The 60,948-nt window shown below is 61.7% G+C and overlaps 2 protein-coding genes across 44 annotated transcripts; both read right to left on the bottom strand.

Annotated features, from left to right (window-relative positions):
- Positions 1-2,592: 2,592 nt before the first annotated feature.
- On the bottom strand, positions 2,593-11,912 carry LIMK1 (LIM domain kinase 1). 2 transcript variants are annotated; one of them, XM_050325663.1, is made up of 16 exons: positions 11,759-11,912; positions 9,727-9,823; positions 7,115-7,253; positions 6,678-6,787; positions 6,404-6,595; positions 5,488-5,593; positions 5,222-5,397; positions 4,963-5,146; positions 4,780-4,866; positions 4,436-4,567; positions 4,267-4,326; positions 4,099-4,164; positions 3,844-4,000; positions 3,683-3,738; positions 2,943-3,100; positions 2,593-2,842 (listed from the first exon to the last, which is right to left on the bottom strand). In XM_050325663.1, exons 1-16 carry the CDS (start codon positions 11,814-11,816, stop codon positions 2,689-2,691), a joined length of 1,932 nt encoding a protein of 643 aa, XP_050181620.1. In that variant the 5' UTR covers positions 11,817-11,912; the 3' UTR covers positions 2,593-2,688. The 2 variants fall into 2 exon arrangements, with proteins under 2 accessions (XP_050181620.1, XP_050181621.1); XM_050325664.1 differs by lacking the exons at positions 9,727-9,823; positions 11,759-11,912 and adding an exon at positions 8,897-9,064.
- Positions 11,913-13,721: 1,809 nt separating this feature from the next.
- On the bottom strand, positions 13,722-39,816 carry ELN (elastin). Of its 42 annotated transcripts, XM_050325615.1 has the most exons (45): positions 39,656-39,816; positions 33,400-33,450; positions 32,981-33,007; positions 32,788-32,820; positions 31,332-31,376; positions 30,745-30,837; positions 30,285-30,344; positions 30,106-30,171; positions 29,973-30,020; positions 28,633-28,704; positions 28,385-28,411; positions 28,104-28,175; positions 25,370-25,396; positions 24,901-24,966; positions 24,602-24,646; positions 24,394-24,468; positions 24,248-24,307; positions 23,458-23,562; positions 23,333-23,374; positions 21,922-22,059; positions 21,797-21,838; positions 20,800-20,937; positions 20,675-20,716; positions 20,142-20,279; positions 20,017-20,058; positions 19,464-19,601; positions 19,339-19,380; positions 18,802-18,939; positions 18,677-18,718; positions 18,147-18,281; positions 18,008-18,067; positions 17,701-17,847; positions 17,542-17,589; positions 16,913-17,014; positions 16,662-16,715; positions 16,335-16,484; positions 16,125-16,160; positions 15,753-15,794; positions 15,450-15,494; positions 15,009-15,035; positions 14,888-14,905; positions 14,591-14,632; positions 14,356-14,385; positions 14,182-14,232; positions 13,722-14,078 (listed from the first exon to the last, which is right to left on the bottom strand). In XM_050325615.1, the coding sequence occupies exons 1-45, from the start codon at positions 39,735-39,737 to the stop codon at positions 14,029-14,031; spliced, it is 3,033 nt and encodes a 1,010-aa protein (XP_050181572.1). In that variant the 5' UTR covers positions 39,738-39,816; the 3' UTR covers positions 13,722-14,028. The 42 variants fall into 42 exon arrangements, with proteins under 42 accessions (XP_050181572.1, XP_050181576.1, XP_050181575.1 ...); XM_050325619.1 differs by lacking the exon at positions 30,285-30,344; XM_050325618.1 differs by lacking the exon at positions 31,332-31,376.
- Between the last annotated feature and the right edge of the window lie 21,132 nt (positions 39,817-60,948).

The following is a 60,948-nucleotide window of genomic DNA, read 5'->3' as shown; positions in this document are numbered from 1 at the left end:
TCCCTGGAGCCCTAAACTCACCCATGAAGAAGGGGATAAACCAGGTGGCCAATGGCTCCTGGCTGGACCCAGAGCTCTCAGTCTGTCCTTGCCAGAGCCACCAGTGCCTTTGGCAACCACCTTGGCAGGGACATCTGATTCCCTACCTGCCACCATCCCAGACTGGGGTCAGGCCTGGGCAGAACTTTACCTGGGCAGGCACAGAGCAGGACCTGGTAGGGGGGGAGCAGTGGGTGCAGTGGCAGCTCTTGGTGGCCTGTACTTAGTCTGGGTGGCCTTGTCCCCCCGGGAGGTGGTGGCTGAGGGGACAGGCAGGTGCTGGGAGTGGGGGGGATGAGCCCCTCACACTGGTGTCAGGCCACAGTGGATGGGGGGCTGCAAGGAGCCCTGCCAGGCTGTGGCCCCTGGGCAGGGGCTGGCAGGGGACCTGGTGCCACACATGCCAGTGGGTGGATTTGGGGCACAGGGTGCTGAAGAACCCCCATGGGGAGGGGTTGGGTAGGTGACAACCATGGCGTGGGGCCACTGTGGCTGTGCCAGGGCCACCTCCCTGCCTGGTGAGGGGTGTCCTGGCCAGTGGCTTTGTCTGGGATGAGTTGCTGGTCATGGGGGTGACTGAGTGGCCACCTGCCATGGCCAGCTGCTGGCTCACCCATCCTGGCACTGAGGGTCCCCTGCAGGGCCACCAGCAAGTGGCACCACCAGGCACATCACACCCCACAGCTCCACCCAGCTGGCTGAGGGGCTGTGGAGGTCTGGAGGTCCCCTGGCTGTGGGGGTTCCCACTGCAGGGCCAGGGGTCCCCCAGGCAGCAGGGGACTGGGGACCATGGGGTTTTCCAGGTGACAGCCACAGCAGGTCCCCGGTGTTCCCTGGGAGTGACAGTGTCCTGCTCTCAGAGCAAAGAACCAGCACAGTGGGATGTCACCAAGGGCAGTGTGGTGTCACCAAGGGTGGCATGACAGCCCCATGACACTGACAGGGACAGTTTGTCCCTGTCCTTCACTGGGTGCTGGGTGACAGGCAGTCAGGAGCCACCCTGGAGGGGTCAAAGCCACTTGTCACCTCCCCAACCCCTCTGGTCCCTCCAGCTGAGCATTCCTGAACAATAAACCCTGAGGTTCAATGATGGAGGTTCCAGCCTGGATCCCTGGATGCCTTCAGGCTCCTCGCCCAGCTGCAGCATCCCTGGGGACATCCTTGGGGACATCCCCTCAGTCCCTTCCCTGTCCCTCCCCCACAAGCTCCTTCAGTTCCAAGTCTTCTCCAGCTTCCAGAGCTCAGCACCCCCCGAGGACAGAGATCCTCCACCTTGGGACCTTAATTTGGTTTAGGAAAGGGGCAAGGACAGAGGACAGCATGGCAGGGCCACGGGCCACCACTGCATGGGCCACCTCAGCCCCAGGGGACAGCAGAGGCACAGCTGCTCCAGTGGTCACTCAGCTCCATCACCTGCCTGTCACCACCCCACGGGGACAGTGGTGACATGTCATGCCATGCCATGGCACGGCCACCAGGCCAGGGAGGGGACACAGGGCTGGGGGAGCCTGGCAGGAACCACGACGGGGTGGGGACAGCACGACGGGTGACCGAGCCAGGGGTGGCACCAAGCCCAGAACCACCACACCCCTGGGCAGGGGGACCGTCCCCTCCTGCCTCAGTGTCCCCACGAGCTCCCAGCCCCCCCGGGGGAGGTGAGCGATTGCCAAGCAGGCCGGGCAGCGAGCGGGGAAGGATTTATTGACTCACGGCTCGGGGTACATCACAGTTTGAGCTCCCTCCCCGCCTCCGGAGGGGGCGTCGCCTTGGACTTCCCGGGCAAAAGTGCGCGGAGAGGCTTCACAGTTTGATCCCTTCGGGAAAGCAGAACCGAGGCAGTGACAAATGGCAAACGCTACGTCGTATGAAAAAATAATACAAACTCTTCTCTTTAAATATCTTACAGAAAAATGAACCTGAATAAAGAGCATGAAAAGCACCGCGTGGCGCAACACCCTCCCCCCCCGCCCCCAACCTGCCCCGAGCCCGCAGGGCGAGGGGACCGAGATGAGCCCTGCATCCCACCCGGGGCAGGGGGGCGTGGGGCGGCGGGGACCGCTACGTGCCTGTCCCCACGCCACGGGGGTGTCCCCCCACACGGACCCCTCGCTCGGCAGCCCCCCCGGGGCCGGGGTGCCAGCGGGAGCAGCGTGAGAGGCCGGCCGAGGGCGTTGCTACGAGGGTGCCCTGGGGGGGAAGGGAGGCCCTGGGGGGGCTCTGAGGGGGTCGTGGGCCCCCTCCCAAGGGAGCCGGGGGTCCCTCCTGTGTCGCAGTGCAAGTTCACGGAAAGCCAAGGCACCGCCGCGAGGCCGCGGCTCTGTCCGGGGGCCCGCGGGGGTCGTGCGGGGCAGCCCCCGGTGTGCAAAGGGGAGGTGAGCCGGGCGGGGGGGACACGGGGACACCCGGACGGTCCCCGGGGGCAGAGCTACGGCGTGGGGGGGTGCCCAGGGCCATGCGGCCCCGGGGAGAGCCGGCTCCCGGGGCGGTGGGGGCAGCGGGGCGGGCAGCCCGTGAGGAAGGGGTGGGGTGGGGAATGCATCCAGGGAGCCCTGGGGTCCAGCCCCGGGGGTGGGGTGGGGGCAGCCCCAGGAGGTGCTGGCGGCGGGTGCAGCTCCTTGTCCCGCGGCTCCAGAGGGGGTGGGTTGGGGCCTATCGGGGGGGTGCAGGGACCCCGCCCTCCCCCCGCCGGTGCGTCTCCCCGAAGGCTCGGTCCAGCTGCTCCAGCTGGGAGCTCAGCGGCAGGTGGATCTCCAGGTGCATGCGGAGGGTCTCCAGCCACTGCTCCAGCTTGGCGAAGGACGGCCTGGGCGACAAACGGGGGACACAATGTGGCAGCTCCACTCGCCCCGTACCCGCCCCGTCCCCCGCCCGCGGGGTCCCCAGGGGGGTCTGCAGCCCCTCACCGCTTCTCGGGGTCCAGGTCACAGCAGGTGACGGCGATGGGGAAGAAGCTGGGGGGGCAGGCGGGGGGGCAGTAGCGCTCCAGGAAGCCCCTGACGTTGAGGCCGAAGTCGGTGGTGCGGGGCAGGTAATCGGGGTCAGCGCTCACCCGGCCGATGATCTGGGGGCAAAGGGAGGGAGGAGAGGGCTGAGCCCCAAGGGGGGACCCCAAGCCCAAAGGGGAGGACCCTCCAAGCCCCAAAGGGGGACCCCAAACACAATGAGGACCCACAGCCAAGGGAGGATGGCAAACACAATGAGGACCCCAACCCCAAGGGAGAGACCCCAGAACAGGGAGACCCCAAACCCAAGTGGGGAGGCTCCAATCCAAAGGGAGAGCTCCATGCCCAAGAGGGGGAACCCAAGCACAGTGAGGATCCAAACTCCCAAGAGGCAAATCCCAGTCCTGGATAGGGGGCACCCTAAACATAATGAAGACTCCAACCCCAAGGGGGACCCCAAGCACAGTGAGGACCTCAATTCCCAAAGGGAGACCCCAATCCCAGGGGGAGGGAACCCAAACCCGATGAGCACCCCAAGTCCAAGGTAGGAGGCTCCAATCCCAAAGGGCAGATTCTAAACACCCCAACCCCAAAGGGGACATCCCAGCCATGGGGGCAGGTTAACCCAAACACAGTGAGGGCCCCAGCCCCAGTGGGAGACCCCAGCCCCAGTGGGAGACCCCAGCCCCAGGGGTCCTTGCCTCACACAGGACGATGCCGAAGGAGAAGATGTCCACCTTCTCATCGTAGCTCCTCCCTGCGGGGACAGACAGGTCAGACCACACCACACATGGCCTGTCCCTGCCCCACCATGAGTCCCCTGCTTGGGGACAGAGCCCTGGCTGGCCACGCTGCCCCTCACCATTGATCATCTCGGGGGCCATCCAGTAGGGGTTCCCCACCACCGTGTATCGCTTCTTGCGGTCCGGTTTCTTCAGGTTCTTGAGATGTTCGGGCTGGTTCTTCTCGTCCACCATCAGCCTCGCCAGCCCAAAGTCAGCCACCACCACACTCTTGTTCTGGGGGGGCGGAGAGGGGTGAGGCACAGGGGAGCCACACAGGGGGGCTGAGACCCCCGCCCGGGCCAGGGCAGGGACACGGCCAGCGTGGGACTCACCTCCCGCACGAGGCAGTTGTGGGAGTTGAGGTCACGGTGGATGATGTTCATGGAGTGGAGGTAGGCCTGGGGGAAGGATGGGCTGAGACTGGGGGTACCCCCACGCCACGGTCCCCCCGCCCACCAGCACCCATCCCACCCACCCACCCACCCCACAGTGACACCCACCATGCCGGCGGCGATGTCTTTGGCGAAGCTCACCCGCTGGCTCCAGGGGTAGTGGCTGTCCTGGGGAGCAGGAGCAGGAGGGGGGATTTGCCACAGAACAGAAGAGGAGAGGGGTCCCCCAGCCCTGCTGTGGGGTGGTGGGGGACCAACCTGTCCCCCCAGTGCTCACCATGCTCTTGATGAGCCCCCTCAAGGTGCCCCCCTTGATGTACTCGGTGATGAAGTTGAGCCTCTTCTCCTTGTACAGCACCCCGATGAACTTGAGCACGTTGGGGTGCTCCAGGCAGCGCATCACCTTCACCTGCAGGAGACCCCCCACGACCCCCGTGTCTGTGACACCCCGAGGCACCCGCACCCTGCTCTGGGCAGGGCTGCACCCACAGTGCCCGGACACCCCACTCCACGTGCTGTGCCCAGACCCATGTCAGGTGGGGGAGAGGACAGGACAGCCTTGTGTCCCCCCCAGAGCAGGTGGGTTAAAGGAAAGGGGGGTTAAGGAAAGGGGACACTCACCTCTTTGAGGAAGGTCCTCTGTGTCTCCTCATCAAAGCGGATCAGCTCCTTCATGACCATCACCTCGCCCGTCTCCCGATGCGTCACCTGGGAGCGCAGGGACTGAGCCACCCCCACCTCTGGGGACACCCCCACCCTCCACCCCGGGGAGCCCAAACCCCACGCTCGTGCCACGAGTCCCACCTTGATGGCCTGGCCGAAGCAGCCCTTGCCCAGCACCTCCCCGTGGATGAGGTCGGAGGGGCGGAAGATGCGGTGGGCGCGGGACACGACGCGCAGGGACTCGGAGCGCCCGATGTCCTTGCGCTGGGACGCGGGGGAGCCCACGGAGCCCGAGCCCGGGGACTTGTCCGTGCTGCAGCTCCTCCTGTGGGACGGACAGGCAGAGGGTGAGCCTCCAGGAGGGACCCCAAGGGGAGAGGGGGCGAGGTGGTGGCCTTACGTGACGGCGCGCTGGCGCATGGCCGCGGGCTCCGGGGGGGCCGGGGAGCGCAGGGGGCTGCACGGGGCGGGCAGGGGGCTCCCGGCCAACCCCGGCTCCCGGCCCAGAGGCTCGTGGGGGTCGTGCTCGATGGTCAGCTGGAGCAGGCGGCTGGTCTCCTGGATCAGCAGGTCGATCTGGGGGTGGAAAAGGATAGCGGGGTGGTTTTGGGGCCACGCTGAGGAGGAGGGCTGGTTGGGGGGCATTCCCATGGGATAGGGTTGTACCTCATCCAGGGGGACGTGGCCGATGGGGGTGCCGTTGATCTCCAGGATGCGGTCGCCCACATGGATGGAGTTCTTCATGTCAGGGCTGATGCAGTCTGGGTCCACCCTGGGGGGCCAGAGGAAGCAGGGTCAGACTCCCAGGAGTGTCACAGGGGGAGTGTGCTGGGACACTGCCCACGGGGTCACCTTCCTGACATCCTCACTGGTAGGGATGTGCTGGGACACTGCCCATGGAATCACTGTCAGCAGTGAGGATGTGCTGGGACACTGCCCATGACCCCCCCACCAGCCAATGGGGAGGGGACAGGCTGGCACGGCCCCTGCGAGTCACCTCTGAGGACACACAGTCACTCCACCCACAAGCCACCCCTGCAAGATGGGGATGTGGAGGCAAGGCACCCACGGGCCACCCACTGCTGGCTGGGGACACGCAGCCATGATGCCCTCGTTGGATGGGGACACGCAGTCATGGCACCCACGGGTCGCCCTTGCTGCGTGGGGACACGCTGTCACGACACCCATGAGTCACCCTTTGGGATGGCGACACACAGTCATGGTCCCCTCGAGTCACCCCTGCTAGATGGGGACAAGCAGGGCACAGGTCCCTCCTCCTGGACAGGGACACGCTGGGAAAGCACCCCTGAGCCACCTCAACCACATGGGCATGTGCCAGCCTGGTACCCAGGGGCACTGCCAGCATGTCACCCCCAAGCCACCCTGATGGCCAGGGACACATCAGCGTGGGTCCCACAACACCTCCCTGCAGCTGGGGACGTGCTACCCCTGGCCGAAGAGGACCCCATCCCTCCTCCTCCCACCCCACAAAGTGTCCCTGGGGTGGATCCCAGCATCAGAGGGGACCCAGGATGGCCCAGCCCCGGGCAGGGCAGGGTGGCAGAGGGGAACAGGGACGCACTCTCGGACACGGACGGTGCGGGGGTGCTCGGTGCCACAGCCCTGGTCGATGGACACGGAGAAGCCGCGTTTTCCGTCAGAGCAGGCGGGGATGGAGACGAGCGTGACGGTGTGTGGGATGCGGGAAGCCGGGGAATCCGGCAGGATCTGCTCGATCACCGGCGTCACCACCATCTGGTAATAGCAGTGCCCGCTGCGGGGACGAGAGGAGAGAAGGGTGGGCGGGGGGTGCCAGGGGATGTGCCCCCCGCCCTCCCACGCAGGCTAGCACGTACCAGTAGAGCTTGGAGCGCTCCACCAGCGCGTAGGTGTCCCCGTCCCCGATGAACGTGCGGCAGTTGAGGCAGCTGAAGCACTCAGGGTGGTACTTCTGCTCCCCGGCCACCTGTGGGCAGATGCCATCAGCCCCAGGGCCCCTGTGTCTGGGGCACTGAAGGGTGCTAGGGGCACCCACGGGTGCACTGGGGACAAGGGAAGGGCAGGCAGGGTGGTGGGGACAGAGGTGCCACCAGGCTGGGAATGCCTGCAGGGACATCTCCCGCCACCCCGAGCCTCCCTCAGTCCCTGAGGCACCTGAAGTGCAAACCCGCAGAGCCCAACCTGTGCTGGGGGTCTGCACTCCCTCCCCACATCACCCTTTTCCAGGAGCTCGGCCGTGGGTCAGGGCTCCGTGCCCCACCCCAGGGACCCCCAGGGACCCCCTGGTGCTCACCATGACCAGCCCCTTGGTGATGTGCTCGGAGCAGCCGTGGCACAGCTCCCCAAAGCGTGCCCAGTAATCCTTCTTGCAGTACAGCCGCCCATCCTTCTCGTAGTACTGGTGGGACAGGGAGGCCCCGCACTCGCAGCACCTGCGCCAGGGACAGGGACACCCTTGTCACCCGTCCCCACTGTCACCCCAGGGCACAGCCAGTGCTCATCCACCCCATGGATCTCTGGACAAGCTGCTTCCCCTGTTTCCTACCCCACTGCATCCGTATGCCACTTTCCCCAGGGTGGCAGCAGGGGATTCCAGGGGCGACAGTGCAGGCAGGTGCTGCAGGGACGTCTGGGGACACCAAGCTGGGACAGACATGGGGCAGGGAGGTGACAGCCCAGCAAGGACATGCCAGCCTGGGCATGGACACACAGAGGGACGTGCCAGACCGGTCACAGACATGCCACCCTGGTGACAGACGTGCCAGCCTGGCACAGACACACAGAGGGATGTGCCAACCTGGTCAGGGACAGAGAGCACATCCCACCCTGGTGACAGATGTGCCAGCCTGCCCATGGTCACACAGAGGGATGTGCCAACCTGGTCACGGACAGAGGGACGTGGTCACAAACCCCCAGACAGAGGGACGTGGCAGCCTTGGGGTGCAGGGGTTGGGGATGTGCTCAGGGGCTACCAAGGGGGTGCAGGGGGATGTCAGTTTTGGGGGTGCACAGACAGGTACAGGAGTGCTGAGCTCCCTATAGGGGATGCAGGGGGGGTACTATAGGGGATGTGCTGTAGGGGTGCAGCGGGGGCTGCAAGTGCAGGGTTCCCATAGGGGATGTGGGGGGTGGGTGCAGGGGAGATGCTATAGGGGATTTCCTGTAGGGGGCTGCTTTAGGGGACCAGCAGGGTTGCAGGTGGGGAGTTCCTATAAGGGGGAAGGGTGATTGTGGGGTTGCAGAGGGGTGCTGTAGGGGATTTGCTATAGGGGATTTCCTGTAGGGGTGATGCAGAGGGGATTCTGTAGGAGATTTGCTATAGGGCCTGTAGGGATTTGCTGTAGGGGGGATGCAGAGGGGATGCTATAGGGCATGGCTATAGGGATTTGCTGTAGGGGGGGATGCAGAGAGGATTCTATAGGAGATTTGCTATAGGGCCTGTAGGGATTTGCTGTAGGGGGGATGCAGAGGGGATTCTATAGGGGATTTGCTCTAGGGGGGATGCAGAGGGGATGCTATGGGGGATTTGCTATAGGGGATTTGCTATAGGGGATGTGCTGTAGGTGGGTGCAGAGGGGATGCTGTAGGGGATGTGCTGTAGGTGTTGGGGTTGCTGCAGGACACGCCGCAGGAGGTGCTGGGGGTGCACGGGGACTGTCGCAGTCCCCCCTCAGCCGTGGGCGGGCGCGCAGGTGAAGCACCAACCAGCGGTGACGTCACGGCGAGGAGTTTCCCCACCCCATGATGTCACCGCGCGAGGACTCCCCCGCCCGATGGCGCAGCACGAACCATCCCTGGGCTGGGGGCGGGGATGGGGAGGAGGGGGAGGAAGAGGAGCAGCGGGAGGAGGGGGAGGATGGGGAGGAGGGGGAGGGCTCCCCGGCGCTGCCGGAAGCCGCTCACCCGTGGCATGGGGGGGGCCGGATCCAGCTGCGGCCCCGCAGTGGCTTCGCTGGGGCCGATGGCCCAGGCAGGGGGGGATGGGGGGCACAGGCTGAGCCCCCCCGGGGGTCCGTGGGGTGGAAATCCCTCCTGACCCGCTCCTACTCCCAATCCCATCCCCACTCCCACTCACTTGGCTCCGGCGCTCAGGACGCGGCTCTTCTTCAGCACCGCCGTCAGCATCCTCCCCCCGGGGACAGGGGGGACACCCCGGGGACACCCCGGGCACCCCCAGCCCCACGCGGAACCCCGGCAGGTCCCGGCCACCCCCTGTGAACCCCCAGCCGGGACCTTCCTCCCTGTCCTCCTCGGGGCTCCCACGGCTGGAGCTGCCGGGAGGGCTCGAGTGAAAGAGGAAACAGGGAGGGAGGGGGGCGGGTGACATCAGCCACGCGCACCCTGTCACCGGCCAGGAGGGGACAGCGCGGGGGACAGGCAGCAGGGCCCTCTGCCAGGCCAGGCATCAGCCGGGGCACCCACCGCGGGTGCCAGGATGCACTGCCACGCTTCGGGTGCATGTGACACCGTGACAGCCTCACACACGGCTGTGCCACCACCAGAGCCGCGGGGGGGTCCTCTGTCACTGTCCCTGTGGGACATCCCAGTGTCCCCGAGGCCATCCCGGTGTCCCTAAGGCCATTCCAGTGTCCCTGAGGCCATCCATTCCAGTGTCCATGACTGATATCATCCATCCTGATATCCCTGATGCCATCCCGGTGTCCCTGATGCCATCCATTCCACACCACCCATCCTGGTGTCCATGCTGCCATCCTGGTGTCCCTAGGGCCATCCATTCTGGTATCCATGACACCACTCATCCTGACATCCCTGAGGCCATCCCAGTGTCCCTGGGGCCATCCATTCCAGCGTCCATCACACCACCCATCCTGCTGCCCCCATCGCAGCGTCCCCCCAGTGCCATCCCGGTGTCCCCGCTGTCCCCCAGGGAGGGGGGGGTCCCACCTGAAGCAGTCCGAGTGCCAGTCTGCCTTCAGCGCCTGCAGGTACTGCCCATCGTAGATGCCCTGCCCACAGCTCGCACACACCGGCAGGTCGGTCCCTGTGGGAGGGGGGCACACGAGGGGACAGGGCTGTCACTCTGCAGCAGCACCCACGATCAGCTCCCTCTGCCCCCGGGGGGATGAATTCCATCCCCCACCCCCATCGATCCCGGGACGGGTCAAGGTCGTGGCACTGATGTGCCCAGGGGTGGGATGGGGGGCACATGATGAGGGGCAGGAGGGGTGGTGGGGAGTGGGAAGGGGTGCAGGGTGGGTGCAGAGGGGGGCACAGGGGGCAGGATGGGTGCAGGGAGTGTAGGGGGGTTGAGGGGCACAGGATAGATGAAGAGAGGGAGACAGGGAGGACAGGGGGTGCAGAATATAGTGGGGGACAAATGGGGGGACACAGGGGTGCAGGGTGGGTGCTGGGGGTGCAGGGTGCACGGGGGGACATGGAGAGGTGCAGGGTGGGAGACTGCAGGATAAGGGGAGCAGGGATGCACAGGGGGTCCCCAGGGGGATGTGGAGGTGCAGGGAGGGACCACAGAGGTGTGTGCAGGGTGACTGCAGAGATCCTGGGGGTGCAAGTTCTTGGTGGGTGTGGGGAGGGATGAGGGGCCCCTGGGCTGCAGAGTGGAAGGAAGGCAGAGCAGGGATGTGGGGGTACATGCAGGGGGCTTGTGGGGGGGAGGCAGGGCTATGCAGGTACAGGGAGGGATGCTGGGGGTTTGTAGGGTGCAGGAGGGATGTGGGATGCAGGGAGGGATGCTGGGGGTTTGTAGGGTGCAGGAGGGATGTGCAGGCACAGAGAGGGATGCAGGAGGTTTGTGGGGTGCAGGAGGGATGTGGGATGCAGGGAGGGATGCAGAGGGTTTGTGGGGTGCAGGAGGGATGTGGGATGCAGGGAGGGATGCAGGTGGTTTGTGGGGTGCAGGAGGGAAGTGGGATGCAGGGAGGGATGCTGGGGGTTTGTAGGGTGCAGGAGGGATGTGGGATGCAGGGAGGGATGCAGGGAGTTTGTGGGGTGCAGGAGGGATGTGGGATGCAGGGAGTTTGTGGGGTGCAGGCAGGGATGCAGGCTGGAGGGGATGTGGGGGTGCAGGGTTTTGGGGGTGCAGCAGGGGCACAGGGGTGTGCAGGGGGAGATGTGGAGGTGCAGGAAGGGGGATGTAGGGGGGTGCAGGAGGGGCTGCAGGCTGGACAGGGGTGCAGAGGGAGACGTGGGGGTTCAGGAGGATGGGATCCAGGCTGGAGGGGGGAAACTGCTGGACAGGGGGTATAGGGGGAAATTTGGGAGAGCATAGGGGATGCAGCCTGAACAGAGGGTGCAGGAGGGATACAGGGGTGCAAGGAGGATCCAGGCTAGAGAAGAGATGCAGGAGGGGATGCAGGGTGCGATGTGGACTGGATGAGGGGTGCAGGGGACGATTCGTGGGTGCAGGGGGGATGCAGGGTGGCTGAGGAGGGGCAGGGGACATGTGGGGTTACAGGGGGATGTCAGGGAGCAGGATGGGGGTCTCAGAGGAGGATGTAGGGATGCTGGGGGATGCAAGCTGGATGGTGGGTGCAGGGGGATATGGGGGTGCAAGGGGACGCAGGACAGAGGAGGGATGCAGGGGGGATGCAGGGGGTGATACGGGCTGGATGGGGAGTGCAGGGGGGAGACACAGGGTGAGTAGGGGTGTAGGAGAGATTTGGGGGTGCAGAGGGGATTCTGGCCGGTCGGAGACCGCAGGGGACACGCGGAGGATGCAAGGGGGTATGTAAAGGCGCAGGATGGGGGTTGCAGAGGAGGATGTAGGGATGCGGGGGATGCAGAGGATGCGGATGCAGAGGGGATGCGGGCGCATGCAGGGCGGACGCGGGGTCCGCAGGCCGGCCGGCGGGCGCTGTGAAGCCGGGTTGGGGAGGTGAGGGGGTGGTCTCGGTGCCCGAGCGGCGGCGGAAGCGCTGAGTCAGGCGGGGATGGGAGGGGGCTCGGGGGGGTCACGCACCTTCGTCCTCTCCCATAGGCTCGTCCCTCCAGGTGCAGCACAGCAGCATCAACCTCATGCAGCCGCGCTGCCCGGCGCCGCGCCGGGCCCTGCCGCTCCCGCGCCCCTGTCGCTGTCCCCGTGTCCCTGCCCGTGTCCCCCCGAGCCGGTCGGGCCCCCCCGGCCCTGCTGCGGCTCCGCGGGCGGCACCGCGGCGGGAGCTCCGCGCCGGCGCGGCCGAGGGGGGCGGGGCCTGGGCAAGGGAGGCGGGGCCAAAGGGGGCAAGGGGCGGGGCCTGATAGACGCGACAGGGGTGGGGCCGGGGCGTGGTCGGGGCGTGGTCTGAGGGCGTGGTCAGCGCGGAGGGGCGCGGTCAGTGCTGTGTGCGGGGTCGCGGGTGCGGGTTGGCCACAGGGGTGGTGTCCGGGGGTGTCCGTGGGGTCTGGGACCTGCGGGGCGATGGGGCCGTCACGGTGGGCAGGGCACGGATGTCCCCACCCACCGCTGGCCATCATGGGTGTCCCCGCCCGCCGTAGTGTCCCCAGCTACCCTGGTTCACCCGTCCCTGGCCGTCACGGGTGTCCCCAAATACCCCGGGCCAGCCCCGTGTGCCCCCACCCACCCCTGGCCATCATGGGTGTCCCCACCCGCTGTGGTGTCCCCAGCTATCTCCAGCCAGGGTACAGGTGTCCCCACCCACCCCTGGCCATCACGGGTGTCCCCATATGCTATGGTGTCCTCAGCTACCCCCAGCCAGCCCTGTGGGCAGGGCACGGGTGTCCTCGCCCATCCGTGACCATCACGAGTGGTCCCAACTACCCCGGGCCAGCCCCCTGGGCAATGCACAGCTGTCCCCACCTGCCATCCCTGGTCAGCACGGGTGTCCCAACTCACTGTGGTGTCCCCAAATACACCAGGCCAGGGTACAGGTGTCCCCACAGCCATCCCTAGCCCTCACAGGTGTTCCCACACAGCCCAGCTGTCACTGTGGTCAGGGCACGGGTGTCACCATCTACCCTGTACTGTCACGGGGGGGTGTGACACAGGTGTCCCTCTCATTCCCTGTGTTGTCACCATGGGACAGGGCATGGACATCCCTCTGCATCCCCAGGCCACCACCACAGGGCAGGGCACAGATTTTCGTGCTGTGTCCATGGGTTGACACTGTGGGACAAGGCATGGATGTCCCTTTTATTCCACGTACTGTGACCCTGAGATCGTGCCTGGGTGTATTTGCCATCCCCTAGGCTGGCACATGGCCATTGCCTTTGGCCCTCAGGCTGTGACCATGGGGCAGGGCAGGGGCCTCCTCCTGAGTTCCCAGACATCCTGAGTCCTTCTGAGTTCCCTGTGCATCCTCCTTGTCCCCCAGGCCGTTGCTCCAGGACAAGGCACAGATGTCCCCCTCACGCCCAGGACAGGGCACAGACCTCCCCCTGAATCCCAGGGTTGTCACTGTGGGATAGGCCGTGGCCACCCCAATTATCCCCGGGGCTGGCACTGGGGGACAGGGCAGGGGCAGCCCCGAGGTGCCCAGGCTGTCCCCTCACCCCGTGGCCCAGAGCTGTGACAATACAGTGCCACTGTGTCCCCAGGCTTGTGCAGAGCCACGGGCACAAGACCGGGGACAGTGACAGGGGCTGGGCTGGATTCCTCCATCATTGCCACCATCGCGGGGAGGGGGACACGGACATAGGACACAGGACAGAGCCAGAATCCTTTAAAAACTTGTCCTTTATTAGTCTGTCAGAAGCGAGTCCCTCTGTATAAGGGCGTCCCACCCAGTTATAGCAAAGTGAGCAACAGAAGGGACCGAGCCCCTCCTGCCCGCGGCCCCCCCAGACCGGGGGGGTCGCGGGGACCGGCGTGGGGGGCCAGGCCGACGGGGCCATCCCTCCCCGTGCAGCCCCCGCCGCCGGCATCCCCTTCCCTCCCTCCCTTCCTCCAATGTGGGGTACCCCTCCTCCTGCCCCCCCGAGGGGGTCAGCTCCGGGGCTGGGGAGGGGTGCGACCCCCCAAGCCCCCCCCAAAATCCCGCAGAGAGCGATAGCACCAAGGGGGACGGCTGCTCCCCGCAGTTTATTCCGCGCTCCCTGCCGGGACAGAGGGGCTGGGGGGCGACGGATGCTGTCGGAGGTGCTGGACCCCTTCTGGGAACGCGGGGCCCGGGACGGCCCCGGGATGGACGGGAGGGGTTTTGGGAGAGGGGGGCGTCTCAGCTTTGCTCGGGATTTACATTCTGGACCATGCAGTAGCACCAAAGTTCATGAGGTCAGCGGTGACGGCCGCGGTTACTTCCGCCTCCTCCCGCAGTACTTCCCTGCTGCGCAGCCCACGCCGCCTGCCATGGGGTGGGGGATGCACGGGGTGAGCCCCCCTTGCACCCCGGGGGGTGCTGGAGAAGGGCAGGGGGTGCAGGAGCCGGTCCCAGCACCAGCGCTCACCTCTAAAGCCCAGGGCACCGAGGGCTCCTCCGTAGGTCTTGGGGGGCTTCCCTGCAGGGAAAAGGAGGAGCTGGGTGAGCGGGACCCCCGTCCCCTCGGCTGCGGGGTGCAGGGGGGATGTGCACCCCCCACACACCCCAAAAATGCCCCATGCGGGGGGGGATGGACACTCACCACCAAATCCCAGCTGGCCGCCGACCCCACCTGGAAGGAGAGCGAAGCTCTCAGCACGCGCTGGGCACCCACATCGCTCTGCCCTGCACCCCCCAGCTGAGCCCCCCCGGCTCAGCAGAGCTCCCGGGGTCCCTCCCCAGCCCGTGGCCGTGTCCCTGTGCTCCGTGGGCTTTGTGTATCCCCGGGAGCCGGGCAGGCACCGGGATGTGCCCGGGGTGTGTGCTGAGGGTGGTACCTGGAAATACTGGTGACACGCCGAAGCCGGGAACTCCAACCCCTGGGGAAAAAGTGACAGCCAGTGACAGCCTGTGACAGCAGTGCCACCCCAGCCCGGGCAGGGGACACCCTGGCTGGGTTTGCTTGCTCAGTGCAGGGACAGAAGCCACGGCAAAAGCCCCTGTCCCTGCCATGGCACCCATCTGGCTTCCCAGTGCTCAGCAGGGAGTGGCAGCAGAGTGGGGACAGCATGTGGGGACAAGTGTGGTGTGGTGGGGGACATGCTCACATCCCAGCCCCAAACCACAGCACTCACCTAGACCAGCACCAAAACCTGCAAGGGGAGAGCCCCAGTGAGGGTGGGGAGTGTTGGGATGGGGACAGGGGTGAGGACAGGGACCAGAGTCACCCCTGCAGCTCCTCTGGCTGCTCCTTACCTGGCTTGGGAGGTTTCCCAGCAGCTCCTGGATATAAGAGTCCTGTGTCAGAGAGGGGCAGCAGCACAGCCCCTGCTCCAACTCTCTGCCCCCAGTGCTGAAGCCAGACCCTTCTAAGGGTCCAGAGGGTCCCCAGGAGGGACCTGCAGCTCCACATGTGAGGGACATGGTATGGGACTGTCCCCTGTTCCCATGGCACTGGCAACACCGGTGTTATGGCCCCCAGTCCCTTCTCAGCAACGAATCACACCCTGGGAGCAGGGCAGGCACAAGGTGACAGTGTGGGGTGGGACTGTGTCAGGGGACCAGGAGGGACAAAAGTGACTCTGCATCCCCTTCATCCCATAAACCCCTTTCCTTCTGGGCACTCTGCTAGCACACAGCTGCCACTCCCTGCAGCCCAGCCCTGGGAGCCCCAGTGCCAGGGCCAGCATCACTCACCAACACCGAGCCCACCGACTCCAAGGCCACCAACTCCAAGGCCACCTATGATGGGTGAACATCAGTGAGGACAGGCATTGTCTGATCCACTCCTTATCCAGCCCTGAGTGTGCCCATCCTTCCTTGGGCAGCCCTGCTCCCTCCATGCCCAGGGGGAGCATCCCTCTGTCCCTATCCCTCGGGGGGAGCATCGCTCCACCTGCATCCCTCTGGGAAAGCATCCTGCTGCTCACATCCCTCTGGGGGAGCATCTGTCTGCCTGCACATCCCCACTGCTCAGGCTTGGCTGCTGCCAGTACTTACCTGGGAGGCCACCAACTCCTGGCACTCCAACCCCGGGCACACCTGCCAGAGAGGGAACATTAATGCCTGTCCCCCTCTAACCTGGCACCCTCAGCTCAGAGCAGTCCCAGCCAGGTGGCCCTGGCACCCACCCTGGGTGTCCCCAGCACCCATGACACACACAGGAGAAAAACATCCCCAGTGTGTCCAGGACAGGGGGTAGAGGTGGCACTTAGCACTCCTGGGTGACAGCACATCACCTTCCATGCCTGGGCCACCAGGGGACAAGGGGACATGCAGGGGACACAAAGTCAGCACCCCGATGGCCACATGAGGAGGGTGCCTGGGGACAGTCTGAGGTGGGACGTGGGGCAGGGTGGTGGAGACACTTACCAAATTTGGGAGGTTTAGCACCTACTTGGGGGATGCCTGCCAAGTGAAGGAGGACACCTCAGTTAGGACACACCTCCCACATGCCACCATCCCCCATCCTGCCTGCATCACTGCCCCTGCCACCCCTCCACCTGGCTGGGTGGCTTTCAGTGTTCCCAGCCGCTGCTGTCCCCAAGCAGGGCCCCCGGTGGGGTGTGACAAAGCACGTACCTGCCCCGGGGAGGACTCCAGCTCCAGGTACTCCCACACCTGGCACCAACCCGGGCACGCCAACACCGGGTACTCCAACACCGGGCACTCCAACACCGGGTACTCCAACACCGGGCACTCCAACACCGGGCACCCCTCCGACCCCGGCTCCTGTGGAGAGAGGGTGAGGCAGCACGGGGTGACCCCTGCGTGATCCCCATTCTTGCATGGGGGGATGTGCCTGGCACAGGGTGCCCACCCCCAACGCTCCCCAGCGTCCCCTGCACCAGTCTGTGCCCCTGCAGGTGCCCCCTGGCTGTGAGTGGTGGGTTTCTCTGGTCGACTCACCGAATTTCGCTGCCTTTGCTGCTGCTTTCGCTGCTGCGGCCGGACCTCCAACCCCTGCACGGAGACAGCAGGAGGGTCTCAGCACCCCTGGAGGGTCCCCTCAGCAAACCTGGGCAGAGCCTTGTCTGCATCCTCCCAGGGGGAACCATGAGTTGATGGAGACCACTGAGGTTCTCCTCACGCCTGTCCTGCACCAGAACTGTCCCCACACCAGCCCGGCTGCCACCACCACCATCCTCCCTCCTCCTCACCTGGGACACCTCCAACACCAGGGACCAGGCCACCTACACCGGGAACAAGGCCACCTACACCGGGAACAAGGCCACCTACACCAGGAGCCAGGCCACCTGCTCCTGCAAGGACAGAGGGAATTGGGGGACTGGCTTTGGCTCAGGGAGAGAAGGGGTGGGAGGAGTGGGCTGAGAAGGCATGGCAGGCTGGGGGGGAAGATGGATGGATGGTCAGTGGTTGAATGGATGGATAGTGAGATTGATGAATAGATGGATGGTGAGATGGATGAATGGTTGAACGGATGGTGACATGGATGGATGGTTGAGATGGATGGATGTGGAGTGTTTGAATGGATGGTGAGATGGATGGGTGGATGGATGTACAGGGAAGGGAACAGATGGATACTCAGATGGGTTGTGGTGGGTAGAAGAGGGGGTGTTTGGATGGTGAACCTCAGACGCTCCATCCAGCTCTCTGGAGAGCAGCCCTGACACAGCCAGACCCACATCCCACCCACAGCCCTGGGGAGAGCTCATCCCTCACCCCGACCCACAGGGACCCCATGCAGGGCTGGACCTTGGCCCCAACCAGGGTTGGGGGCAGCAGGAGACAGGACAGGTGGGACAACCCTGGAGAGATCCCAGCTTACCGAACTTGGCTGCTTTGGCGGCTGCTTTGGCGGCTGCAGGACCAACTCCTGGGGGAGAGGGGAGGAGAAGGGCAGGGATGGATGGGCCGCGGTGGCCACACCGGCACCCCCAGCCAGCACTGCTGGGGACACCTGAGTGTCCCATGGACACCACCTCACCTGGAATGCCGACCCCACCGGGCACCAGACCAGGCACACCCACACCAGGAACACCGACACCGGGAACACCAACTCCGGGAACGCCAACGCCAGGAACGCCAACGCCAGGAACGCCAACGCCGGGAACGCCAACGCCGGGAACACGTCCTGCTCCCGCAGAGAGGTCCCGGGATGTGGCCGAGCAGGTAGGTTCCACAGCAGGGGTCCCACTGACCCCTCTCACCACCCAGAGCACCAAGGTGGCCCCCACTCCACCCACGGGCAAACATCTCTCCTGCCCCCCAGGGAAGGGCTGGTGGGGACTCACCTTTCGCTGCGGCTTTCGCTGCCGCCTTCGCTGCGGCCGCTGCGGCTGCCGGGCCACCCACTGTGGGGACACAGGGGACAGTGAGGGGACAGGCAAGGCCAGTGGCACCCCACTGGCTGGGGACAGCCCAGCTGCTCACCTCCAACACCAGGCACCACGCCGGGAACTCCAGGCACGCCGGGCACGCCCGGGACACCAGGAACACCAGGAACACCGGGGACACCAGGGACACCGGGAACGCCAGGAACGCCAGCGATACCAGGAACACCAGCTCCTGCAGGCAACGAGATTGGGAGAAGTTAGATTTGTTGCAGCAACAGCTGAAAGGGTGAGACCTCATCTTGGCTCTGCTCTTGTCATCGTGCTGTGGTGAACAGAACATCCCAAGGCCTTGTCCAGAACAGACCAAGCAGTGCAAGGGAAGGATCAATTTCCTGTCTTGCTAGACCCAGTGGGATGCACTTGGTGATTCCCACCGTGTTTTTGGAAGGTGGTGGATAACCCAGGACAGAAGTCCCTCTGCCAGGGATCTCTGCCCACCCTGGCAGTGAGGCTGAGCCCTTGGCACCAGATCCTGTGTCAGGTCTGTTGCTGGAAAACAGCTTTGGAACAAACCCAAAGATCAAGTCCAAAGTCATGAGCTGGGTCTCCCCGTTCCCTCGTACGTACCATATTTAGCTGCCTTTGCTGCTGCTGCTGCCGACGGCACCCCTGGGGACAAGGAGAGAGGGATCCTCAGCCACCACGGCCCCACAGAGCTGGGTGGTGGGGACAGGGCTCCTGGGAACAGTCACCTGCCACCCCGGGGACAGCTCCAACGCCGGGCACCAGTCCGGGGACAGCTCCAACTCCGGGTACGAGGCCTGGGACACCACCGACCCCAACACCGGGAACGCCAACTCCAGGGACACCAACACCAGGAACACCAGCTCCTGCAGGGAACAAGGGGGGAGCAGTCAGAGCTCGTTGCAGCAGCAGTTGAAAGGTCCAGGGACCTTGTCATGGCTCTGCTCTTGTCATGGTGCTGTTGTGAGCAGAGCATCCCTGGCCTTGTCCAGGAGAGAATACAGCAGTGCCAGGGAGGGATTGGTCCCCTGTCTTGTAAGACCCAGTTGGATGCACTTGCTGGATTCCACCAGGCCTTTGGAAGGTGGTGGGTGACCTTGGGCAAGGCTCCCTCTGCCAGGGATCTCTGCCCACCCTGCACTGAGGCTGAGCCTTCAGGCACAGTGTGCTAGTTCTGCTGCTGGAAAAATCAATTGGAACAAACCCCAGAAATTCAGACCAAGTGTAGAGACGTGAGCTGGGTCTCCCCGTTCCCTCGTACGTACCGATCTTAGCTGCCTTTGCTGCTGCTGCTGCCGACGGCACCCCTGGGGACAAGGAGAGAGGGACCCTCAGCCACCACGGCCCCACAGAGCCGGGTGGTGGGGACAGGGCTCCTGGGAACAGTCACCTGCCACCCCGGGGACAGCTCCAACGCCGGGCACCAGTCCGGGGACAGCTCCAACTCCGGGCACGAGGCCTGGGACACCACCGACCCCAACACCGGGAACGCCAACACCAGGAACACCAACACCGGGAACACCAGCTCCTGCAGGGAACAAGAGGGGAGCAGTCAGAGCTCGTTGCAGCAACAGCTGAGAGGTCCAGGGATCTCTGCCCAAATGGTAGCCAGGCTCAGCCCTTGGGCACCAGATCCTCTGTCAGGATCCTGTGTCTGCTGATGAAAAAATTGGAATTGATACAAAACTCGTGATTTCAGATTGAGTCCAAAGACATGAGTTGGGGTCTCATTGTTCACTTCCACGAAGCAGCTTCCAGAGACCCTGGAGAGGGACCAGGTCCCACCCGGGGGATGAAGCCAAGCCTGGCTGGAGCAGCTGGGAGCTGGGCTGAGCACATCCCACCCTCCCTCTGCAGTGATCCCCAGGGGACCCCCTGTGTGTGGTGGGTGCAGAGGGTGCTCAGGGCTCCCGGGGGCCGTGGGGGCTCCGCACAGCACGTACCGATCTTAGCTGCCTTTGCTGCTGCTGCTGCCGACGGCACCCCTGGGGACAAGGAGAGAGGGACCCTCAGCCACCACGGCCCCACAGAGCCGGGTGGTGGGGACAGGGCTCCTGGGAACAGTCACCTGCCACCCCGGGGACAGCTCCAACGCCGGGCACCAGTCCGGGGACAGCTCCAACTCCGGGCACGAGGCCTGGGACACCACCGACCCCAACACCGGGAACGCCAACACCAGGAACACCAACACCGGGAACACCAGCTCCTGCAGGGAACAAGAGGGGAGCAGTCAGAGCTCGTTGCAGCAGCAGCTGAAAGGTCCAGGGACCTTGTCACGGCTCTGCTCTTGTCATCCTGGTGAACAAACATTGCACTGCCACATCCAGGAATAACAGCAGTGGGGCAAGGGAGGGATTGCTCCCCTGTCTTGCTAGACCCAGTTGGATGCACTTGCTGGATGCCACCAGGTCTTTGGAAGGTGGTGGGTGACCCTGGGCAAGGGTCCCTCTGCCAGGGATCTCTGCCCACCCTGGCAATGAGGCTGAGCCCTTGGGCACCAGATCCTGTATCAAGTCTGCTGCTGGGGGTTTGGAACAAACCCCAGGAATTCAGACCAAGTGCAGAGACGTGAGCTGGGTCTCCCCGTTCCCTCGTACGTACCGATCTTAGCTGCCTTTGCTGCTGCTGCTGCCGACGGCACCCCTGGGGACAAGGAGAGAGGGACCCTCAGCCACCACGGCCCCACAGAGCCGGGTGGTGGGGACAGGGCTCCTGGGAACAGTCACCTGCCACCCCGGGGACAGCTCCAACGCCGGGCACCAGTCCAGGGACAGCTCCAACTCCGGGTACAAGGCCTGGGACACCACCGACCCCAACACCGGGAACGCCAACACCAGGAACACCAACACCGGGAACACCAGCTCCTGCAGGGAACAAGAGGGGAGCAGACAGAGCTCGTTGCAGCAGCAGCTGAATGGTGGGACTTTGTCATGGCTCTGCTCTCATCCTCCTGCCGTGATGAGCAGAGCATCCACTGGTCAGACTGGGGAGCTGCCCAGGGCACTGACAGCCCTGACCCAGGCCCATGGGGACAAGCATCAGGTCACTTCTGGAAGGACCCACTGCAAGAGGTGCCCTGATGGGCAGAGGCACCACAGCACAGAGCACACTCTGCCAAGGTTCTCCCTGAATCCATCCTTCCCTGAGTATTTGGTGGGACTTTTTTAATTACGAAACACATAGCAGAAATGGAAGAAATGAGCATTAGTGGTTTAGCTCTCAAAGGAGCGCTGCCATCAAGCATGGCTCCACTTCAATATTGCCAGGGCTCAGCAGTGACGATGGAGAAGAAGGTCCTGGGACATGGCCAGGTAACCACTGGCTCTGCCTTTTGGAGCAGCATTTGGATCAGCACATGGACTCCCAGTCCCAGTGTGGAACCTCAGGGCCAATTCTGCCTCCTCTCTGTGCCTGAGCTCCCAGACTTCCTCCACTTGGCCATGTCCCTCATCCCCACTGGAGCTCCATGGGGTGGTTATGCCTGCTGGGCAAGACCCAGTTGGATGCACTTGCTGGATGCCACCAGGCCTTTGGAAGGTGGTGGGTGACCTTGGGCAGGGCTCCCTCTGCCAGGGATCTCAGCCCACCCTGCAGTGAGGCTGAGCCCTTGGGCACCAGATCCTGTATCAAGTCTGCTGCTGGAAAAATCGATTGGAACAAGCCCCAGGAATTCAGACCAAGTGCAGAGACATGAGCTGGGTCTCCCCGTTCCCTCGTACGTACCATATTTAGCTGCCTTTGCTGCTGCTGCTGCCGATGGCACCCCTGGGGACAAGCAGAGAGGGACCCTCAGCCACCACGGCCCCACAGAGCTGGGTGGTGGGGACAGGGCTCCTGGGAACAGTCACCTGCCACCCCGGGGACAGCTCCAACGCCGGGCACCAGTCCGGGGACAGCTCCAACTCCGGGCACGAGGCCTGGGACACCACCGACCCCAACACCGGGAACGCCAACACCAGGAACACCAACCCCGGGAACGCCAGCTCCTGCAGGGAACAAGAGGGGAGCAGTCAGAGCTCGTTGCAGCAGCAGCTGAAAGGTCCAGGGACCTTGTCATGGCTCTGCTCTTGTCATGGTGCCATGGTGAGCAGAGCATCCCTGGCCTTGTCCAGGAGACATCAGTGACAGGGGGGATGGGTTCCCTGACTCTTCCAGCAATCACTGGGAAGTCACCACGACACAGAGGACCACAGTGATCCTCATCATCACGGGGGGCTCAAGGTGGTCTTCATCATGGGGACAACAAGCCTTGCAGCCAAACAGGCCACAGAGGAGAATTGGCTGGTGGTCCCCAGTAGCTCTGTGGAAGGGCTGAGTGCCCAGGGCACTGGTCAGACTGGGGAGTTGCCCAGGGCACTAAGAGCCATGACCCAGTAGCCACAGGGACAAGCATCAAGTCCTTTCTGGAAGGGCTGAGAGGTTGTCCTCATAGTCCCCTGCTCAGCAGGGCCCTGGCACCCCAGCACAGAGCACCCACTGCCAAGGTTCTCCCTGAATCCCCTCCTTCCCTGGGCATGTGGTGCGACTTTTTTTTCCCCAGAAGATGTGGAGGAAAAGTGGAAGAAATGGGCATCAATGATTTAACCCTCAAAGGAGAGCTGCCACAGAGCATGGCTCCTCCTAGGCATTCCCACAGTGACGATGGAGAAGGTCCTGGGACCTGGCCAGGTAACCACTGGCTCTGCCTTTTGGAACAGCAATTGGATCAGCACATGGACCCCCAGTCCCAGGTGGAGCCTCAGGGCCAATTCTGCCTCCTCTCTGTGCCTGAGCTCCCAGACTTCCTCCACTTGGCCATGTCCCTCATCCTCACTGGAGCTCCATGGGGTGGTTATGCCTGCTGGGCAAGACCCAGCTGGATGCACTTGCTGGATGCCACCAGGTCTTTGGAAGGTGGTGGGTGACCTTGGGCAGGGCTCCCTCTGCCAAGGATCTCTGCCCACCCTTGGGCACCAGATCCTGTCTCAGATCTGCTGCTAGAAAAAATGGATTTGGAACAAAGCCCAAAAATTCAGACCAAATGCAAAGACATGAGCTGGAGTCTCATCATTCCTTTCCATGAAGCAGCTTCCAGAGACCCTGGAGAGGGACCAGGTCCCACCCGGGGGATGAAGCCAAGCCTGGCTGGAGCAGCTGGGAGCTGGGCTGAGCACATCCCACCCTCCCTCTGCAGTGATCCCCAGGGGACCCCCTGTGTGTGGCGGGCACAGAGGGTGCTCAGGGCTCCTGGGGGCCGTGGGGGCTCCGCACAGCACGTACCGATCTTAGCTGCCTTTGCTGCTGCTGCTGCCGACGGCACCCCTGAGGACAAGGAGAGAGGGACCCTCAGCCACCACAGCCCCACAGAGCCGGGTGGTGGGGACAGGGCTCCTGGGAACAGTCACCTGCCACCCCGGGGACAGCTCCAACGCCGGGCACCAGTCCGGGGACAGCTCCAACTCCGGGTACGAGGCCTGGGACACCACCAACTCCAGGCACTGCCCCTGGAGCTGGAGGGAAGCAGAACAGTCAAACTCCCCCAAAACACCCCTCTCAGCCACTGGGTTGTCCCAGGGTCTTAAGACACTCCAGAGTACCTGACTTTGTAGTGGGTTCCCCCTCCTCACAAAGCAGCTGCTCAGGGAAGCCAAGTACAGCCAGGACTGCAATTCCCAGCTCCCTACACCCAGTTCAGGGGTTTGGAGGCCACCCAGGAACTTGGAGACCCTAGCACTGGGGTTGTAAATCCCAGCTGTGCCCAGGGCTGGCACTTTTTCCCTGGATGCTCCAATGAGTGCTTTACTACCCATTTTTTTCCCTCAAAAGAGCCAAGGAGGAAACAGAGAGAAGGAGACCTGCATCATGAGGAGCATCCCTCTGCTAAGGAGTGACAGCTCGGTACAGACACCATGTCCCTCGACACCCTGCTGGCACCTGGCACAGCAAACCCCTATCTCTTATGGAGAAACCACATGTGAGGGGGATGCACTCCCCCATGCCAGGCTGCTGCATCACAAGGGGCCGATCAGCCCATCGTCACTGCCCAAAAAGCTATAGAAGCCAGGATAGAGAACTGGGAGAGCACCCCAGGAGGTGGGACAGGGGCTGCTGGGGCAGGTGGTGGAGCCACACAGCCCTGCTATCAGTGAAGGCTTCTCCATGTCCCGAGATGTGACCGTGGCACCGGGAACTCACCAAAGGCTCCTGCCTTCGCCGCCGCCTTTGCTGCTGCTGCTGCCGCCGCTGGTCCTCCAACTGGGGGATGTCAGAGAGTCAGGGGTGTGGGACAAGGGGAGGTGACCCCCCCTGAACCCCAGGGCCAAGCCCTGTCACCCCCTCACCTCCAGCTCCTGGCACACCGGGTACCAAACCGCCGACTCCTGGGATGCCGCCAACCCCGGGCAGGACACCGGCTCCTGCCACAAGGGAGAAGAAGATGGTCAGCCCAGCGATGCAGGGACACGACCAACGCACCCCCAGCCTGGCAGGGAGGGCCCAGCTGCCCCGCTGGGGACACGTGCGGTGGATGTGCCGTGCAGGGCCACTCACCGTATTTGGCTGCTGCCTTTGCCGCGGCCGCCTGAGCTCCGACTCCTTGGGAAGGACATGGGCAACCGCTGAGGTGCCATCCCCACCTCGGCTCCCCCACCCCACAGGGACCCTGGGGACCGGGCACTCCTGCCAGCATCTGTCCCCTTCACCTCTGGGACATGATGCACCCTCCAGGCTGTCCCCTGGGGTCACCAGACAGCTGGGCAGTGCCCAACACCCCAAAGGGACAGGGTGCCCGGTCCCCCTGCCCTGCCCGTGCCAGTCCCACACCCTGGGGCTGCGGGGTCGGAGTGTACCTGTCCCGGTGGGATACCCTGCCTTCCCTGCCACAAGGCCTGCTCCTGGCCCACCGGGCCTGAGGCCTGCAACCACAAACACAACGGCACAGCCACGTCAGGCACCGGCCCGAGGAAGGAGGAGGAAGGAGCAGCTCCCTTGCCCAAAGGGTCTCCTCCCCCTGGCACCGAAGGATGCCCAGAGCCAGCTCCTCCCCAGCCCAGCTGCCACTTCAAACATCCCCTCCTGGAGCTGGCGGTGGCTCAGGATGTCCTACGGATCAACAGCTCCCAGCTCCGTGGCGTGGGGTACTGGGAGGGTTGACTGTCTCCCAGCCAGGCCCACAGCCATCATGGGCAAGCCATGAGGTCCCCAGGGAAACACCTGGGAGTGGGATGCCCCTCACGCCGCCCCGAGGGTCGCGGTGGCACCCAGTGGAGCCACGACCGCAGAGTGAGGGCTATGGGCACTCACTGTGGGGCAGCTTACCATTGGTGTAGGGCAATCCATAGCCACCTGGAGAGGAGAGAAGGGGGGGGTTAGCACCTGGCTGCCCGTGGCTGTGCTCCTGCCCCTCTCTGCCAGCCGCCTGCGCGGCACCAGCCCTGGGGGCTCCTTCCGTGGGGATAGTAAATCCTCCAGGATACAAACCCACGTGGAGGAGCCAGGCCAGGAGATGTTCTCCCTCACCTTGGAAGCAGTGGCTCCAAGGAGAGCTGCCCACTCCCAGCCCTGTGCCGAGGGCTGTGGTGCCTGAAGCTGGTTTTGCAGGAGCCTCCCACGACCCCGCTCTGGCAGGGGGTCCCCCAGGAGCCCCGCGGCAAGAGCTGTACCCAGCTGGCTGCGCCACAGCCAGCTCCAGAGGAAAGGGTTTAATTGGAATCAGGGCTTGGGAGCCTCCACTGAAACGTGACCTCCTTAGGAGGTCGGCCTGAAGGGACAGGGAGGGATTACGAGCGGGAACATCATGGCCAGGGAAGCGTCTCCTTGCGAAAGAGCCGGATCCCAGCGGATCCCAGTGCTTGGAAGGGCGCGGGGATGCCCCAAACTCAGCGGGAACTGCGCCCTGGGGAGCAGCATCCAGCTCCCATCACTGCTGGCAGCGGCCTGAGGGGAGGAGATGGGCTGCCACATTCCTGATGGGAACAGCAGGCAGGGTGGAGAGTGTCTCACACCCCAAGCCCTCCTGCCGAGGGGGCTGCCCTGGGCAGGGCAGGACTGGATTGCTCATGGCACAGCATCTCCCTGAGCACAGGACGCCATCCCCTCCCACAGCCAGCATGTGGGGACCAGATTTCCCTGCACTCTGCCAGGCTGTCCCATGGTGTCCCACACCAGCACAGCGCTGCTGGAGGGCAGAGGCTTTTCCAGGCTGTGGCAGCTGTGAGCTGTGCCACGTGTCCTCCACCTGGAGGACCCCCCTTGCCCATCTTGGGGCACCTCATCAGCACTTTGCTCACCCCAAAGCTGTGAAAGGGTCTGGCACTGGGGTGACACTCCTGGAGGTGACTCCAAGAGTCCAAGTCCTTGGGTCTCCAAGGGTTTTGCCAGCCCCTCCTCACTCTGAGCTGGATGGGAGAGCAGCTCCTGCCCTGGACTGTGCCCATGGGGATGTCACCAGAACTGCCAGGGTGGCTCAGGCCAATGGGCACTGTGGGTGTCACGGGAAGGGCTCTGCACAGACTGATGTCACCCAAGCACAGCTGGACACTGGGATCCCTACGGCATCAGTGGGACCTCGATCTCAGCCACAGCTTCAGGTTGAGCCCCCAGCAAGGGGGGTGACCCCAGGACCACCTCCTGAGCAGGGACAGCACAGGAGCAAATCATGCAACAAGGTGACCTGCCACTGACAGTGTACTTTGGCCTGTCCCCTCATCCCCTCTCAGCCCAGACCTGCTGCAATGGGGACAGTGCAGGGGAACACCCTCATGTGTGGCAGCCCCCGGATCCATCTGCAGCATCTAAACAAGAGCCTCTGCAGCCAGCCTGGCCTTTCCTGCACTGCCAGCCCCAAATCCTCAGAGGGGACAAACTGACATTCCCCGACACCCCAGGAACAACCCGAGTGTCAGGTGAAACCGCAGCTGGGGACAGCCCTGCTGTCCTGCACCTACAGGCTCCCTGACCATGGGGGGAGTGTCCTCCCGGGATATATTTGGTGACGGCTCCCCGGAGGTGGCTCAGCTGGGCTGTGGGCCACCGTGGGAGGGAGCCAGGCACGGCTGGCAGCTTGTCCTGCACACCGGGCACCCCATGAAAGGCGGTTTGGGGCCGGGAGCCCAGACGGGATCCGGCGGCGGGGCCCTGACGAGCGTAACTGTGCTCGGCGGAGGAAACCGGGGCGGGCCAAGCATTCCCGCTGCCGTTTGTGGTGACGGGCCCCGTCGGGGGGAAGCCGGCAGAGCTGCCGGGGCTGGCGCCCGTGCCGGGCCGGGATGTGCTTCCCGAGGGTGGGCTGCCCTTGCCCAGGCTCTCCTGCCTGCAGCAACCTGGTGAGTGGGGAAAGCAGCCCCCCAGGCGTGGGAGTCCCTGCCTGGATCTGGCTGCCCTCCTCCTCCTCCTCCTCAAGGGGATGCACTTGGAGCTGGCAGCACGGCCCCTGGAGGGTACAGTGTGTGCCACTGTCCCCCCATGGGCAGAGCTGGCACAGGGCTGGGGGATGGAGCCCCCCGGATCAGCCCAGCCTGGGAAGGGAGTGCTGAGCTCCACCAGGCCTCCCCAGGCTGGGGCTGAGCCTCCTTGGGAAGGGAGACCTGCCTGGAGCTGCTTGGCACAGCTCCTTGAGCCAGGACGCCTGGCCCAGGTGAATGCCTGGCACAACCCCAGGAGGCACAGTGAGAAGACAGCCCCTGAAAGGCTGTGCCTCCTGCCAGGAGGAGCTGGCAGGGACATCTCAGGGTGGCCTGGCCAAAGCACGTCCCCAGAACACGACCTTCCCTACCTTACACCAGCTGGAGAGAGGCACAGCATTGTCCATGTGGACCAGGGGCAAGAGCAGAGGCATCACCCCAGCACCTGCCCATGGGGCAGCTGCAGGCAGGGTTGCCCAGGGGCCCATCTGCCCAGAGCCCTGGGCACTGTCCTGCTGTCCCAGGGCCAGCACCAGCACTGCCAGGTCCAGGGGACCCGTGGGCACAGCCCCAGGGGAACGGCGGGTCCTTCTCCTGACACTGCCGGGGGTCCTCCACCCGCAGCCCCGCTGGCTGTGGCAGCAGCTTACCTGGGAGCTTAGGAGCTTTGATGGGATACCCCAGAGGGACACCGGGCTGCTGACCTCCAAAACCTCCCAGTCCTGCAAAGCCAACAGCACACTCTCACCTGGAGCCCGCGCCACGACCGCCACCAGTCCTTGGGAGAGGGGAGCGCCCCAGGGCACCCCAGGAGAGGAGAGTGGGTGGCCTAGGAAGCCCTGAGGCATCTTCTGGCATGGGGAGACCATGGCTGTGATGGACAGGCTTGGGAAGGAAGAGAAAGGACAGGCAAGAGAGACGGGACACTCACCGGGGATTCCTCCAAAGGCTCCAACTCCTGAAAGGAAACACAAGGACACCTGTGTGAGCCCCAGGGCTGGGCCTGGAGGCCAAATCAGCCTGAGGGGGTTCAGCTGGAGGTTGGCTGAGCTCACCCATGTGCCCTGGAGGGCTGTGATCCCAAAGGATGGGCTGGAGCCAGCTCCAGTGGGATAGGGGGGCAGAGCTGGAGCCAGCCATGAGCCCATCCTGGTGTTCCCAGAGGACTGAGGGACCTACCTGGACCTTTAGGCTTGACTCCAGCTCCAGTGGGTACTCCGGGCAGCACCCCTACACCAGGGAAGCGAACGCCTGCAGCAGAGAGCCGAGGGTGAGCCGGGGCATCACGATGTTCCTGGTACCCAAGACCGCCACACCCAGCTCCCAAATCCTTGTCACCCACCTCTGGCTCAGAACTAACTGTGGGACAGGGCACCCTCATCCTCAGGTGCTTGCCAGGACTGCTCTGTGCCAGCCTGCCTGCACCCCCCAGCTGCCAGGGAAGGGTTTGCTGCAGCCCTGGAGCTGCCTGGGGCTTGGGGAGCTTAGAGGGAACATGGCACTCAGGAGTGAGTGCCACCACTGACAGCAAAGCACAGCCAAGCCTCTGCCCTGGAGATGCACAGTGGCCTCAGGACTCTTCCAGGAGCAGGGGGTGGTCCTGCCTGCTGGACCCCAACCCTCCCAGGGCAGCAGACAGTGTTTTGGCCTGGCAGTGTTTAGGTTGGGTTTTTGGGTTTCAAGTTTCTCTTTCGTTTGGTTTTGGTTTGGATTTTTTTTTCCCCCTCTTACAAATGTCTTTCATTATAACTCGTGCGTTTTCAGACATGGAAAAGACATTCCTGACCAGCAACACACTTCTTCTCCGGACAGTGTCGAAACATCTTGTTTTCACAAGTTTTCCTCCCCCAAATTACTCTGCACTGAGGAATTCCTCTCTCCCCGCCACCTCCTCCCCCTCCTTCCCACGCCAGCCCTGCCGTGGCCGTGCCAGCTCCTCTCCCGGTGCCGGTGCCGCCTGCTCCCGCTGAGCTTGGCACGGGACCCCCGGAGATGCCGGGTCCCCCCTGCCGTCGGCACAGTGGAAATGTCACCGTGACCTCAGCAGAAGGGTTTGGAAGCTGCAGGGAGCAGCGCGGGGCAGACAGGGAGGCTGGCAGGGACAGGGCAGGGCGCTCTGCCCACTTGGGGTGCTGGCACCGGGCAGGGGGACCTCTTGGAACTTGGGGTGCTGGTGGCGGGGTAGGGATCCTTTTGGAGGTTGAGGTGCTGCTGGTGGGGGTTGGGAATCCCTTCAGAAATTGGGGTGCTGCTGGTGAGATGGGAATCCCCTCAGAGGTCGGGGTGCTGCTGACAGGGTAAAGGGTGAAGACTCCCTTGGAGGTTGGGGTGATGCTGGCGGGATGAGGACCCCCTTGGAAGTTGGTATCCTGCTGGTGGCATGGGAATCCCCTCAGAGGTCAGGGTGTCTCTGGCAGAGTGGGCACCCTCTCAGAGATCAGAGTGCTGCTGGTGGGGTTGGGACCCCCACAGAGGTTGGGGCGCTGCTGGTGGGTGGGCTAGGGACCCCCCCCACTCACCTGCTCCGGGGAGCACGCCGCCCGGAAAAGCTCCAGGAATCCCAGCACCTGCCAGGCAAGAGAAATCCGGGGATGAGGGCCCGGGTGCACTGGTTTCCCTCCCTGGCCCCTGGCTCTGGGGCCGTGCACCTACCTGGTATTTTAGGGGGTTTCCCTGCCGCGCCAACCCCGGGCTGCACCGCGCCCGGTACCACGGCACCTGCAGGCAGCAGAGACCCCTGAGCCCCGGCACCGGCTCCTGCCCGCCCCGGCGGGCACGGCGACAGGTCTGCCCCAGGCTTGGCTACGCTGGGGACGAGGGGTGTTTCCTACCTGTGGAGACCCCGAGGCCACCGGGACCACCAATTCCACCCACGCCTCCAAGGCCAGCACCTGGGGGCATTGGGAAGAGGAGTGTGCCGGCGGGAGATGCCAGCGCTGAGCTGCGGCTGGCCGGAACGGTGCCAAAGAAGGGACAAGGTCAGGGTGGCTCTTGGAGGGGAGGAGAGGGGCGAAGGGGACATCCTGAGGCAGTGCCAGGGTGTACTGTGCCTGGGGACCAGGCAGCTCGGTGCTCTCTGCTCCTGGGGGCTCAGGTTTGACCGGTTTACCTGTGCCTGGGTCCCTCCGAACCGGTGGGGATCCCAGTGGGAGCGGCACCTCCTGCTTGCAGCCCCCCAGCTCCAGGGGGAAATCTTTCCTAACCTAGAGTCCCAGGGGACACCAGGAGTCCCCGGGAGCTGCAGGAGCCCCGGTGTGGCCCTGGCCTTACCCAGACCCCCCCAGCACTCACCAGCTTTCGCAGCAGCCTTGAGAGCCGCGGCCGAGGCGGCCCCTGGGAAGGCCCCCCCAGGGAAGGCACCTCCTGGGAAGAGACCTGCAGCACCTGTGGGGAGAACAACCAGCGTGAGCATCATCAAAAAGCAGCTGCCAAGGGGGTGTCCTGCCCTCCGTGGTGGGTGCAGAGCTGGGGGTGCTGTGCGGCGGTGCCAGGGCTGGCGTTAGGCTGGGCGAGGCGGTGGTTAGCAGGCACTGCCCTGTCCTGCATCCCCCAAATTCCTGCTCCCATCTGCACCCCACTCATCTCAAACACCACCCTGCAGTGGGTGCTGCCACCCCTGCAGCCTCAGGGAGGCTGGCTGACCCTGTGCAGGCACTGCCCCTCTGTCCCCCTGCAGACCCCAGACTGCTCCTCGCCTGTGGGGTCACCCCGCTGTGGTTGATGCTGTGGTGTTGGGGGACCACAGGGCTGCCTGCTGGTGGCTGCAGTCCCTCAGGCCTGGGAAGGGATGCCCAGGCAGGGTATGGAGCGCTATGGGAAGACAAGGGACGTGCTGTCCCCAGGGCAGGTCTCTGGGGACATCGGTGGTCTGTGCTCACCTGGCTGCAGGCCAAGTGGGCCGAGTCCCCCAAGTCCTGCGACCCCTGGAAAGAAAAGCGGGTGGGCAGCCCAGAGGAGCAGAAGAGTCCCTGCTGCACCATCCCTACGGGATGGGAGCACACCAGGGGGACTGGTGACAAATGCCCTCGGCAGCAGCCGCATCCTCCATCCCGTCCCCTTCTGCCTCAGCCACCCCCCACCCCGCCGGGCCACGAGGGGACGGAACCAAAATGTTTATGGCTGAGGAATGAGCCCCTGGGTCTCCGGCCAGCGCTGCCTTCCAACATCTGGGGCTCATCAGCCCTCGCTCCCTCCAGGCGCAAATTCCAGTGCCGCTGGCTCGGGGCGCGGACACCGCTCCGGCTGAGCCCTCGCGGCCGCCCCGCGTTTGGTTTTAATTACGCCGAAATAAAGGGCCTTGTTTTTCTTTCCACGAGCTGAAATCTGAGTAAACGGAGGTTGCCGGCCCCCGCCTCGGGCTGGCGCTCCCGCGGCGCAGACGGCCCGGCTCGGGGGGCCGGGGGGGTGGGGTGACCCTGCCCCGGGCACAGCGGGTACCCCCGGGGTGGGCAGGGAGGGGAGACCCCTGTGCCTGCCTAAAGCAGCATCTCTCCGTGGGTGACAATGAGCACTGGGCAGACAGCGGTAGGACAAGGGGGAATGGTTTTAAACCAAAAGAGGAGAGATTTAGATTGGATGTCGCAAAGAAATTCTCTGCTCAGGGGTTGGGGGGAGGCCCTGGCACAGGTTGTCCAGAGAAGCTGTGGCTGCCCCAGCCCTGGAAGTGTCCAAGGCCAGGTTGGACGGGGCCTGGAGCAAACCTGGGCTAGTGGAAGGTGTCCCTGCCCATGGCAGGGGGTGGAACAAGATGATCTTTACAGTCCCTTCCAACCCGGGCCATTCTATGTTTCCATGATGTCGCTTGGCAACAGATTTGCCCCCTGCACATTCACTCCCTGCTGCCCCAGCACCTTTCCCACTGGTTCCCTCAGGCTGTGCATCCTCCTGCCAGCATCTCACCCCTCTCCCAGTGATGTGCCCTCACCCCTCTCATTTCTAAGCCAGGCCAACCCCAGCGTGGCTGCAGGAGCCCCAGCAAAAGCTGCTCAGCCACGATGGCAGGCGAGCGGAGGTGCTGCCAGCTTCCCACGGGACACCGGCTCTGCAGCTCCCCCAGATGCTTTGGCACAGCTCTGCAGGTAGCAAGCGCCCCCAAAAGGGTGGGCTGGGGGGGGCTGGAGGGGAGAGGACAGCACATCGAAGCAGGGGGTGAGGGAGGGAGGCTCCTGGAGGCTGTGGCAGGGCAGGGATGCTGTGTGCCTCGGCCATGGGGGTGCCCGCGGTGGGGGGGACCCCCCATGCCAGGTAGGAGAAACATGAGGGCAACAGGGGTTGGGAAATATCCTGGCCACTGGCATGGCAGGAGATGGAGAGAGCCGTGGAGAGGCTCCTTACCTGGTTTGGGAGGTTTAGCTCCAACCCCGAGTCCTACGGGAGAGTGAGCGGAGAGGGCTCAGAGCCGTCCTTCCTCCGGGCATCCCCCGGGAGGGACACCCTGTAGGACAGGGCCAGCCTCGTGGCAGACCCCCTGCCCACCACAGGGCAGCTCTGCCGGAGGTGCTGCCCCCCTCCCCATCCCAGCACTCACCTGCTCCCAAACCTCCAACTCCAGCACCTGCGAGCAACGGCACAGCCTGAGCACCCACCCCTGTCAGCACCCACCCACCCATGCCAGCCTCCCAGGGGCCATGGGGAGGCACAGAGGGTCACAGGGGTGCAAGGGCATCCACTCTGGGATCCTCCCAGTCTGGGCAGGGTGTAGGTGCCAGCCCTGGGCCAGTGGCCCCCAGGGTAAGTCTGGCATTGCCACCCACTCCTGTCCCACACCGTGAGGTGGGTGCTGGGACAGCCACCCAGGGCTGAGCAGCCAGACAGGGTGCCCCCATGTCTCCTGATCCCAGCTGGCAGGCCCCCCAGCCTTCCATGGTGTCTCAGAGGCATCCAGGGACCCCCTCAGGCATTGCCCATTCCTGCAAGCCCCTCCCAGTGCTGCCTGGAGCCCTTTACCTGGGAAAAAGCCTGCTCCTGGGACTCCTCCTGGGATAGCACCAGGGACCCCTGCAAGAGAAAAGACCCTCGTTAAAATCCCCACAAGTGTCCAAGGCAGGGGAAGGAGGAATGTGTGTGGCACCTCCTGGGATCTGTGCTGCTCCCTGGCGAGGGGTGGGATGTGGAGCTCGGGGGCAGGTCCCTTTCCTTGCACCCCTCAGTTCCCCTGGGGTGACAGTGGTGACAAGAAGGAGGGACATGGGACTGGCTGCTGTCCAGCTCTGCTTCCCAAATCCTGTTCTGTACCACAGCCAGTACCACTTCCATCACCTCCAGCTTCTCATGGCTCTGAGGGGATGGGGCCAGGCACAGTGTGGGGAGGGGGTGTCTGTCCCAGTTCAGCCCTGCAGCCCATGCTGGTCCCAGCCAAACCCTCTGGCTGGGTCTGCCTCATGCCCTGTTCAGATGCCAGTGGGAAGAGCCAGCTCAGGCCAGTGAGACTGGGGTGACAGACTGGGGGACCTTCCTGAGACCCATCAGACCCTCCCTGTGTCCCTCTGCCTGGCTGTGTGACACTGAGATCACCCCCCAGGTCCTATCACCTTCCAGGGCATCTCAGCTCATGCTCCAAGGTCACAGCAAGGTTTTTTGGCTGTTTAGACCCTGGCAGAAGTGTGTGTGCTGCAGAACACCAGGAAGCCACCCTCTGGGTGGTCCCCCCAGCTCCACCAGGGCCATGGGTGGGTTGGGGGATGGCAGGTGGGTTGGAGCTACAAGGGGGTTGCAATGCAGGGGGATGTTTCACTTCTGGCACCGGGGGAGGGGTTGCTGTGGGGTCTGCAGTGGGGTTTGCAGGACAGGGGCCTGCCAGGGGGAGTGGGGGTGGCTGCCATGGCCAGCACCCCTGTGCCAAGCTGCAGCCAAACCTCCTGCCTGCGCTGGGCAGAGGGGCTGCAGTTCAGGGTGGACGGGCACTGGGGACCCTGTGGTGGCATGGCTGGGACCTGAGGACCTGCAGTGGCCTCCCCAGCAGCCTGGCCAGGCTCGGGGGTGAACCAGCACCCCCAGGAGCCAAATGCCCACAGTGACACAGCCCTGGCAGCCCCACCGAGGGGCTGGGCAGGGTGGAGGCAGCAGCCCGAGGGGGACGGGCGGGTGGCAGGGCTGGCACACCACGGGGAGGGGGGGGCACATCGTGCTGCACATCTCCAGCTCAGATGTGGGGCAAACTCAGGGGGTTTCCCCCCTCGTTTTGCACCCGCAGCCCCCTGCCCTGCCCCACCAGTGGTAGGGATGAGGGTGTTCCTTGTGCCCGGCTCACCCCCCCGGGCACCTGGGAGGACCCCCAGTCGTACCACGGAGGTGCACTGGGGTGCCAGGACACACACAGGGGTGTCAGGCTGCGCAAGCACGGGGGATGTTGGGTCACACATCCATGGGGAGGCACATGCAGGGGGGGTCCCGTGCCGGGACCTGTCACACAGCCCCCCCGTGCTCCCCGCAGGGAGCACCCTGACCCTGTGCCCACTAACACCCCCTCCCAGGGTCCTGCCGGGGCCGAGGGCCCTGGAGCAGCTGATGTCCCTTGGAATGGAGGGGACACGGGCTCAGCCATCGCTCCAGCCGCCGGCTCCCCGCTCCGGCACGGCACAGTCCGGCCTGGCAGCCGGCCGGGGGTTATGGAGCAGCTCCTTTTCCCGGCACATTCCCCGCCCGCTCCCTCCCCCTTCCCCCTCCCCTTCCCTCCCGTCCGCCCCCAGCTTGGATAAACAAAAACCCAGCTTCTCGCTTGTTTCCAAACAAACTCAGAGCGTCCACGCATCGCCTGTGCTTCCCCCTCCCCGCCCCGCCCTGCTGGGAGGGGACACGCCACTGCCACCGGGAGCGAGTGCCGCTGGGATGGCCAGGATCCTGCCAGGGACCCCCATGCCCACAGCCAGAGACTGTCCTCCACCAGGCAGGGGCTGCTCAGCCCCCCTAGTGCTCCCCAGCCTCAGCCCCCCACAGCCAGGCCAGGTCCCTGGTGCTGGGGTGGTGCTGGGGGGGTCTCCTCTGTCTCCCTGTGTCTCCCCAGACTGATGTCCCTCTGCCCCCCTGTGCCAGTGACCCCGGGGAGCTGGGACAAGGCAGGATGGCTTCAGCACCCCTGCAGTGCACGGGCACCCCAGGAAGGTCTAGGTGGCACCTGCCCAGAGCCCTTCATCATCATCACCTTCTGCGTGGATCCTGGCTGGAGGGTCCCACTGTGGGGACACTGTCACTGCCCCCTCCCCAGGCATCCCCCAGACACCACCCCAGCCCCAGGGCACGGTGCTCATCCCAGTGCCTCGACAGCTTCTGGAGGCTGTGCTGGTTCATCAGCCATCTCCACGCCCAGATCAGGAGGTGGGAGGGAGGAAATCAGCAACGCCTGGCAGAGCCAGGATGGCCTGGGGGGACACCCTGTGCCTTTGGGGAGCTGAGCCTTCCACTCACGATGGCTGACCCCTCTGCTACCAAACACAGCCACTTCTGCCCTTCCCTGGGAGCTCTTTCACAAGCTGCTCATCCATGGCCCAGCTGGGGGGCTGTTCCCTGGTGCAGGCACTGCTGGGGGGCCTCTCTAACCCATTTGGTTTTACAAATCTCCCCAGCACCACCAGTCCCTCCCATGGGCGGCACCAACACTCACCGAGTGTTGACAACAGCCCTGCTACACTGTGACCACACCAGGCCACAGCCATCACCCTCTGGCTGGTCTCTCTGTCCTTCCCCAGCCTCAGGGCGAGCAGGCCCCAGCCCAGTTTGGGGTCTGCATGCCCCCTTTTGTCCTTTCCATCCCTTCCCTTGGCACATGCGGAAGGGAAAACTGAGTCCCCAGCCTCCCAGCACTGAAGGAGCTCTGCGCTGCCTCTGCCCCTGCCACAAGCCTGCCAGGACCCACAGAGGGGGGTTTCCCAGTGTCCCAGCTTGTCTCCTGGGCCATGCTGGCTGTAAACCTTGCAGAGAATGGTGCTGGCCCCCAGTATCCCAGCACCCACCCCAGGGATGTCTTCTCCATCCTGGGGCAGGAGGATTCACACCCACATGCCTGCTGTGGTGGGGTTTGACCCATGGAGGTGCTCAGGATCTGGTGTGGAGCCTCCTTGTTTACAGAAAGTGGCCTTTTTCTGCCCCAGCTCCATCCCAGAGGTCACTGTTTGTGGTGCCCACAACTGTTCTGCTTCCCATCCCAGCAGGATCAGCTGCTCCATTCCCACCTGCCCCACTGCTCACAGCTGACTCCACGAGCCAGAAATCCAGATGATTTCTCTATTCCACAGCTTCTGAGACTGAGGCCAGGCTGGAGAACCCCCCCACAGGACAGGAGCTCACACCCTCACCGGGCAGCCAAACCTCGTCCCTCGCCACCCTCCCTGCTCCCATGGGCACCCGCTCCCGGAGGAGTCTCGCTCAGCAACCACCACCATTTCGCCTCTTCCCTCGTTCCGCTGTTTTCTTTTTCTTGGGAGAAAGTTATGGAAACATTCGGCCTCCAAGTGGCTTTGAAGCCGTGTTGCATCCTGGCCCGAGCGCGCTGGGAGCAGCTCGGGGGGAGCAGGGGGGCTGCTGGCAGGAGCCTGGCTCCTCTCCAGCCCCCCTGAAGCTCCAGCTTTCATCTCCGAGCGCTGGCAGATGAGCTACACCCTCGGAGCTGTTTGGGGAGGGAGCAGTCCCAGCAGGCCAGTGTCCAGCTGGGAAGGGGAGATGCCATCCCAGCCCCACCACTGGCACTACTGGTGTCCCTGAGGATTCTGGCTGCCCTCACAGGGTCCCCACAGCGCCAGCACACCCAGCACCCACCTCTCTACACCCCCTGAGCTGCCCCCTGTGATCCCAAAACCCTGTGGGGCTGGGACCTCCCTGGGGTCCCTCTTGTCCCTCCTGTGTGTGTCACTGTCAGAGCATCCCCCATGCTCAGCAGGGGAAGCCCTGAGGGGTGGATGGAAGCTCTGAGAGGTGAATGGAGGCCCTGAGGGGTGAATGGAAGCCCTGAGGGATGGATGGAGGCCCTGAGGGATGGATGCCCACTCCAAACACTGGGACACACTGCACTTGTCACCTTTAGGGGAAGACACAGCAGCTTCCCCCCACCAGCTCTGCCCAGCCTGGCAGGTGCCCACGGTGCCCAGCACAGCTCTGCTCCCCAGGGGACAGACCCCAGGGCCTGATCCCAACCCACTGCTGGGGGCTTCCTGAGTGCTGCCATCTCAGCCCCCTGGCACTGCTCTGAGGGGACAGTCTGTGTGTGAAGGAGGGTTCCCCCCTTCTCCCCCTCAGTCCTGGGATGTCTCAGGGGTCCCTTTCCTGCCAGGCTGGTTTGGAGCTGCCCTGGCAGCAGGTGCTGGAGGACACTGCCCTGAACCCTCTCCAGGTGCCCCCTCCAGCACCCTGGTATCCCCCACCCTGTGCCACTGGCTGTGCCTCTGTCTCCCAAGGGCTGGCCAAGCACACCAGGCTGCAGAGACACTGCCCAGTCCTCCCTGGGGGAGCATTCTCCAGGGTCCCACCAGGACAGGGACCATCCCTAGGGCAAGGCCACCTCAGTGAGCTACTTCCCAAACCAGCAAACAACCCTGGAGACTGAGCAGGGGCCTGGAGTCAGGCCAACATTCCCGAACTGCTCACAAACTGCTGCAGGGTCTCCCCGGGGTTCAGTGCCCTCCAGGGAGTGTCCCAGTTGGGCATTGTTGGAGAGCTGGGGACCAAAGCCACCATGGCTCAGCAAGGCAGTATGGAGCATCACTGATGGACGTGGAGGGTGCCCAGGACTGGCATATCCCATCCAGCACCTTGACCAGGATCGGGCACCGACAGCAGCTCAGCTTTACAGGAGCTGCCCAGCTCTGGGGTGCCACTGCCTGCACAGCCAGGGGGCAACAGCCCATGGACGGGGTCCTGGGAGCCCTCCACACCAGGGCAGAGCAGGGAGCCCAGGGCACAGGCAGTTGGGGTGCTTTGGTGCCTGCACAGCCCTGGCACTGCCCGGGGGATCCTGCCCGCTCCCCTCCACCAGTCCTCAGTCCCCTGTCTGAGAAACTCTGGCACCGGCCCCATCCCCGCTGGTGGCTCTGCCCGTCACACACTCTCTGTGGCACAGACCCCGGCTCTGCAGCGGTGCCTGTCCCACCCCGGAGGTGCTGTCCCCACCTGGCTCTGTAGCGGTGACTGTCCCACCCCGCAGGTGCTGTCCCCACCTCACGCTGTTTGCCCGTGTCAGTGGGCTCTCGGTCTGTGCTCAGCTGTTCTCCCATCCTCGGTGGGAGCTCACCCGACCCCGGCACATGAGCCGGCCCCCGGGCAGGCACCTGCTGCGCTGGCCCCGCCTGTGTCACCTGCTGCTCTGGCTGTCACCTCCCCGCCCCGGCCGCCTGTGCGTGGGCTGGAGGGTGTTCCACGGCCCTGGGGTGTCGCACGGCCCTGGTGGCTGGCGACACCAGTGCGATGAGGGCGGTGCGGGGGCCATCCCGAGCATCCCCGGGCTGCCATTCGGGTGGGTCGAGCTGCTCTGCGGCTGCACCAGCCCCGCGGGCTGTCACTGCCACACACTGCGCGGCAGCTCGCACACATCGGCCGCGGGATGCTGCCACCCGCTGCCCCTCCAGCTCACCCTGACACCGCGCCGGGTGGGGAAGGGACCGATGCCAGCTTCCCCCCTCCCTGCCCTTGGGAACCTGGTGGCCACCAGCCCCGTGGGAGTCTGGTGGCCACCGCTCCCCGCTGCCCTGCCTGCATGTTCCTGAGCTTCCCGTGTCTCCAAGCCTTTCATAATCCCAAGCCTCCTGTCCCCAAGAGTCACGTCCCCAAGCCTCTTGTGTCCCCAAGCTTCTGGTGTCTCCAAGCCTCTCATCTTCCCAAGCCTCCTGTCCCCAAGCCTCTCATGTCCCGGAGCCTCTCGCCAGGACGCAGCACTTCGGAGCCTCCCCCCGACAAGTGTTTGGCGCAGCAGCAGCAGCGCCGTTCTGGGACTGCCCCGTGTCACCACCCTCGGTGACATCCCATCCCACCCGGGCATGGCACGAGCCACCCGCCGCTTTGGGGAGCAAAGAGCCCTCGGCGGAGGTGGCAGCGAGGGGGGCTGCGCACCCGCCTTCCCTCGGGAATGTCCCCAAGGCAGGGCGGGGTGGGTGACAGTCCCTCCTCGGGGCCACGCAGCCGGGGCAGGCGTGGAGCTGCCCGGGGGGCTCGGAGGGTCCTCGCAGGACTGGGGCGAAGCGCTGGCCGGGGTAAGGGAAGGAGCCTTTTCGTTCCTTACCTCCTTGCTGAGTAGCCGGGAGGATGGAGAAGAGGAGGAGGAGGACTCCGGGAAGGAGGGGTGCAGCTGCCTGCCTTGCCATCTCTTGAAGCAATGCCCCCGTGCTCCCGCGGGCTGTGTGTTTTATCCCAGAGCTGCTTAATTGTTGCTTCCAAGGATGCGAGGGGAAGGGGAGGGGGGTAAGGAGGGAGGGGAAAAGGAGAGGGAGAGGGGGGAGAGAGGCACAGGACACTACGTCATGAGGAAAGGCCAAACACACACGAGCCTCTCCCGCCGATTGGGCTTGGCTGCTCGGGGAGGGGTTTTTTTCCCTTTTCCCCTTCTTTTTTTTTTTTTCTCTCTCTCTCTCTTTTTTTTTTTTTTTTTTTTTTTTTTTTTAATTCCTCGCTGCTCTCTCCAAGCCGGCGCGTCTCTGCCAAAACCGCTGGAAGAGGGGGGGAGCTGTCAAGGCAGGCGGTGGGGGAGGGCACGGGAGCTGCGCCCACCGGCATGGGTGCCACGGGGGGTTTGGGGTCACGGGTGAGTGTCGCATCCCCGGTGGTACCTGGGGGTCCCGCATCCCGGGTGGCACCGGCCAGAGCGTGGGGGAATGCAGGTGGGGATCGGTTGGGTGAAGGGATGCGGGTGTCCAGGGGGGGAATTCGGGGGGATTGCCGCTCCAGCCGCGGGGTGCAAGGGAAGGGACTGGCCCGATGGCCGGTGCCGGTGACCGGTGCCAGTGTCCCGTACGCGGAGCTCGGGTCTCGGTACTGATGTCGGTGCATTGAGCCCCGTGCCAGTGTCAGGGCCAGTGCCCGGGACCGGGGCCCGGGACCGGTGCCAATGTCCGGATCCCGGCGCTGGTGCCGGTGCTGGTGCCAGATCCCGGTGTCGGTGCCCCGTGTCAGTGCCTGGTGCCGGTTCCCGGATCCCGGTGCCAGTGCCGATGCCGGTGCCGGCTCTCGGGCGCGGGTGCCGGTGTCCCCCGGCGCTGGCCGTTAGGTGGCGGGCGCGGGGTGTCCGGCAGGACGGGAAAACCGGGCGGTTTGCAGGAAAACGCACTGCCGGGACCCGGCGGTGCCCTCCCGGCCAGGGGTGTCCTGGGGACAAGCAGCGCCCGGCCCGGCCCGAGCTGGTGATACCCTCGCGACCCCCGGTGCCCCCCGATCCTGGGGCAGAGGGGGGGGGTGGTCTGGACTCCATCAGCTCTGAGCCCTAACCCGGGCCCTGCATGTCCCCAAGGGCCAACCTGGCCCCTTTCTCGTGGGGTAACTCTGCACGGGTGTTGGGGGGCAGCTGGGGTAGTACTGGGTTAAACTGGGGGATGAATGATGGAATCATGCAATGGTTTGGATTGGAAGGGACCTTAAAGCTCACCTGGTTCCAATCCCCTGCCATGGGCAGGGATATCTTCCACTAAACCAGGTTGCTCCAAGCCCTGTCCAACCTGACCTTGAACACTTCAGGGATGGGGCAGCCACAACTTCTCTGGGCAACCTGTACCAGGGCCTCCCCACCCTCATAGGGGAGAATTTCTTCCCAATATCCCATCTAACCCTATTCTGTGCCAGTTTGAAGCCATTCCCCCTTGTCCTGTCCCTCCATCCCTTGTCCCCAGTCCCTCTCCAGCTCTCCTGGAGCCCCTTTAGGCTCTAAAAGGGGCTCTCAGGTCTCCCTGGAGCCTTCTCTACTCCAGGTGAACCCCCCAGCTCTCCCAGCATGGCTCCAGAGCAGAGGGGCTCCAGCCCTGGAAGCATCTCTGTGGCCTCCTCTGGACTCGCTCCAGCAGCTCCACATCCTTCTGGTGTTGGAGACCCCAGAGCTGGAAGTAGCTCTGCAGGTGGTGTCTCACAAGGGCAGAGTAAAAGGGGAGAATTCCCTCCTTCAACCTGCTGTGTGGATGAAGGGCAAGGAATGAAAAACATCCCTCTCCCTGCAGGTCCAACACTGCGACTTCCCCGCAGTGCCAGGAGCTGAGATGCTGCTCATCCCAGTACCTGCCTCCTCATGAGCCCCAAGCTGCTGCCAAGGGAGTGAGAGCACGGAAATGCCCTGTCTGCACCGCTTTCCCGTGGGGCTCCCTGTCATCAGGGCCCCCCATTCCCAATGTTCCTTCCACCGCTGCGGAAATTGGCAGCAAATTATCAGCAAATCCACCCAGTTCCTCCCGGGCCCTGAGAGGTGTGAAGGCCCAAACCTGGCTGCCCTCTTAAAGAAGTGTGAGCTCAATCCATGCTCAGGACCGGTCCCTCTGGAGCCTGCCTGTCTGGCTTGTCTCAGCTCCCACTTTATTTTAGGGAAAGTGCTGATGGCTGTGGCTGCAGGAAATCTGGGAGGTGGAAATTTAGGAACGTTTTGCCCTCCACACCCGGCGCTGGGATACACCAAGGGGATGGTTTGGGGTGGGGAGGGAGGGCTGTGGATGAGCTGCTGGCCCCCCCAGTGGGTTTTGCGTGGACTTGTGTAGGATTGGGAGTGGATTCACCTGCATCCTTGCAAAAGGCTGCGGGCTGGGGTCACGGAGCACCCCAGCATGTGGAGAGGGGATGAGCATCTCCCGGGGCAGCACAGCCGGGCTGGCCCGTCTGTCCGTCCATCCGTCCGTCCGTCCCCCCGGCTGGCGTTGCCGGGTGATGTAATGCTTGAGTGAAAACACACGCGGTCGTTAAACACGAGCTCTCTGCTCCAGAGGAGCGGCGCGGGAGCGGATGGATGCAGGGACCAGCAGCTTTGCAGCGGTTCCAGCAGCCTCAGGGCTGTGATGTGGCCCGCGGGACTCAGATCCCCGGTCGGGGCTGGCCGGGAGTCCGGGTGATGCATCCTCGGTGCGTCTGTCTGTAAAACATGCCCAGAGAGGGGCTGGGAAAGCGGCCTCGCTGGGAAGCAGAACTGGGAATCAGAACTGGGGCAGCTGGCCGGCTCCGAGCAGCTCCCATCCCTTGCCAATGAAAAGGGCTCTGACTTTTGAATGCGTGATTTGTACCTAGAAAGAATAGATGTGAGGCAAGATCTCCCCGCCCTGGCACTCGCGCCGGGAGCGGGATCCAAAACCCTTTGTGATTCGGCCGGGGCAGAGCCGAGCGCTCCCCGAGCCGCCCCCGGGGACGGGCTGGGAGTGTCCCCCAAGTGTGCAGGAGTGTCCCCCAAAGTCTGCAAAGTGCCGAGGAGAAGCTGCTGGGCAAGGCACATGATAGGGGTATGCTCTGAGGGGAAGGGGGGAAGGCAGGAAATTCTTCCCGCGATGGGGAGAAGGATGGGGGGGAGGGCGGTGTTGCTGCACAGCGCGATATCAGGGTGAGCAAACCCACCACGAGGGCTCCTGGGGCCACACCCAGGACCTGCCTGCAGCAGGGCTGGGGGATTTGCCGGGAGCCGTGGAGCTCCGGGAAGGACGGACGCTTCCTGCAGCCAGTCCCGTGGCGGTGGCAGGTGCGGGTCACACACAGTCCCCCCAAACGCTGACATAGTTGTTGGGGGAGATGCCAAAGAGCCTTACGCTGCTGTCACACGCTCAGAGCTGTCCCGAGGGTAACACCAACGTGCAAAACACCGAAGTAAACACGCCTTTGCCATAGCTACGAGGAGCCCCACACCTGCCCGGCCCCCCAGACCCCAACCCTGATCGGCGAGCTGTTGACGGCGTTGTCACAGTAACGGGGCGGGACGGGGCTTTGTGGATGCACTCAAAGGAAAGGTATGTGTGAGGGGCAGGCCGTGGAAACAGCGTGGCCTCCTCACGGTCCCAGGGCAGCTGAGGCTGGTACAGGAGATCAGAACAGCCAGACTCAGCAGCATCATGTGGGGTTACAAGTTTTTCATCCACCCTGTCTGTCTGCTGAGCAAGTGTTTGGCCAAGATGTTTGTTCCAGGAAGGTGGTGCAGGTTCCATCTTTCACCAAGGGACATGGAAGCTGTCTCTTCCCATGCTGAGCATCCTAGTGATTTTCTGCCTTGTTAGTTGTTGAACAACAGGTTGTCAGCCCTGTAGATGGTGCAGAAAGAAAGCTCCAAACTATCTGAAATGGACACCTCTGTCAGTCAGGCCAGAGAAATGTCTCCCAGGGCGGGGGCAGGAGGGGGAGGTGGGTTATGAGGCATGGACAGGGCTCTGTGGTACCCAGCAATCAAGGCAAGTCTCTGCTCAGCCTTATTTTCAGCAAGTGAAACCTTCTGGCTCGCCGAGTCCCGCGCTCAGAGCTATTGTCACCAGCCCATGGTTGTGCCCATGGCTCTCCCAGGCCAGCTCTGAGTTTGATGTTTGCAGCCAGGTCTGAGCTGTGGGCAGCAGGCAGGGGACCAACCAACACCCTACCATGGGGCTCCAGCTGCAGCTCCCATGGTTTCTGGCCAGAAACCTGGATAACCCCTGCCCATCACCAGGCACTCTGGAGGGCACCAGTGGGAGGCCAGGGGGGAGCGTGTCCTTGGGCTGGTGCACAGCAGGGGCTCTGGAGCAGGGCAACATCCCTCCCTGCTCCCATCAGCCTTCCAGGAGTCATGGAGTTGATCTGGAGATGGGGCTGGATGGGCAGCTGTTAAAACACTGAGGATCACTGGGTACTCTGAGTGTGGTTCTGAGGGTGGCGACCCCATCTCCCCCTCCCCTGTGCATCCCATGGCATCCCCCAGCATGTTGGCTGGGGAGAACACTCAACCCCCCCTGTGCACCCCCATGGCACGTGCCTGGTGCAGCCAAGGGAGCCATCCTGTCCTTGGGATGAGGCTGGAAGCCACCATGGACATGTGTCTCAGCATCAAGGACAGGATGCTAGACTAGAATCACAGAATGGTTTGGGTTGGAAGGGACCTTAAAGGTCATCTCATTCCACCCCTGCCATGGGCAGGGACACCTTCCAGTAGCCCAGGTTGCTCCAACCTGGCCTCAAGCACTCTCAGGGGTGGGATTATCTTGGCTGTCCCCAGGTACACTTGGTGCTGGGGTGCTCAAGGCACAAGAGGTGTTGCCAGCACTGCAGGGGCTGTCTGGGGACAGTGGGACCTCTCCCTGCCAGGTCCCACTGTACATCTCTCTGCTGGGTTTGATGAACTAACAAGTCTCATGTGACCCCAGTCATAGCCCCACCCACCCTTAACTTCCCATTAGCTCCTCTTTCCCTGGAAGTCCCTGCCTGGGTTTTTATGGGAAGAGGTTTTACCAACACGAGGATGCTGCTTGATGGGACCAGAGCTGGAGCTGCAGCCAAGTGTGGAGGCAGGATGCTCTTCCTTGGTATGACCATCAGAAACAGCATCATTCTCCCATGGCCAAGTTCCTTTGGGAATGTTTTCCATTGGGATCTCTTTAAGGAGAGATCAGCATCACCAGCCCCTACTATAGACCCCTCACACCATTTTCTCTTTTCAGCTGTTCATGAGCAACCAGGACCAGATCCATGACTCTTCCTTGGTAACTGCTCTGTAACACTGGGTCACCCACCCCTTTCCTGTCCCTCCATGGTGCTCTCCTTTTCCATCTTTTCCCCAGTTCTGGTGCCTGGTTCCCCCACCCTTTGGCCCTCAAATCTCTCCTGGATTGATGACCCCCTTGCTGGAGGTCACACCACTTGTTCCAGCTCTCCCTGCCTTGGTCACAACCATGTGCCTCCTGCACAGGCTTTGCCTCTCTCTCATCCTCTCTCCTTCTCTGGTGGATAATCAGCTCTCCTAGTTCTGGGAAGACCCTTGGATGTGCAGCACCAGTGAGGCTGGGACTGCCTTGTGAGTGGTGCAGCCCTGGGACAGCAGTGATGGGATCCCCATCCTTAGACATGTTCAAAACGTGCCTGGACAAGGCCCTGAGCAGTTTGACCCGGCTTTGGAGTGCTTGCTCAGGGGCTGGGCTGGAGACCTCCAGGCATCCCTTCCAACCTAAATCCTTCTATGATTTATATCGAATTCTCTTCGGTATTTCGCAGTTCTGGGAAGCCTTCAGTGATGTATCGTTGAACTGCTCTAATCCAGTGCTGGCCAAGGAGGGATTTAGTGGTCCTGGCTCCACACATCTCATTCACATTGTCCTTCCCAAGGACAGCTGAACATCTGCTGCCCATAGGTAACTCCAGGCCGCTGCACGGCCCCGCTCCCAGCTTGGGTGTGAAACCTCCGCCTGCCTCCATCCCCACCGGCCGCTGCCTGGATCTTTCAAGTGGCTGTTTTCATCCTTCTCGGGGCTGTCTGTGAGCTTTCCAAGGGCTGATTAAAAGGTACCATCACTGCAAAACATGCTGTGCCTGAGTGGATGGAGCTTTCAGCAGCCGAAGTGCAGTGTTTACTGGAACGCGCCGCGGTCGTTCTCGGTCAGGACTGATTCCCTGCCAGATGTCAGCTCTGACCCCCAGCAGTTTCGGCTGTAGAGCCGCTTCAAAATTGGAGGGTTGTTTTGTATTCTTGAAAGAAAGGAGGAAAAAAAAAAAAAAAAAGAAAAAAGGGGAAAAAAAAGAAAAAAAAAGAAAAAAAAAAGGGGGTATGTTTATTATGAAGATATTGCTTTTCACTGCCTGTGTGCTCGGCCACGGCCAGAGCGCCTTCAAAGGGACTCTCAAATCGCCTTTGTGCAGAGAGAGAGGCTGGAAAATATCAACCCAGGAGGGGGAAAACTGAAGCAAGTCGTGGGCAACTGAGCACAGAGATGTAACTGGTAACACTCAGCCAGAACATGAACTTTAGACACTGCCTGTGCTCCAGTTTGTGTCTGTAGCACAGAGGGGCCCTGAGGAAAAGGCGGTGGAGCTCTATTATCTCACAGCCAGATCCTTGTGGTGTTGAGGGGAAACATATAGCAGGCAGGGCTGGGCTGCCTCCCTCCCCTCCCAGTGCACCCTGCAAATGCCAGTCGATGGCTCCCAGAGCCCTGATAACTCTGAGCATGACTCACAGCCCAAAAATCAAGAGCAGAGCTTCAAATTAAGAATTATTAAAGAAAAGGAAAAAAAAAAAAAAAAGGCACGTACTGGGTATGGTTCGTGTTCTGCTTTTTATGCCTCCAGCTTTTCTGTGCATCCAGGAGGGCTTAGAGTTCTCCTTTTCAGCAGAGTGAAATCTGAGTCTCCCCCAGGCACTGGGCTCTGGGAGATGGGGATTAAGAAACCTGCGAGGCGAGTGATGCATTTGCTGCTGGCAACAAGGCTGTGGATCCACAGAGGAGGTTCTTTCCCCAAAAAGTCCCCTTGCAGGGAACTGTAACTCCCCACAGAGGCTGGAGGTCACTGGCCTGGCCCGCCTGGAGGTGACTTGGAGGCTGGAAGGGTTCGACTCTGCCAGGGCCTTGAGATAAATTCCCTGTGCCAAAACACTTGTCAAGGTGGGGATTTGGTTCATCAGCCATCTCCATCCTCCCTATCTGACTCCCAGAGAGGCACCACGTGTGTGATTAAAAGCCCCACAGTCCTGACATCTGGCATTTTGTGTTCTCCTTGCTGGGAAGTGACAGAAATCCTGCAAAACCCCCTAAAAATGTGCTTTCCAGCAGGGCTGCAGCTGGGTATGTACGTGCAGGAGAGTGGCTGGTCCCTGTATCACTCTCCTTGGGCTGCCCAGGGACTTTTGCTTCCCCCATGCAGAGTTTTCCTATTATTTTCCCCTTGGGAAAGCACTCAGTGCTGGTCAGGGGAGTTGTCCACAGCTGGTCTTGCTCTGTCCAGGCAACTGGAAATGTGACTGTGGTGTTTAATGGCTCCAATGAAATAGTGTGGTCAGGAACCTGAGGAAGTGGTGGAGGACAGCCAGGTTGAGGAGGTTCCATGGCAATGTAGGTGTAGGGACAGCAGGAGAGGGCAGAGGGGACCAGGGAGTGGGCTGAGAAGGTGGCTGGACCAAGGCAAGGAGGGCTGGGACAGGGCTTGAGTCAAGTGGTGTGACCTGCAGAAAGAGGGTCATTAGAACAGGAGAGATTTAGGGGACCAGGGGTGGGGGAAGCAGTTGTCAGATTTGAGGGAAAGATGGAAAAGGAGAGTGCTGTGGAGGGTCAGGAGAGGGATGGGTTGTCCAGCATTGCAGAGAAGTTACCAAGGAGGAGATACAGATCCAGTGCCAGATGGGAGAGTGAAGAGGAGAAGATGGATGTGGGATGGAAGGGAACTGAGGGAACGAGAAGAGCTGAGCCCTTGTACAAGAGGGAGCAGAGGGTTCAGGGTCTGGGCAGGGGCTGATGACACCAAACAGAGGTGATGATGGAAAAGGGGCTCAAAAGTTCCTGCAGGGGCTGAGCCGAGGTTAAAGACATCAGGGATGGCAGCTGTGACAGAGCAGAGGAGGGAGGTCCCTGGTTCCATCCCAGCACCAGCCAGGACTTCCTCACACCTCCTGGGGATCCTCCAGAGCTACATCCCTGCAGGATTCATCCAATGCCTTCCCAGCCATCTCTGGGCTATTCTTCTTGAGTTGATGCTGTTCTTCAATCTTTCTTCCTGAGCAGTAGCAGCTGCAACCAAATCCTCCCTCAGAGAGGTTCTGCCCAGGGCCACTGGCCAGCACTGGTCCCGCTCTTCACCAGCAGTGCCTGGGCTGGAAACATCCCCCCCTGACACATCCCCAGCCTGTGATTCCCTCTGAGGGATGGGGTGGGAAGGATGATGCCAGCCAGTTCACCACCAGTCTGCAAACCCTCACACCTCCAGCCCCTCACCGATGGCTGGCACAGTCGGGAGGGATCACAGGGAGGAGCTGCCCCTGTATCCCTCCCAGGGATGTGTCAGGGCTAATCCAGAGCCTCTGCTTGCTACTTCCTCCTGGAGATGGAGGAGGCAAACACCAGTAGAGCCTGGATTTGGGTGACAGGCAGCCCCTGGGCAGCGCTCATTGCCTTTTTGGGGCTGTTTGACCAAGTTGCTTCTCTGCCTCCACCAAGCCCTGCTCTAGGTCTCAACTTCCCAGGGGAAGCCGTGAGTTGGTCCGTCTGTCGGGGTTTGGCTCCTCTCCTGAAGGGCCCTGGGAGCTGCTGCCCAGTCCTGGCAGGTCTGAACGTCCTCGGGTTCCCCTCAGGGCTGTCTGGGCCGGGGAGAGGGCCCCGAAAGGCAGCGCCCCGGGGGGGCTCAGCCGCTCGCCGCGCAGTCTGGCACGAGCTCCAGCACAAGCGAGGCCCTGGCCCTCCACCAAGGCACGCTGTTTCCTCCCGGCAGGCTGGCCAAGAGGAGTCAGCTGAGGACAGGAGAGGAGCTGGGAGTGCAGGCAGGGCAGGGGAATATGGGGGTGATGGGGGGCACGGGCTGTGTCAGGTGGCTGGATGGTACCAGGGACGAGCCTCACCCAAGGGGAGTGGGAATTGCTACCGGCGGGTCCTGCTGCTGTCACGAGGCTCGGCTCCTCTCCAGGGTTTGGGGTGTCTCTGGTTCTGTCCTTCATCAGGGTCCACCTCTGGGATTTGGGTTTTTTCCCTTGAGTCAGAACTCCCTCAACTGTCAGATACAAGCAGTCCATTACCTCCCAGTTCTCCCTCTGCTCAGAGGCACAACTCTCACTAAATTTTCCTCCCAGCTTTCAAGTTTCACTTCAAGCTTCATCCCTCAAGTCCTTTATTCCCACTGAGATAGCACCTGAGGCTTCACTGTCCTCCTCTCCTTTATTCCCAGGAGCATAGGCTGTACAGAGGCAATTCTTCCTGCCACATTCTCCTGCAAGCCAGTTTTGAAGCTCTGGCTCCTCATGACATGAGTGCCCTGCCATCAACCATGTGCCAAAAACAAGGGTCCATTTGCCTCAGGCATGAAGGTTTTGAAGGCTTCCAAGTTCACCTCCTTGCTGCCACCCTGATCCCTGTGCCCACAGTGATGCTTTGGCTTGACTGGGCCACTTAAGACGTCATTTGTAACTAGCACATGGATAATGTTTCAATTTAATTAACGATTCTTTGACTGCAGAATGTTGCCTCGGGCCAGGTGAGCTGCTCACTGAAGAGGCTGCAGACAGAAAGAGCACTGATGAAACATTTCACCATTTCAAAGGAAAATTAGGGGGATTTTTCATCCCAGCATGGAACAGGATTATATTTCATGGCTGGACAAATAAAGCAAACCCAGACATCGCGTTTCAGGCTGAAACAGGCTTTTTGCTTTGAATCCAAATTATTAGGAATTTAGTTTTTCAGGGATAGAAATCACCGTTTTTAGGTGAAACTGTTAATCATCACGCTTTTAGTTAAATTGGAAATGCTTAAGGAAGGTGTTTCCCAGTTCTAGAGGTGCCTCTGTGCCAGGGCTGGGTAGCCCCAGCCTGATCAGGTGAAAGGATGGTGAGTTGTGTGGTGGGTTCAGGAAGGTCCCCACCAGCCCCATGCATGCAGATGGATGACAGCAGAGGCTGTAGGACCAAAGCCACCCCACTGCTGTCGTGGGGATGCAAAGAGCATCCAAAAACACAAACAAAGAACAAAACGAGACTTCAGGAGAAGCAGCAGCCACACTCCCAGGGGGCTGCTGCGTGAAAACATCCTCTGGATCTACACCATTTTCACCAAGCAGAGGTTTTCAGGTGGCACATTGGAGGGTATTTTCCTGGGGAATGGCTGGCCAAGCCCCTCTGGAGCCGGGGTGCCGGGAGCAGGCAGTGCCCGCAGGGGAGGGGATCTCCCCCCGAGCTGCACGGGGGCTGCTTGGCAGAGGGCTGGGGCTGCTCTGCCGGCTCTGCCATCCCCGCTGGAGCTGCTTTTCCTCGCAGCACTTCACAACTCAGCACTCTTGAGTTAATTAGAGAACCATATGCCCCCTTCTCGCACATCATAAAAGCGCGTGTTTAAAGCCGGGCGATAAAAGGGAGCATTAGTCTGGGTCACTGCGGGGCTCTGAGCTCGGCTCAGCTCCGCTGCCTCGCTCCTGGCCCGCTCTCAGACCAGGTGGAAACGATGTTTGAGTCCATCTGAACTTGCTCTCCTGCCAACTTGCTTGAGAGACTACCAAGTATTTTACAGCTCTCTCCCAGGCACGGTTTGTTCTCTAACAGTCTCCCGCAGCCTGCGTGTCCCTGCTTAACTCTCCTGGCTCCCTCTCGCCCTGGGTGCTGGGTTTCCTCCTCCCAAAGGAAACCCGGGACCTTGGTTGGGATTGTCAGTAGGTCTGTCCCTGTTTTGGTTCTTCAGATGCCTTCAGGCTCTTCCAGGTGGCCAGGGACACTGCAGCCCCCTTTGCCTTCGCTGGGGCACACAGGGTGCAGGGCACGTCCCCGAGCCCTGGCTTTGGGCACATCCCGGGGGGCGGGGGGACATGTGGCACATGGATCCAGCTGGTCCAGCTGTGCTCGTGCCTTTCACTGTGCATACTCAGAGATCTCCTCTTTCCTCCCCTCTGCCTGGAGGACACGTTTCCCTCCCATCCTCGTGTGCAAGGCAGAATAACACACCAGATGTTCCATGTTAAAAACTCCCTTTTCCTCCTTTCCGCTTTCTTGAAAGAGCCTCAGATGGGGAGGTGAGGACCCTGTCTGCTCTGGTGAGGACCACCTAATCTGATCAGATCCCTTCTGGCACGAGGCGTAGCCAGGCTGCCATCAACCCAAAATTTGACTCGGAGATGAAGTGCAGCCCTGGGCAGGGAGCCGTGGGGGCTGTGCATGTCTGACGAGCAGGAGAGCTGTGGAGCTGAGGAGAGAGAGCCTGCAGCATCCTGCAAACCCACGGGGCTGCCCCAGAACCCCAGAGCTGTGGAGGATCACCAGTGTTGGGACACAGTGTGGCCTGAGGAGGTCACTGGGAATGGGGACCTGGCTGCCATCTGCACAGGGATCTGAACTGGGGAAAAATCCTTCCAGCACTGTGTCTCCTGCTCCCCAAGGAAATGTTTGTGACAACACAGCTGAACAGCAGGGCCACCTTGGTGAGGGTCCACCACAGGCCACAATGTCCCTGTGTCCTCTGAGCAAGCACGGAAGGATGGGGAGATAGGAACAACCTGCTGGTCTGTGCACCAGCAACCTGGAATTGGAGGATAGAGAGCTGAGAGAAGCATGTTCAGCAGCTGAAGAGAGGGAAAGACACAGAGTGGTTAGGTTGGCTTCCCTTTCCTGTAGCATCAGGACCAGGAACAGTGTCTGGAAGAGCATCCCAAGCACCTGGGGAGGGATCTGGATGGAGGGACCTCACCCCTTGCTCTCCTCCAGGAATAATGTCAGGAACAGCACCAGTCCTGCTGGGAAGATGGGCAGAGGGATGAGGAGCCAAGCAGACCTCACATGCTCCTGGTGTCCTTGCAACCCTTTTTGACATGGATTTCTGACTCTCCAGTGGTATCCCAAGCCTCAGCACAGCCAAGGAGGCTTGGGGAGAACTGTACACTCTGTCCCTGCCCAGTCTGGCACCTGGCATGGTCCTTGGCTCCTGGACAGCCCTGGCTTGCTGTGGCTGCCCAGCATCCCTGGGACCTGGCTGCAGACAAGGATGCTGAGCTGTGAGCAGTGAGCCCTGTGTTATTTTTGCTGTGCTCAAAGCCTTGCCCTCACGTTCCTGTTTCCTTGTGTTATGCTTAGACAGCTTTGCAGGACACACTTGCTCCTGGCTCCAAAACCATCTTTTTTTCTGTGTGACTCTGGAATCTGACAAGAGAGGGGCTGGTGAGAGCCAAGGCCAGGCCCTGTGGTCTGTGTGTGCCTGGGCCAGGTGGACGGCACGAGCAATATTGGTGTTGGCCATCCCTGGACTTAGCAGGGTTGGCTTGGTCCTCTCTCAGTGGATTTGGGTGAATAATCCACGTCTCACACAGGACATTGCCAGGGCTTGGGGCATCCTGTCCTGATCTGTGGGATGGAGCTCTGCAGGAGAAGAGGGAAACCGTGACCATCCCACACCCCTTGCTCTTGGTGCACCTCTCAGTGCAGAGCTCAGGGGCACAACTCTCCCGAGCACGGGGGCCCTGCTGAGCTCATGTCTGCTCCTTGGACATCACTACAGCTTCACAGCCACGTGTCCAGCTCTCCTGTCTTCCTGAGGCCTGGGAAAGCAGGGTCACCTTTCAGGGAGACAAGTGTTGAGTGTTCCTTTCCCCCCGGCTCTGGCAGCCGAGCACTCATCTCCGCGGTGCCTGAGTGGGGGGGATTATGAAGTGAGTATGAACATCCTGGAGTGTAATCCACACGCAAATGCAAAGTTAAATTGAAACCAGAAAATCACTTTAGCAGCACAATTTATGGCCATTAACCCTTGGGTGACACCGGCTGGACTTCCCCTGCAGCGCCAGAAGGAAATGCCCCCCGAAACTCCGCTCACCTCCTGGGGAGAAGGAGCTCCAGAGGACAACTGTGGCCAAGCTGGTGTCTGTGGTGCATCCCCACCTGCCCAGCCCCAGGTCTGAGCCCAGATGGGCACCAGGAGAAGATCAGGCTGCTGGTGTGCACAGCTTGAGGTCACCAACATCCCAAAGGGGAGATGCATCTCCCGGTCCAGGAGCACTCCTGGCCCTGTGCACACGGGGAGTGGGCTCCCTGCTCTCCTGCACCCACTGGAGCCCCTTGGAGACCTCTGTGGAGGAAGTGGAAAGAGAGCCTCAAATAGAAGTGCTGACACACCTTGCTACAGATAAACTGGGGGGATCCACAGGGGATGCCCAGAGATTCCTATCCTCTCTCCAAGCTGCCTGTGCCAAGTGCTGGAGCTCAGAGGAGGCACTCAGCTGTGTGTCCCACTCCAGGGGTGAAGAGTCTCCTCAGGGAGGGGGAGTAGGAGAAAGGGGAGAGGGCCAAGGTGAGGAGAGGAGATGAAGGGGTGGTGCACTGGGCTGTGGTGAGCAAGGGCAGAGCTCTTGGCTGTGCCCAAGGAGGAGTGTGGGACAGCCACGTGTTTCCAGAGAGGAGGCAGAGCCACATCCACCTGTGCTCATCCACCTGTGCTCATCCACCTGCTGCCCTGGGCTGTGCTTGCCAGTTCCTTCTTCTCTCTCCCCTTCCTTCTCCTGCTCCTCTCCTGCCGTTCCCTGTCCTCTTCTCCTCAGCTTCATACAATCACAGAATGCCAGGATGTTCTGGATTGGAAGGGAACCCTGAGGATCCTGGAGTCCAACCCTCAGCCCTGCACAGGCCCAGCCCCAGAGGATCATCCAAACCCTCCTGCAGCTCTGGCAGCCTTGGGGCTGTGCCCACTGCCCTGGGGAGCCTGTTCAGTGCCCAACCACCCTCTGTGGGCAGAACCTGTTCCTAATATATAACCGTGCTCCATCTCTCACCACGTGTCCTCATCCCTGTCACCGGAGCCAAGCTGGGACCACTCCGTGGGGCTTTCCCTCCCCAGCACAGCCTCCTGCTCCATGCAAACCCCTCTTTGAATCCCCAAAAAGCCTTCTTGGGGATGGGATTTCTCCAGGGCTCCCAGCTAGCCATGCTTTCCCTGCCACACTCGTGCCAGCAGCCCCACGGCTGCACGAGACGCTTGGCAGCGGCAGAGCGACCTCAGAGCTGGTCGGAGCGCGGCTCTGGGGGCAGCCTGTTCCAGGGAGCACAGGCAGCTGCCAGAGGGAGCCAAGGTGCACGAGGGGAAGGCTTAGGACATGGTTGGCAGGGCCGAGGCCACCCCTGCTCCAAGAACCACAGAAATATGTAAATGAGAAACTCGGCCCCCTTTATTTATGAGACTCCGCGATTCATTTTTCATTTGGGGAATGTGAGCGAACGAAAATATGAAATATTTCTCCGATGACACAGTTTCCACCCAAGAAAGCACATTCCTTGGAGGCGATGTGCATGTGCACGGGGGCCACATGGGACCAAGCCTGGACCTTGGTGCAAGCTCAGCTTTGCAAGGGGTAGAGGCTGCGGGGCCAAGTCCCACGGCAGGGCAGTGGTGGGACAGCACACAGGGACCTTTTAAACTGAAAAGCCCTTCTGGGGTGCTGGAAGGGACAGAGCTGAGGACAAGGGTCAGAGCAAAGCTGGTTCAAGGAGAGAGGGGGAGATTGCACCTCCTGGTCCTCTTGCTTTACAACAAGGGCAAGGATTCATCTCCCTTCTGCACACTGAAAGCACAGCTTTGTCGTGAGAGGAAGAGGAGGCACAGGCCCTGAGCTCTGCTCTGGGGGACCAGGGACAGCACCCAGGGAATGGTTGGAGCTGTGTCAGGGCAGGCTCAGGGTGGATCTCAGCAAAAGGTTCTTCCCCCAGAGGGTGGTTGGCACTGAACAGGCTCCCCAGGGCAGTGGGCACAGCCCCAAGGCTGCCAGAGCTGCAGGAGGGTTTGGATGATCCTCTGGGGCACAGGGGGGGACTCTTGGGGCTGGGCTGGGCAGGGCTGAGGGTTGGACTGGATGATCCTTGGGGGTCCCTTCCAGCTCAGCACATTCTGGGATTCTGTGATCTCCTCCTCCCAACATCTACTAAAAGCTCAGTCCTGGCAGTTCCTTAATTTCTTGAGGTTGTCTAAGTATCCCTGTTTATTGCCTTAACAGTTAAAATTCATATCAGCTGGTTCCTTTAGGATGTCCTCTCCAGGTCAGTGTTTCCATGTCCTTCATGAGCCTCAGGGGGAAAATCCATATTCTAAAATCTACAGTGTCTGTGGTTTTGGTGTCCACACAATCTCATGGGCCAGATCAGCAGCATCTGCATCATAGACCAAGTACAGTCCATGTCATGGTCCTGCCTATTCCCACCTCTGTCCTGGAAGGTCTGCTCCAGTCCTCACCTTCTCCTGGCCCTGAGGCAGCAGAGAGGTGTTCTCCACTGCTCTGAACCCTTCTGTGCCTCTTCCAGCAGCCTCCCCCAGCTGCTGCAGAGCCCCCCAAATCTGACCCCCACCCCAACCTCTGCAGTGAGCCACGTTCCTCCAGTCCTCTGAGTCCTAGTGGGGAGAAATCTCTTTCCAGGTCTTTCCAGTCCCCATCCATGCCTGCTGGAGCGCAGAGCTGTTGTCTCCAGGCAGACATCACACCTTCCTGAAGAGTTCACACAACCCCCTGGTACAATTCATGGCTGTTTCCCTCTGCCCTGACTCTGCCTGTACTTGCTGCTATCTCATGTATAATCAGCCAACATCTCATTATGCTTCTCCCCTGCCCCAGACTTTCCCTACTTGCCTTTGACAGCTGAGGAAATAACCTCCATTTGGGATCCTTCCTGCCAGCCCCAGTGCAGGGTTTTGTCCTTTGTACCACACCAGTACCACCCCACCCCCAGGAGCTGCTGCCCTGAGGAAGCCTCCTCACAGGGACAGGGACAGGGACAGGGACAGGGACAGGGACAGGGACAGGGACAGGGACAGGAGACTCCAAGGGTAGCAGGGGGATTGTCTCAGTGCTGGTGGTGCTTGGTGAGCCCCACCTCTTGCTGGCCCTCCCCAGCCCACACTGACCTATTCCCATGGGAGCCTTGCTGAGCTGGAGCCAGTTCTGCTTGAGGGATTGGGGTGGATGGGCTGAGACCACCACTGGGTTTGGGTTCCTGGGGACATCACCACAAGCCAGCCTGTGATGGGTGCACCACTGACATCACCAGAAATGTGATGTATTTAGGATGGGCCCATCCTGAGATCATCTTTAACCTCCACTCCCCTCCCCTCCCCTCCCCTCACAACGACCTCTTCTCTTTATTGATCCACCTATAGAGTTTGTCATTTGTTGTCTGAACGACCTTCACAAGATCCATCTCAGCTTGACATTTGCACTGGGCACTTCCACATCCTCAGACCCACTTTCCCTGAGGATCTGTGTGGTCTCCTGAAGCTCTGTTTGTTCTCACTGTGATTTTTGGTGGCCAAGCCGCTGTTGCGAGGGGCACCAAACAGTTTTGTACCTTTGGCTTGAAAATCCCCTCGTGCCTCGACACCCTTCAGCCTCAGAGCCCTCCAGTTCAGCTGACCTCGGTGGCTGGATCCCCAAACTTCTCCCAATACGGGAAAGAGGAACACTCCACCTGCACAGCTGCCCTGGCAGGGGTTATCCATCAGGCAGTTTCAGATGGAACCTACGCGGCCAACGTGCACATTCCACAACCGGCATCTCCACCGTGTTCCCCAACGGCAAAGTCCAAGTCTAAAATAGCAAATTCTGGGGCCATCTATCAGCTGTCACATCCCAGAATAGCCAGTAGCACTTGCTCTCCAATCTATATCTGGAAGTGAAAGGCTCCCACTGCGACAGGAAGATTTATGAGCAGCCGTGATCAAGGGACATATCCAGAATGTTTGCTCTGGTGCCTAAAAAGGACTTGAGCACAACTGGTGGGAATAGCCCCTCACTCCATGCTGGGCTCCTGTTCCATGGGCCCCCATCAGGAGAAGCCCATCTCAGCCAGGGCATCCCTCCACAGGGTCTCTCTGCCCCAGCTCCCCAGGGCACGGGGACAAGGAGCTCATCCCACCCACCACTTTTCCTCCATGGTGTCTCCAGCAACTCCAGCAGCCTCTAAGTTGACTTGAGCAGCACCATGACCATGCAGTGCTTTTGTCCACAGACTCCTTTCTCTGAGCTGCAGATCCCAGTCTGGAGGCAGCCACAGTACCCTGGAGATACTTCTCCTCCTAAAGGAGAGCTTTAGTTAAAATTCATTACCTGCTGGCTGCTACAGGATGGCCTTTCCAGGTCAGTATTTATTTCCATGAGCCCCAGGGGGAAAATCCACACTACTAAAATCTACAGTGTCTATGGATTCAGTATCCACACGATCTCATGGGCCAGACCTTGCTGGTAAACGCTCCAGATCTTGGAGCCAAAATCAGTCAAACCTCAACACACCAACCCTCAAATCCCTTTCATCTGAGCAGGATTCTGGAATATCCACACTGGTGTGTTGTGTTTCTGCATGGCACTCACCATCACAGGGGTCATTCCATACCCCTCCCTCATCCCCTGGGTGTCCCCTCACATCATCCTTCACCACAGCCACATCCCACACCAGGCATCCTGTGAGGAGCTACATGGGCTCCTGCCACAGCACACGCACCTCTCCACGCTTCTGGCCTCAGTCGTGTTGCTGGATGAGCCCTGTCCTCTCCTTACCCTGAGCCCTGCCCAGCCTCTCATCCCTTTGAGCTGGATCCTCGGTTGACCATGCTGTGAGCAGGAACCCGGGGGGTGACACCAGTCATAGTGATTTGTACCCTCACTAATTTTGTCCCATGCCCAGATTAACTCTTGCTGGGGCTTTGCATTGTGTTTGGGTAGGGATGACTGTAACAAGTGACACACTGGGGTGAGTCCCATCCCCACCAGGATGGGAAGGGACTGGAACACAGGAGGAGAGGTTGGGGAAGTGCATTTAGTCAGGTGAGGGACTCTCCAATTGCTGTCTTCAACTGCCTAATGAGTTAGGAGGTCAGAGCCAGACCCTCCTCAGAGATGTGTGGTGAAGGATCCCAGGGCAGCCGGCATGAACTGCGGCAAAGGGAAAATCCAGCGTGAGGTGAAGAAAAAGAGAGATTTTCACAGCGAGGGTGAAAATCCTCTTTGGAGATGTTCACAACTGGCCTGGACAAAGCCCAGAGCCACCTGGTCTCTCCTTGGAGCTGGCCCTGCTTCGAGGCAGAGGCTGGACTGAAGGCACCAGTGATCCCTCCCAGCCTGCAGCTCCGTGCCATACTACGATGTCCTGCATACTTTGGTGAGCAACGCACGCTCTTGGCTTTCCTTCCAATTAATGGAACTTTTTTCCCCAAATATAAACAGTCTGCTCTTTTCAGGGAAATCTACTGGCCTGTCTTCAGGGCCAGGGAGCCACAGTGCCGTGTATAGCCCGGCCATTGATTTACTGGTGTGACCACGGCCAAGTTGGACAGCGTGTCCCTGCCGAGATCCAGCATCCTCGAAAGGCAGGAGAAACCCAGTCTATCAGCTAGTCCATCTCATCCTAATCCAGCATAGGGACTTCACAACCATCAGCATAATCAGCACTCAGATGAAAGCCACTGGGGGAGTGCATCCATCATTGTTAGCCTGATTAGAGCTAATTCACAACATGTCTGTTTTCGAGAGATTGTCTTTTTCTCTGCCTTGCTTCCTGTTTGCAAGCAGATTGCAGCAGTCTTTAATTAATTGTGGCTTCAAATTATTCAGGCACTTCTCAGGGAATAAATAAATCTTCCCTGACTGAACAGGGCGTATTGCAGTGAAGGCACAAGCTGGAAGGGGAGAGAGCAGCGTGTCCACGGGCCAGACTGTGTCTGTGTCCGAAAGCTCCTGCCCGGTGCCAAGGCCCAGGGCTGACCTCCATCCTCCGTGTGCCTTGGAGCTGAGCACTCCTGTTCCTTCCCTGTTCCAAGGGCTGGTCTCTCTCCCGCTCATGAACGGCCGGTACAAAGCGTCTGCAGGCCAATCCCGGTCCGCCCGTGGAATCCAAGTGAATTTTCCTTGGGAATTACTTTCACTACTTGCTCTGCTGTTGCTGTCAGAGGGCCATGAGAAGTGATTGCCATAATGATGGTTGAAATCCAGTTTCCCTTCTAAGCCTTTTTTCATGTTAGTTAGAGCTCAAATCAACTCTTTTTTGGTTGAAAGTTTCCACTCTTGGGTTCAAGCCAAAAGCGGATTTTTCAAGAAATTGGAACCGACTGGGTTCAGTCATTTCTGAGTCACACACATGGAAAAATACACATTTCCCCCTCGTGCTCCACGGAGACACTTTGGACATGTACAACTCAAAACCAGCTGGAGCAAGAGACTTCAGACTTGGCTTGTTTGAGAGTCCACGGTGAGGTGTAAAAACCAAGCCAGGTTTGGAGAAGCTCATATTGGCATTTTCACACTTCCCTCCCCGAAAGAGCCATCGAGTGGTGTGCAATGAGCAAGAAGACATGCTGTTCTCTCCCCCGTTGCTTTACATTGCTCTCTCCAATGGGATAATCCCAGGGGATTAGCATTTAAAGTAATGAATGTTTAAAGTTAGCTAGAGAAGAATTCCAGCAATGTTCAATTCTTCCTAAGCCCCTTAAATGGAGCCGAGCTGAGGGGGCCTCGAACAGGGAGACATCAGTCAGCTTCAGAAGGCAAAGGGAGTAAACACAGGCCCTTCCTCAGTGCAGGACAGATGTAGGGGACTCTGTCACCCCAAATGGCTGAGCAGCTGGGACAGCTCTGGCCCAACCAGCCCTCTGCAGCCCGAGGCAGTGGGGACCAGTTTGCTCCGTGGCATTTCCAGCCCTGAGGGTTTCGTGTGACTTGCCTGGGACTGAAGCGTGGCAGAGGCAGGGACAGAAGCCAAAGTCTCAGACACCAAACTTTTAACCACAACCCTCTTCTTTTCTTCCCTTGATGAATTGTGTTGAGGCCGCACGAATCTCGCTGCTGGAAATCTCTGCCTTCCCCTCCCCGAGGCCGTGGCTGGGCACGGGATGTGTCGATGTGAGACACCAAAGGTGGCTCCTGGGACAAGGGAGCACGCTTGGCCACATGGGTGGTGTGTGTTTGCCACCAGACCTGCCTTTGTGTGCCCAAACTGTCACCTTTGGGGGCCAGTTTTCACCTCCACCCCACAGGTGTATGGTATCTATGGGTGCAGGGCTGTACCAGGGTTTTTTTTTTTCAAAGGAGATGGCCAAGGAAGGCTCTAGGTTTGAGGATTTCCCAAAAGGTCAATTTTTGGAGGCAGATGCCTGGGCTCAAGGTGTCCAGCATGCCCAGGGTGTCCAGGATATCCAGGATATCCAGGATGCCCAGGATGCCTGGGATGCTGAGGATGCCCAGAAGTGCACTCAGGAGGCTCAAGGAGCAGCACGAGGGCTGTGTCCAGACTGGAGACCCATCCCCTGCCCAGTCCCCCACCTCTGTGGTGTGGGTGGTGTGGAGCAGGGAGGTGCCTGCACAGGAGAAGCACAGCAATCCTTGGGCAGCAGGGCTGTGATAAGCTGGGTATTTCACACCCTTCCCTGCCAAGGAAGGGTGGAAGTGGGAGAGAGAGGCCTGGAGGTGCAAGGGGCTGGGAGAGGAAACCAGCTGCATGAGTCACGCAGCTGATGGGCAGGATATCCACAGGAAACACCTTTTCCCCTGGATAAGGTGTAAGGGACAGGCTGGCACCAGCCCACGGGCACAGGTTGTCCTCAGCACTGCTGGGTGCAGGACACACGTAGTACGAGTGGCAGAGCCGGGCAGGGAAGGTGGCAGAGTTGTGCCCAGCTCCTCACGTGCTGCACCAGGGCTGGTGGGGTCCCTGCAGCACACCCCGTGCCCCCCAGCAGACCCACAGCTAGAGGACACCCTGAGCAGGGCGTGCAGCTTGCACATCAGGAGTCTGGGCAGCCGGGGCTCTTCCCGTGCATGCCCTGGATTGGGCAGGTAGAAGTGATGGCCCAGCAGAGCTGGAGAATCATGGAATCATGGGATGGTTTGGGTTGGAAAGGGGCCTTGAAGATTATCTCATTCCAGCTCCCCCTGCCGTGGGCAGGGACACCTTCCAACCTGGTTCAGCCTGGCCTTGGG

This window comes from Myiozetetes cayanensis, unplaced genomic scaffold, assembly GCF_022539395.1.
Source record: "Myiozetetes cayanensis isolate MyiCay16 unplaced genomic scaffold, myiCay2020 scf30, whole genome shotgun sequence".
Classification (NCBI taxonomy): domain Eukaryota; kingdom Metazoa; phylum Chordata; class Aves; order Passeriformes; family Tyrannidae; genus Myiozetetes; species Myiozetetes cayanensis.
The sequence above is the reverse complement of the archived record's forward strand: the minus strand, read 5'-3'. Positions and strand labels throughout refer to the sequence as shown.

Coding starts and splice junctions, on each gene's coding strand:
- LIMK1 (XM_050325663.1), bottom strand. CDS start 11,816: ATGAGGTTGATGCTGCTGTGCTGCACCTGGAGGGACGAGCCTATGGGA. Junction 4,867..4,962: donor GCTTCGGCCAGGCCATCAAG/GTGGGACTCGTG, acceptor CTGCGCTCCCAG/GTGACGCATCGGGAGACGGG. Junction 3,101..3,682: donor TCGGCATCGTCCTGTGTGAG/GCAAGGACCCCT, acceptor CTTTGCCCCCAG/ATCATCGGCCGGGTGAGCGC.
- ELN (XM_050325615.1), bottom strand. CDS start 39,737: ATGGCAAGGCAGGCAGCTGCACCCCTCCTTCCCGGAGTCCTCCTCCTC. Junction 20,717..20,799: donor AGCTGTCCCCGGGGTGGCAG/GTGACTGTTCCC, acceptor CCTTGTCCCCAG/GGGTGCCGTCGGCAGCAGCA. Junction 16,716..16,912: donor TGGTGTTGGAGGTGTCCCAG/GTGAGGAGGAGG, acceptor GTCTCCGTGCAG/GGGTTGGAGGTCCGGCCGCA.